We start from the raw sequence: 72,089 nt of genomic DNA, 5'->3' as shown, positions 1-72,089 counted from the left end.
CCAATTGGGTCCAGGCCCAGATCAATTGGGCCTGGCCCAAATGGGTAAGCCCAATCCAATTCTTATCTTGTGTTATTTTTTTTCTTTCTTTTTCTTTTTTCCTCTTTTGTATTTTACGTATTTTATTATTCATTATTATTATTATATATTAATATATGTATATCTTTATTTATTTATTTTTTTTCTCTGTTAATATCTATATGTAATATATTTATATAGTTATATATTTATTATTATATTATAATAATTTTTTTCTCTTTTTCTTGTAATTTTTTTTTGGTTTATCTTATTGTATCCCTAATTATCTGTTAATAATCTTTTTTTTCTCTTTTCTTGATCCGTATCTGATTTTTTTTATTATCATTATTTTTTTTTTCTTTTCTTTTTTGGTTGGCTGGGATTAAAAGTTGAAGAATCCCACTGTGGAGGGGAATTCATTCAGAAGAGTCCAATTGGATTCAAAGATTGAATCCCCGTCCAAGGAGGAATTGGGATTGATCAGGAACTCTTGATCAACCCCTATAAAAGGCACCTCATGGAACAGATGAAGAACAGAGAGAAAACATAGAGCAAAGCTACTGAATTTGAGAGAAAAGAGGTGTATAGAAGAGTTTTCGAAGGCTAAAGAAGGTTAAGAAGTGTTAGGATAGCTGTAGGGATCGAAAATAATTTTTGAGAAATTTTTGGTGAAAAATTTTTCTGAAAATTTCTGGGAAATTTCCAGATTTTGGTGAATTTTCCGGCGACGGTTGAATTTTTTGACCAAAATTTCGATAAATTTTGAAGTTTTCGGCGAGCTGCCCAGTTTTCGACGAGGATCCAGAAACCGACCAACTTTTCGGCGAGCTTCCGGCGAAAAAATCCAGATTCCAACGAAAATTTTCAGAATCCGGTGAAACTTTAACCGGAGTTCTTCGGTCTTTTAAAGAGAAGGGAGAGAAAAGGAAAGGAAGAGAGAGAGGGGCGAGAAGGTTTCTGTCGAAAAACAGAGGGAAGTGCCTTTTATACCCTCTCAAAACGACGTCGTTTTGGCCTTAAGTAACCTAGAGGATCCGCGCATTTTGCCGAGATCCGACCCGACCCGAGCGTCGACCCGCTTCCTGACCCGCGCGTGCCTCTCCCCGTCGAGCCAAGTCGAGCCGAGCCGAGCTCCCAAGCCACTTCTCCAAGCCGCTCCAGGTTTTTTTTTAAATTTATTTATTTATTTATTTATTTATTAAATTAGGTTTACTTAATATTCTTTTTATCTTTATTTTATTTTTTATCTTTTTACTTTTCTTTATTTTTTTATTTTATTTTTATTTATTTATTTTTTATTCTATTTTCTTTAAATAAAAATAAAAAATTCCAAAAAAAATATTTTTAGGGAAAAGTTGAAAGTATCAATTTTCCTTAAAAATAAATTTCAAAAAAATAATTTTTGGGGAAAAGTTGAAAGTATCAATTTTTCTTAAAAATAAATTTTCAAAAAAAGGATTTTTGAGGAAAAGTTGAAAGTATCAATTTTCCTTGAAAATCGAAATTTCCAAAAAATATTTTTAGGGAAAAGTTGAAAGTATCAATTTTCCTTAAAAATAAATTTCAAAAAAATAATTTTTGGGGAAAAGTTGAAAGTATCAATTTTCCCTACACAAGAACAATCATCATTTCCTTCCTTTCTATTTTGATTTTGATTTTCATTTTTCCTTAATTAATCCGACAACGGAGCCTCTGCAATTGAAACAGTAGTTTTTCTTGCATACTCTTGAGGTGAGGGAATTTTCTCAATTTTTTGCTAAAAGTATTAGAGTTAATTGAGAATAATTTCTAATAATTAACTACTTGGTAAAATTTTAAGGCTTTTGGATAACACAAATTTAAGCTGGTACCATCTTTTGATGGGTGTTGTGAGGGTGTTATAACCTTCCTCACACGTAACCGAACTCCCGAACCCTGTTCTGGTTTGTAGACCTGAACCTATTCTTTTAGGGACCCTTAAACTTAGGTGTTCCCTAAAAGGACAGATTCTTTAGGTGGCCAATCGTACCTAGATAAAAAAGATTGGTGGCGACTCCTAAAGTTAATGTCTAGCGATAGATCCCCGGATATAGACGTTATGACAACTTGGCGACTCCGCTGGGGACTTTGAGAGTCAGGCCAGCAAGTACTTTGTGTTATCCAAAAAGCCTAATAAAATTGAACCTTTTTATATATATGTGTTATTATTCATTCATGTTTATGTATCTTGTTAGTTATGTCATTCATGTGCATGTGCATAACATGAGCTCTACACCTGAGCTCCGTCCCTCTAGGAGGGAGTAAAGTACCTATTGCTTTCGTGAGGTCTAATGCCTCCGCAGTGGCTAGCGAAATACTCCCACTCAAATTAAACCTTTTTTCGCTTGTAGCCTGTAATGGGTGAGGATTAGGGTGCCTTACTAGTCTGTGATGGACAGGGATGTGAGGAGCAATTTGAAGACCTTTAGACTCTGACCTTAAAACCGCATCTAGTGAACCTTAAGAATGCCTACACCTAAGATAGAGCCATTTCTACACAATGATAGATATACCCTGAAATTAGGACACAAAAAGGGTGTTTGTCTAATCATTTTGATTGTTTAACTTTGTGTATTATTTTTATCATATGTAACATTATGCACCAGCATCACTTTCATCTCATCCATGGAACTAACTATGTTGTTTGTCCGATTGTATGCATCTGTATTATTTTCATGATCATGTTTTAACACAATCATTTGCATTCATTTCATACTAGATTTTCTTCAAAAAAATGTACATTTCATTTGTGTATCAAAGCATCATACATAAGGCACAACATAACATTTCTAATCATAAGTATGGTACTCAAGGTCTGAAGATAGCTCCATCTAGTGAAAACTCTGCTCATCTATACAACACAAGATCCAGAGCAAGGCAAATGGAAGAAGAAAGTTCTCATAGATTTGAAAAGCTAGAAAAAGCTCAGGAGAAGATTGAAAGTGAACTAAGCAAGATTCTGGAGGCCTTTAATAACATGAATAAAGGAAAATGAGTTGAAAGAAGTACAAGCCAGCAAGAAGTGGCTGACCCTTTGTACCCTCCAGGTTTTGGCCCAAGAGGTCCCACCACAACATTTTGCATATCCAACATGTCCTGGAATGCCATCAGCTTTCAACCCAGGGCAGTATAATAGCTATATAAATCCTGTTTTCACTGAAAATGTAGCAGAACCAATTCCTGATCTAGATGATGTAAAAGAGAAGGAAAAGGAAAAGATAAAGGTGAAAGCTGAGGAAAGCTCCAAAATTAGCATGCTAGAGCAGAGGCTAAGGGCTGTATAAGGATCTAGCTTTTATGGGTTAGTTGATGCTGCTGGGCTCTGCCTAGTTCTTGATGTGGTTATCCCCTATAAGTTTAAAGTACCAAAATTTAAAAATATGACGGTACAAAGTGCCCTAAAACCCACATCACCATGTATTGCAGAAAGATGGCAGCTCATGTACATGATGAAAAACTCTTGATGCATGTCTTCTAGGATAGCCTTACTGGTTCTACTACCAGGTGGTATGTTCAGTTGGATAGGACCCACATTCACTCCTGGAGCGATATGGCACATAACTTCATCAATCAATATTGACATGTTATCGATTTGGCCCCCTAATCGTTTATCTTTACAAAATCTGGAGAAAAAATCAAACGAGTCTTTTAAAGAGTATGCCCAGAGATAGAGAGATATAGCTTCACAGGTACAATCTCCACTGATGGAGAAAAAGACCACAGTGCTGTTTGTTAGCACTTTAAAACCTCCCTATTATGAAAAGATGATAGGGAATGCAACAAAGAATTTTGTTGACATGGTAATCTCTGGAGAAATTATTGAAAGTGCCATAAAAAATGGCAAGTTGAGAGGAGGAGAAACCAAGAAGACATCAGAAAAGAAAGAAGCTCAAGCTGTGAGCTTTGATAGATAACAATTCAGGGGTTATCAACCCTATCCATCCCAAGATTATTCTCCATACTATCCTGCTGTGAATAATGTCTCATCCTACCCATACCAGCTAGCTTCACAACCACCTTATTCATTCACATACCGATCAATTTATAGCCCTCAAGATCTTACATATAGCCTTAACATTCAAGCTCCTGTAAAAACCCAAATTCGCCCTATTAACCCAGCAAGTGATTCACGAGAACAACGAACTACTCGAGAAAAACCTGTATTTGATCCAATCCCTATGACTTATACAGAGTTATATCGAGAACTCTATAATAGCCATTTGATTGCCCCTAGCCTTGTGGAGCCGCTTAAACCACCCTATCCAAAGTGGTATGATCCTACAGCCTACTATGACTATCACTATGGAATTACTGGCCATTCTACTGAAAATTATACTGCTTTAAAGTATAAAGTGCAACGGTTGATCAATGATGGAATGGTAAGTTTTGATCAAGGAAAAGCAACAACACCTAATGTTAGCGCTCTGAGTGAAAGTCAAGAACAGAAAGGGGTTGGAGAGTCACAATGAATTGAGGGGCAAGATGTCAATAGAGATTCTTCACCTGATCGCATAGGGGAACAATTTTAAAAAATGAAGATAAGGCTGGTTGAAGGTTTCTTCTGTCATTTTAGGATTTTTTTTCAAATAATGTTAGATTTTTTTTTGCAATATGACTTCACTTGTTATCATTTTAATAAAGGCAAGTCAATGCATTTCATTACATTTTTCTCTTTCACTTGACCATTACTCCATGCTCCGTTACCTTTCATAACTTTACATTCCCATTCTTAAATTTCAGATGATGAATATTTAGACAATGATAACAATAATTCTGGGATTTAATTTTGAGAACTCATCCATATTAATATGAGAAGATGATTTGAGCAAAAATAGGCTGTTATCGGAGGGGAAATAGATATGTCTTGAAGATGTGTAATCTTTTATACAGATTCATGAACTTTGATGATGTTCAAGAAATGTATTCACAATTGAGATGAAAAATGGTCATCTTTCTTTTACCATTTAAAAAACCATTTATTGCTACCCCTTTGAGCCTATTATGATTTCTTTTTCAGAAGAATCCCAACCAAGGATCACCCTCTACATTGGAGGGTAATTTAAAAAAAAAAAAAACACCACAAAAGGTCTCAAAGATGAAAAGAGAAAGAAAAGCAAAAGAAAAATAAATGCCACACATGATTTGGGGCAAAGTAATGAGAATCCTTTGTGTGAGGAAAGAAAAAAGTAGTGAAATGATGTGGGGGCAAAATGCCAAGCTGCATCAAATGATCCTTCGATCTTGAACCTTTTTAATATATGTTTTGAGCCTATTATATCTATTTTTTTTATGACCCTTCACCTTGGCCTACATTACAACCTTGAAAAGTCCATTTGGATCAAGTGTGAATACTCAACTTGAATGATCATATGTTGAGCGAAGGCATGCTCATGATGAAGCAATGGAATCATGCTACATTACTCTAAAAGTTTGATGTATGAAAGATATCAACAATAGGTGAAGAATGAAAAAAAAAAGAAGATGATGAAAAAAAAAAAAAAAAGAAAAAATGAAAAAAATGAAAAAAGAGATTCAAATTGAAAACCTGAAAATGTGATTTTGGTGGAAAAAGATCTAGGTCAAATGGCTCACATGAATAAAAGATCAAAGACATCTAAAGATCCCTCAAAGACTGGGGCAGAGTTCGCCAAGCTCAAGATAACTTCAATAGTAAATGGAATGAGTTTTTGAAAAAGAATCCTAGATTAATGTTGAAAATTGTCTGAATATTCATCATTTGGACATACCATTCATCCCAATGACATGTATCCAATTTAATTCCTTTCCTATTTGCTTTATACCAATATCTTTATCATAATTCACCTTATGCTCTCTTATTGTTACACCCTAAAATGAATTGAGAAAATGCTTGATTGCATTGTATTTGTCAGGATTTGAAATGATAATGAATGAATGAATATGTGTTTAAAAGAGTCTTGTATTCATTTGAAAAGAAATCTAAGATGATGGTGCTGACAAAATGAAGAAATGGTAGAGACCTAAAAGAGTTGATTTGGAAGGATATATGATGTGACCAAGTAGAGAATATGATGGGGTAAATTTTGAAAAGTGGTATAACCAAGTGATGAGTACAAGGATGAATTGGTTGATATGACTTGCAAGTTATGATTGAATCAGTGGACAAAGTTTGTTTTGGAATGGTTAATGCTGAGACATCTATGAGTAATGACCCAGTGATGGTGGATGAAACTTGTTTTGAAATTTGTTAGTGCTGAAAAACTCATTTGAATGATGGTCAAGTGATGATCGATTGATGAAGCTTATTCTAAAGTATCGAAAAACTGAACAAGGAAGAATGTGAGTGGAAAAGACAATTGAGAGCTACACTGGTTCGATCTTAGAAAAGCAGTGTAATCGAATTTCTGAAGAATCAAAGGGCTTGATGCCTAAGAAAAGAGCTTGAAAAATTTGAGTACCATACATTGAACAGGAGTTAATTGGCCAACATTTGCATAGCATGCATTGAAATTCATATGCATTTGCATAGCATACACTACTTTCAGAAAAGTATAGTGTATAAATTCAAGAAGCAGGGGTGTTCCAACATCCCACATGGAGAAGACAGATATGAAGAGATTTTGCAAGTTTGAGAAGAAACTTGTCAGGTAAGTTCCTAATCCTTGAAATAGGATGTCTTTTGGTATCAGGGTTGATTTGTAAGACCTTTGGGCATAATCTCCTGAAATTCTTTCAAACACAACTTTCAACTCCTTTGGACATGATTGTCAAGGAGTAATTTACTTTTTCAAAGTCGTGGTGCCTCTGTTTAGAGGAGCAATTTACTTTTTCAAAGTCGTGGTGCGTCTGTTTAGAGGAGCAATTTACTTTCCAAAGTCGTGGTGCCTCTGTTTAGAGGAGCAATTTACTTTTCAAAGTCGTGGTGCCTCCGTTTAGAGGAGCAATTTAGAGGAGCAATTTATTTTTCAAAGTTGTAGTGCCTCTGTTTAGAGGAGCAATTTACTTTTCAAAGTCGTTGAGCCTCCGTTTAGAGGAGCTTTGGTAAAAAAAAAAAAAAAAAAACAAAAAAAACACAAAAAAAATACAAAAAACAAAAAAATGACAATGTTGAGTTGAGTCTGGATTGGGTGTCTACGTCTTTGAGCAATTTCTGTTTCACAGAAAATATGCAAAGAGAGGCAGCTGTAGACACCCAATTGGGTCCAGGCCCAGATCAATTGGGCCTGGCCCAAATGGGTAAGCCCAATCCAATTCTTATCTTGTGTTATTTTTTTTCTTTCTTTTTCTTTTTTCCTCTTTTGTATTTTACGTATTTTATTATTCATTATTATTATTATATATTAATATATGTATATCTTTATTTATTTATTTATTTATTTTTTCTTTGTTAATATTTATATGTAATATATTTATATAGTTATATATTTATTATTATATTATAATAAATTTTTTTCTCTTTTTCTTGTAATTTTTTTTTGGTTTATCTTATTGTATCCCTAATTATTTGTTAATAATCTTTTTTTTCTCTTTTCTTGATCCGTATCTGATTTTTTTTATTATCATTATTATTATTATTATTATTATTTTTGTTTTCTTTTTTGGTTGGCTGGGATTAAATGTTGAAGAATCCCACTGTGGAGGGGAATTCAATCAGAAGAGTCCAATTGGATTCAAAGATTGAATCTCCATCCAAAAAGGAATTGGGATTGATCAGGAACTCCTGATCAACCCCTATAAAAGGCACCTCCTGGAACAGATGAAGAACAGAGAGAAAACATAGAGCAAAGCTACTGAATTTGAGAGAAAAGAGGTGTATAGAAGAGTTTTCGAAGGCTAAAGAAGGTTGAGAAGTGTTAGGATAGCTGTAGGGATCGAAAATAATTTTTTAGAAATTTTTAGGGAAAAATTTTTCTGGAAATTTCTGGGAAATTTCTAGATTCCGGTGATTTTTTCGGCGATGGTTGAATTTTTCAACCAAAATTCTGATAAATTTTGAAGTTTCCGACGAGCTGCCCAGTTTTCGGCGAGGATCCAAAAATCGACCACCTTCCGACGAGCTTCCGACGAAAAAACCCAGATTCCGACGAAAATTTCCAGAATCCGGTGAAACTTTAACCAGAGTTCTTCGGTCTTTTAGAGAGAAGGGAGAGAAAAGAAAAGGAAGAGAGAGAGGGGCGAGAAGGTTTCTGTCGAATAACAGAGGGAAGTGCCTTTTATACCCTCTCAAAACGACGTCGTTTTGGCCTTAAGTAACCTAGAGGATCCGCGCGTTTTACCAAGATCCGACCCGACCTGAACGTCGACCCGCATACTGACCCGCGCGTGCCTCCCCCCTCCTAGCCAAGATGAGCCGAGCCGAGCTCCCAAGCCGCTTCTCCGAGCCGTTTTTTCTTCCTTGAGCCGAGCCGCGATCCGAGCCGCTCCAGGTTTTTTTTTTAATTAATTAATTAATTTATTTATTAAATTAGGTTTACTTAATATTCTTTTTATCTTTATTTTATTTTTATCTTTTTACTTTTATTTTATTTATTTTATTTTTATTTATTTATTTTTTATTCTATTTTCTTTAAATAAAAATCAAAAATTCCAAAAAAAATATTTTTAGGGAAAAGTTGAAAGTATCAATTTTCCTTAAAAATAAATTTCAAAAAAATAATTTTTGGGGAAAAGTTGAAAGTATCAATTTTCCTTAAAAATAAATTTTCGAAAAAAGGATTTTTAAGGAAAAGTTGAAAGTATCAATTTTCCTTGAAAATCGAAATTTCCAAAAAATATTTTTAAGAAAAAGTTGAAAGTATCAATTTTCCTTAAAAATAAATTTCAAAAAAATAATTTTTGGGGAAAAGTTGAAAGTATCAATTTTTCCTACACAAGAACAATCATCATTTCCTTTCTTTCTATTTTGATTTTGATTTTGATTTTTTCTTAATTAATCCGACGACGGAGCCTCTGCAAGTGAAACAGTAGTTTTTCTTGCATACTCTTGAGGTGAGGGAATTTTCTCAATTTTCTGCTAAAAGTATTAGAGTCAATTGAGAATAATTTCCAATAATTAACTACTTGGTAAAATTTTAAGGCTTTTGGATAACACAAATTTAAGCTGGTACCATCTTTTGATGGGTGTTGTGAGGGTGCTATAACCTTCCTCACACGTAACTGAACTCCCGAACTCTGTTCTGGTTTGTAGACCTGAATCTATTCTTTTAGGGATCCTTAAACTTAGGTGTTCCCTGAAAGGACAGATTCTTTAGGTGGCCAATCGCACCTAGATAAAAAAGATTCGTGGCGACTCCTAAAGTCAATGTCTAGCGATAGATCACTGGATCTAGACGTTATGACAATTATCAAATATTTTAAAAGTATAATTTGAAAGTTTCATAAAAAATCAATCTCAGGAAGGTTAAATTATCAAAATATCCTTAAAAGATATTTTGATAATTTCACACCTCTCGAGGTACAATCAAGGTTTTCAAAATTATAAAAATTATCAAATAATATCAAACTATGATCTAGAATGTTTCATGAAACACACTTTTCAAGTGTGATCTAGGTTTTTAATGCATAAAAAATCCTCAAAAAAATTCAATTATGATCTAAAAATTTTCACAAAAATCTAATGTCAAAAAAGTTAAATTACAAAAATACACCCAAAAGGTATTTTGGTAATTTTGTCCCTTTTAAAATGTATTAAAATCTTTTAGTGCTCTAAAATCACAAATTTCAATCTTAAACCATATTAGTTCCAATTTGATTATGAATTTTAAGAATTGACCCATGCTTCATCTATTTTGACTAATTTGACCAATTTTAACTAAATTTGACTTTATTTTACTAAGTTTGACTAATTTTGACCTCCTAAGGTGTGATATGGGTTTTTAATGCATCAAAATCCTTAAAAAAAGTTCAATTATGATCTGAAAATTTTTACAAAAATTGATGTCAAGAAGGTCAAATCATGAAAATACCTTCAAAGGGTATTTTGATAATTTTATCATTTTCAAAATGTATTAAAGGTTTTTAGTGCTTTAAAATCACAAATTTCAATCTTAAACCACATTGGTTCCAATTTGATTATGAATTTTAAGAATTGACCCAAGCTTCATCTGTTTTGATCGAATTGACCAATTTTGACTTTTTTTTACTAAGTTTGACTAATTTTGACTAATTTTGACCTTAGGGTATTTGAGTCAAATTGACTCCAATTTTTATTTTAAAAACTTATCAAAATAAAAAAATATGTTAAATTTGAACTAGATTGAATTTTAAATGCTTTAAAAATGGCTAGAACTTTGTCTGAACAAAATTAGGTATCAATAAGAGTATAATAGAAAAGCTTAAGTTTGATATTTTATTGTAAGAAATACTAGATGGATCAAATTATGAATACAAGTAATTATAAATAAAATAAAATCAAACTCAATTAATGTCTTAAAAATTTAGTTGGGGAGTCCAGTTGGTTCAATGCTTTTAAATACCAAAGGGAAAGTCCTAGTTGGAGTAAAAATGGTTTTTTGTGTTTTCTCCTAGCAAAAATGTTTAAATTATTACTAATTGACCAATACTATTTAAAAAAAAAAATTTCTTTTTTTTCTTCATGTCTTTCTAATAATAAAATATGTTAACATTATTTCTCCTTTTTGAGAAACAAAACAATAAAGTTGAAGAATATATATATATATATATAGTATCTATGTACATTATTAAGTGATAGGGTTATAAATGGACTGAACACAAATAAATGAACATATGTTTGTGATTTGTTTTTTTATTTTTAGAGTTGTTCAAGCTCAGCTTGTGTTCTGTAAGAAAATTATTAATTGTGTTCAAGTTCGATTCGTTTAAATGATAGGATGTTCGTATTCGATTTATGGTCGGATTATTTAAGTTAAACAAGTTTATTTGTGACTATTAAATGAATATGTTCATGAATATACATAAACAAAGATGTTTACGAACATAGTGTAAATTATGTTTATGAACAATAAGAAAACTATAATCAAACAAACAATTAATTATACATATAAAATCCTATATAAAAAGGAAACAATTAATTCTAGCTCTAAGATATGGGAGTTAAGGAAAAGCCAAAAAGATCTAGAATCTAAAAACAATATATCATGTATTAGTACATTTTTATTTAATGCCATTTATTCATATTTCTTTTCCTAACTTAAATCTTGAAAAAAAAAAGGATCATTTTCCAATTTTTGATAAAGCAAATAAAAGAAACTATGGGTCTTATTTGAATATGGCCATGTCTTCTTGCAATAGATTCACCTAGGCCTTGATGTTGTTGCCTCCTTTGTTACTCATCAAAATAACTAAATTCTTGTAAAGCCTACTAGGGTTGCAAATAGGGAATAGGGAACAAAGCCACAAAGCCACAAATAGGGACTAGGGAACAATGATAGGCTTCCCCTATCCAAAATCAACTTTGTAAACAGGGAACAAAGCCACAAATATCCAGATGATCCATAAATATTCTTATTTTGCTGACCATTAACCTCAAATTCTTAAACCTCTTAATTTTCAAGTTTGAATAAAAAAACATTACCTAATGAGGAAAAGGTAAAGAGCAATGGTTCAAGATGAAGGATCAACAAGGAATGAGAGGAAAAGGACAACGGTGGCAATGATGAGTGAAAAAAAGGAATGCTAGCAGTGTCAGTGATAAGAGTAAGAAATCAATTGAAGTATAAAGAAATAAAAAATGTTTGCGACTGAAAACAAAATGCTAGAAAGTGAGAAAAGGTTAAGATAATAAGAATGTTAGGGTAAAAGGTAAATATGTGATATTGGTATTATTATTATTATCAAATAATAAACAAACAATAAACGAACTTTAAACGAGTTTGTTCACAAACATAAACGAACCAAACAAATCTCTATTCGTGTTTAGTTTGTTTAATAAATTAATGTAACAATGCTATTCAAGATTGTTTGTTAAGCTTAATAAATGAACATAAATGAACAAAAATCGAATATATTTACAAACGGTTCGTGAAAAGCTCTATTTGCTTACACCCTTATTAACTGATAAAAATTATATTTGAAGGGGGTATGAAAAATTGAAAATAACAAATTCAATAATAGAAAAGAAATGTTAGTAGATGTGTGCAATGACGTCATCCAACCATTTTTTCTAAATGATTAGATGATCAAAAAATTAAATGTTACAAAGGTGAGTGAAAAATTTTAAAATATATTTTCCTTTTTTTATGTATTTCTAATCATTTGATTGATAACAAATGTAATCGGTAAATTATTTTTTTAAATATTAATAGAGGTATAGATGATAAAACAATTTATATCTTATGGTTAGATTTGTTTAGATCTGATGGGTGCATTCTTTTTTATATAGGATCGAATCAAGTTTTTTTTCACAAAAATTAAGGTCAAGTTGAAGGAAGATTTATGATGTTCCATCTGGTCTTAACTATATATATTAAATTATATTTTATATTATTTTAAAAATTATATATATCTATTATATTAATAAAGTTATTATTTAATATCTTAATTTAATAAAAATACTATTATATTTATGCATCAATCCACCCATCCATTATACAAATTTGATTAATTCTAACTTTTATTTAACTTTTATTTGAGGTCTAAACGTGCCATCTTATATTTCTTTTTTTTATTTTTTCTTTTTCCTCAAACTTTTTAGATTTTTTATTTAGATTGATTTTGTGAAAAAATAATATGGATACCCACGTGACACTCCAATTTATTTTTTTCTTTTCGATTTTTTTAATTAAATAAATTTACAATAAATCGAGTCGATGAATAAAAATGGCCAAATAATTTGTATTTGACGAATCTCCACTCAATTGATATGTCCACATAGTACCACATGAACTTTCTTTTCCTTTTTCCTTTTTAAATTTTTTTCTTTCACTTTTTTCATTTTTTCCCTTTCTCATTTTTTAATAAAGTAATTTTATTAAAAAACCTATGGATGTGTCCAAATGAAATCTCATTTGAGTTTTTTGTCTTTTATTTTTTTATTTTTATATTTTGTAATTAGATACATTTTGTGATGAATGGTGTCAATTGATAATGATGTCAAAATAATCCATATTAATAGGTTTTAATCTATTGTAATCCAATAAGGGGTGATTTTTTAAATCAAGATTAAGTTAAGTCAGATCAAGTTTTAAAAAGAAAACAAAATCAAATCGGAAGTGTGTTTATCTTGCTTTATTCAATCTATTTCAAGGTGTATATAAAAATATATATTTTTTATTATATATTTAGTTATATATATGTATTATGTTAATGAATTTTTTTTACCTTTAAAATTTTATATTTTAAACTCAATAACAGATGTCAATGTAGTAACCTTTATTAACTTTTTAAAATCATTTTTTGTTTTTTATTTTATTTTTTTGTTTACCTTTTTCTCACTTTTAAGGGTTTTTTTTTGTATTTTTTAGATTAATTTTATGATAAAAGAAGGCTAATTAAGATATCTATGTTTATTTTTCTTTTTTTTTTTCTTTACTTTCATGCTTTTTACTTGATAAATTTAAAATATATATATAGTGAATAGATATGGTAAAACCAAAAAAAAAAAAATTGATCTGCAACTAGATCAAGTAATTCAAAACACAATATAATAACAAAATATGAAAATAATGTGAAAAAAGGTATTTTGTATTGATACGAATTGTGACACATAATTTTCATGTAAAGCATAATATAAATATACAAATTTTAATTGTTTATATAATACGAATACACAAATTACTAGATCTATCATCAATAACATGTGAACATTTTTCTAGTATAATATTAATCACTTATAACATATTTTACTAGATCTATCATCAATAACATGTGAACATTTTTCTAGTATAATGTTAATCACGTATAACACATTTATAAAAATAAAACCTATTTATATCAATATTATATGGATATTTACATTTTTGACAAATTACTAATTGAAAAAATGTTGTTTTTTACTTACTTTACTACAGTTTACTAGTCTTGATTTATGTAAATATGTATACATATTATATAATTAAATATATGTGTTTATATATTGTATAATTAAATATGGTAATTTTTATTTGAATTTTTTAGTGGATGATTGCTAGAATTCTCCAATGTATATGCTTGAAATTATATTGTATTTCTAGCTGGATAAATTTTATAAATTTCATTTTTTTTTTTTGCTGATCTATGGGAAGGCATAGCCTTCGAAAAAGAAATGGAGAGGTTTTGGCTTGAAACCACTTTAATACCTTCTTAAATATTACTTGGCCATTAGACCAAGAGATGTTGTAATGTTTTATTACATAATATATATGTCTTAATTTATTAAGAAAGTGATTGGGATGTCGAACTATATTAAGAGGTTTATCTCTACATTTTTGGCTCCAAAAATATTCTAGGAAACTATTATGAAATACATTGCGAAAACATGAAACATGTAAGAGATATACTTTTGATAACCCTAAACTTTTTAATAACATGAAACATATGTAATATATATTTTTATTTTATTAAATATATATTCTTATTAAAATTTTAAATTATATTTTTTTCATATCATTTTTTGTCATATCGACATATTGTATTATTAATTACCATATATAAGCAAAAGAAACCAACAATTATCATTTTAGCAACAATATTTTACATTTAGGGCTATCATGAGTCTACATATATAACTACTTCTCTACTGCATTACATGTCTCTTAAAATATTTAGGAGACTTGAGATAGAAAATTGGCATTACTCATTGTATCTAGAGCTTTGCTTGCTTCTTTGGCACTCTATTTATCTATCTTGATTTTGGGTCGATTTTGGTTTGCTCCAACTTTGGATTATTAGGGCAAGATTGAGTTCTTTACAACTAGAAATATTAAATGATCTTCTCAATAAATTTGCATGTTTTTTGGTATCAAAATAATAGAAAATATTGTATCATAGTTTTTATGTTAATGAAGAAACATATTATGCAATTCTTGTAATTCTTGTGGGTGCTAAGGTCATCTGATTTGGATAAGCTTTGTGTTTTTACTATCATTCTATCACCATTCTCTTTAATTATTAGATAATTTTAAGGTGCTTAGGTCATAGATTCTATTTTCAAATGAAGGTAGAGTTGAAAATTTAGAAAGATTTTATGCAACATATTTTGTCAAATTGCAAAGAGAATAGAAAAAAAGAGATATGTTGGAATCGTAGTGTTACTTTTTGTATTATATGTGCTAAATGCTACTAGTTGGTTAATATAAATAAAAAATTATTAGTTAAAATAAAAAAAGAACCTCTAAATTATTTTGTTTTTTAAATAAATCTATATATTTTTATTGTATTTGTAAGTGTTTATTTCAAATGAAAAAATGATTTATATTAGAAACTTATTTAGGTATAAATTAAAAGTTTAAGAGTTTTAAGAATTTATTTGAATTTAAATTAATAATTAATAATTTATCTAATTAAAATTATAAAGTTTAGATATTTTTATTATTTTATCCAAAATTATTTAAAGTCAATTCTTAATTGGGAAAAAATGTTTATAACAAAATTATTTATTTTCCTTTAAAAAATGTGGATTCCTTGGAATCATTTTATTAATAAACAAATTACTCCTTTTTTTATTGAATGTAATTGAATGTATTACTCAAAAAATTCAAAATTCATGTAAAATAAATCATGGAAGAGGCTATAAATCATTATTAGAATAATGATGAATTAGTCTGTAACTACTTGTAAGTTGTAATCCCAATTCTAAAGAGATTTATTATAATTCAAACAATAAATTGTGAAATTAGATTACAAAATTTTTCATATATATATATATGTTAAATGGGTTGGACAACCTATGACATAACACAATATGGGTCGTGTTTGACACGATCTATTGCTATAATTATGTGCTATGTCAAGCACGACTCATATACTTATGTCACTAAAGTTTTGAGTCCATTGGGTTAGCACAGTATGAGCCATCAAAGACCAATAATAGCACCTAGCATATGGGCTAGTGCAGTATGGCACACAAGTACTAATGTGTCATGTTATGCTAGATCATAAATATTATAAATGAGTTTAATATGTTAGTCCTTAATTGTATTTTATGTTACTCTTATCATACAATGGATTTTTTTAATCATTTAACACTTTATGTTAGCAATTTATAAAAATTAATTTGTATCAATAAATCTACTTATAAAATATTTAAACTATTAGTAGATAAAATTACAAAATTTACATTTTGATTTATCATTTTCTAAAAAATAAATGAACTATGAAATATATATTACTTAAAGATTGATTATGAAGAAAATCAAGAATAAAGCAAAATACATTATATAAATGAATCATTATATGGCCAAAATAAGAAATAAAATAATAATGTGATCTTCATTTTTTAAAATTTACAAATATAATATTAGTATTTGTTAATTTTTGTATATTATTTTGGTGGATTCTTTTAATCTTTACTAGTTAACATATATATTTCATCAAACCGTATGAGTTATGTGCCTCACGTATTAATTTCATATATTAATCTTTAAATATAGTTAAAAAGCAAAAAAATAAAAATAAAAAAACAACAAAATTTTGAAAAACTATTAATGGGTCATGCTCAACCCAATACAATACGAAGAAAAATGCTATGCTAAGCATGGCACAATCCATAAGTACTATGGACCATGTGCCATACTAGACCATACTTTTAATTTTTATAAGCCATGCAAGCTTGACATATTAAATAATAATAAATTTTTATAACGATAACGCATGAACTATTTTTTTTAATATATCTATCAATTAGCATAGATCATCTAATACCTTTATAATATATATATAGTTTTTATGTACTAGAAATACTTTGCATTTTTTCTTTAAGAATGTCACTCATAACTTGTAGACACCCTATTTTGTTCGAGTGTTTTGATTAAATTGTTTTGGGGTCAATTATTGGATCTTCAAATGTGATTTTTGCTTATTTGGACTTTGAATTGATCAATTCAATTATTGATTGGGCTTTGAGTCCAAGTATATCATTTTTATCTTATTTTATTAAAAAAAGAAAAATAAAAATATGTTTGAAATAAAAAAAATCATGGAAATCTCGGCATTAATCAGATTAAATCATGGGATTTTAACAAAGGGAAATTAATGACAAATTGAATGATTTTAGGGATTTTAATGAAAAGATGAAAGTCGTAAATCAAATTAATCACAAAAGATCAAATTGGTGATTTGGTTGAATTAATTCTTCCATAATTAAAGGGAATTCAATCCATATATAAACTTCAATCGGTTAAGCCAAAGAGAAGAAAATGATATAAAAAATATACAAAGATTATAGAAGAATCGTTCAGGCAAAGAATTACAGTGTTTTGGTCTTATTTTATTTTTTGGATTTGATTTTTGTTATGGGATTGATTTAATCTATTTTTGGGTTTCTAGAATAAGATTTTAATTCCTGGGTTTGATTCACATTTTTATTGGATTTGCTAGGGTTTCTTATGATTTTTGGAGATTTTTGGCTTTGGATTCAAAATTTTAGAATTTTTCTGAAACTTTCTAGATAATGGTGAATTTTTTTTATAGCTTTTTCAGTTAAAAACCTAAATACCGATAGGTTTTTTTCCAAAAATTAGTGAGATTTAGCCGATGTTCATCTTTCTTTTAAATAGAGAAGCAAAGAAAAAAGAGCTAAAAAGAGAAAGGCCAAACCAGTCTGAGGAAAAAAAAATTTTTTGGCTTTTATAGGACAACAAAATAATGTTGTTTTCACTAAGCAAGATCCGCATGTAACTCAAGTAGGATCCACGCATAAACCTAGTTATAACTCGACCTGGACGCGAGTTTTCTTTTGTTTTTATTTTTTGAATTTGATTTTATTATTTTGATTTTTTCCTTTCTTTTTATTTTCTTTTTATTTTTTTATTTAAATGTAATTGAGTTAATCAAGATGAGGAAAAAGAAGAAAACTTTGACATGAACTATAATATATATATATATATATTTTGCATGATTTTGTAATATATATTTGCATGATATTATTTTATATTTGTTGCATGATATAATTATATATTTATTGTATGATACGATTTTATATTTATTTGTATGATTATATTTAATTTAATTTCATGATATGATTATATATTTATTTGTACAATTATATTTAATTTGATTGCATGATTATTAATATTTTTAATTGTATGATTATTAATATATTTAATTATATGATTATATTTGATTGCATGGTTATATATCATTTTATTTGTATGATTTATATTTGCATGATTAATTAACATCTGCATGATATTTTATTGCATGATTTATTACATAATTATATTATTATTACATGATATATTATATTATTGCATGATAATTTTTATTTAATTTAATTGATTTTTTCTTAGGCTAAAAAAAAAATATTTTCAAAAATAAATTTCCAATCCTACCAAAATATTGGAGGATTTTTTATGGATTTAAATTTTTTTATAAATTTTATCAAACTATTAGAAAAGTTTATAACCTGATTTTTTGTGAAAAAAATAGTTTTTATAAAATCCTACCAATATATTGAAGGATAATTTTTAACATAAAATTTTACTAACATATTAAAAGATATTTTTGAAAATAAATTATTTTAATAAAAATTAAATTTTAAATCTTTGATGATAAAATTACTAAAAGCGTCACAAAAAACAATCTCTATATAAATTCTTAGGTGAGAAAATCTTTTCTAAATTTTATTTACATATTGGAGAATTTAGATAAAATTTTTTGATACCAAAGTTCTAAATCTTGCTATTACAAATAAAAATTTTTACAAAAAATTTAAATAAATTCGATTATGGAGCCTGTTCAAAGCGTGACAAATAATCTCCTTAAATTCTCTTGAAATGAGAAAACATTCTTAAATTATTACTAACATATTAGAGTAATTTAAAGAAAATTTTTAATATTAAAATATTTGATAAATTATAAATATGTTTTAAGGTTTGGATAACTTGAAATCAAACTGGTACCATTATTTAGATAGGCAATATAAGGGTGATATAACATTCCTCAAGCGTAACTGCACTTCCGAACTTGAAATATGGTTTTGTGGACTAGAATCTACCATTTAAAGATACTTAAGTCAAATTTGAGACTTTTCTTTAAAATGAAATAAATTTAGTTAGGTGATCAATCGCATTTAAATAAAAAAGATTAGTGGTGACTCCTTAATCTATATCTAGCGATAGGTCTACGGATCTATATATTATAACAACTCCACTAGGGATAATAAGAGTCAAGCCAGTAAATGATTTCTTGTTATCCAAACCTAACTTAATAAATTTAAATTTTATTTTTTTATTTTTTATTGTTAGTATTTTATTTATTTACTTATTTATCATATCTGTCATTCATTTGTATATGCATAACATAAACTTTACACCCAAGTTTTATCCCTCAAGATGGAATAAAGTATCTATGCCTTTGTGAGATTTAATATCTTCGCATGGACTAGTGAAGTACTCCGACTCAAATTGAATCCATTCCACTTGTAACCTATAATGGGCAAAGATTGAGGTGCCTTACTAATTTATGATAGACAATGATATAAGAAACAATTTGAGAACCTTTTGGAGATAGCTCAAACTACATATAGTTAACCTTATGAGCTTAACTTTTAGGTAGAGCCATATTCCCTTTACCTTTTAGAGTTAACCCGAAGTTTAGAATCATGTTGTTATTGTATTGTATTTGTTTGGCTAATATGTTTATTTTTGTATATTGAAATAATTACCAATTTCTTTGTTTGTTTTTATCTTGTCTTGTATATTCATAAAACATCCATACAGATTACATAGCATACTTGTCCTAAAGATATTTTCAACAAAAGCTTTCATGGAATCCACTGAATATCTAGTTTGCATCTTATTTACGTTCTTTGAGTGTAAGTCACCTAATAAATTGAAGGTAAAATCTAAAAAAAGGCAACAAAAGGAAAATGATTGTCTACCACTTGGCTATGTTTCTACCTTGCTTCAAAAATTAGCTTGCTCTTTAAACTAAATGATTTGAAGAACTTGTTAGACATATGGAAAAGTATGGGTCAATCCAGATAATCAACTTTTGTGAGAAATATAGCCATATTATGCATCTTCTTTAAGTGGCAGTTGAAAACGCCCTCATTATAGCAGTTGTGCAATCATGGGATTCTTCATATAGATGCTTCATCTTTAATAAGGTTGACATAATACCAAATATATATGAGTACTCAACATTAATGGTTTACATTTTCAATTGCTAGATAAGATATATGTCAGAAGGTAGACACTAGCATTTCATAATAAACTAGCTAATCTTATGAGAGTTAAAAAGAAAGATATAAATGTACAATTTCAAGAAATAAATGACCATATATGTCTGCCTTTGGATTTCTTTTACAATTTTATCATAAAGCACTTGAATGATGACTAAGGGTTGGATATATTTACTATAGCTATATATGGCATGGTGGTCATTCTCAAATATTGGGTCATATTGAGATAGAAGTGATCGACTTTTTTTGGCATGTGGAAAAAAATATTGCAATCCCTCACTTACAATCTTAGCTGAAACAATTAGATCCCTAAACTATTGTCATTAGAAAGGGATAAGACGTTTTGTTGGATATGTGCTATTGATATATTTATGGATAAAAAGTCATTTGGAATGCAAGAATAATGCATTTTTTAGACTTTAGCTCCGTAATTGAGCACCAATTAAATAGTTTTATGAAAGTGAATCGTTGAAACCCAAATTTAAGGAGGAATGGATGGTTTTACTATAAGGTCTTACTTGCATTTAGGTGAAATGGTTAGTTTTATGGAAGAATCATGAATCAATATTATATTAATGTGGAAATGAGACTAAGGTTCCATTTCTAGGTTTATAAGGAGCAACAAGTTATGCATCGCTACTAGTACAAAGGCAATTTGGAGTTGAGCAATTCATTCCTATGACATATAAGTTCACTTAATTAGATTTTCTATATAATGAACCAAACGCAAAAAATAGAAAATGTAATCAAAGCATTGAAAAAGCTCAATAGAGTGAGTCTTGGATCATTTCTTAACAAAGTCATTCATGGATATTTGGTGTGGAGAGCAAAAAATGCATGGAAATTATGTTTACTCTTAAAAACAATTGCTAGATAGTGAACCAAGAGTTGGATGACATACCCTTAAAGTTAGAATTTGCAAATAAAGAATTTGTAACTAGAAAAGAGAAGATAAAATAAGGGATTTAAAGACTTTAAAAATAAAGAAATGGAAAGACAAAGCAAAAAAGCTAGAAGTTAGAATTCATAAGATCTTTAAAAAACACAATAAAGTGGTTAATTATTTGGTTGAACTATATCAACAACACAAGAAATTAAAAACTGAGAATAAGGCCTAAAAGATTACTTAGGAACATGACACTGCCCTTAATGAGTTAATTGAGCTATGCCAAAAATATAAGAGACTACATATCTAAGTGAAGGCTAAAAAAATAAATATCACAAATTTAACTAGTGAAAATAAAAAGTTGAAAAGAGAATATTCCTAAATGGAGGATAAGTGTATGAAAACTCAAAAGGAAAATGAGATGTTTAGAGAATGTATTCAGACATTAAAGAAGAAATTGAAAAAATAAGTTAATCATATCATTGCACTTACAAGAGAGTATAGGGAATTATCATACTAAGTATGGTTTGGCATAAGAGAAAATTTGGGAAAGTAAAGGTACATAGAGCATCTTGCAACCTAGATAAGCAAGGTAGTGTCAAGGCAAGAGAAATGGTAAAAGAGGCTAAGGCACTGAGAAAATTATCACACTAATAAAAGAGCATAGATAACTTTCATTGAACTTTATTACGGAAGCCAAATATCAATATAAGCAAATTAAATGTTTTTACAAGTGAAGAATAATAGACTTAGTGTAAAATAGACTTTTTTGGAATAAATGAAAGTTTTTTTTGTTGAAATCTCTAAGGGTCAAATATTTTATTTTTTACGCACTGCATCTATTCATTCATAGTTAATTTTTTATCATGTTAGTTCATAATAAGTCCATTAATTTAAGTACATAAGGTTCAAAGATAGCTTAACCAACCCAACACCAGTATAACATTCAAGCTCAAGCCAAAAGGATGGAGTAAGAGAACATAAACCATTTGAAAAAATAGAAAGGCCTTAAAAAGAGCTTAAGAGAGAGTTAAACAAAATCCTCAAAGCTCTAGGCAAGCTAAACAAAGGGAAGGCAATAGAAAAAGATGTTGGCTTTAAAGATCATCCTTCATAAAATGTTGCTGACCCTCTATATTCTTTCAATTATAACCTGTATTTGGCTTAGTCCATCCAAGGCATTTCATCATAACAATTCACATTTCCTGCAAGGTATACTTACTAAAAAATATCGTTTATACCAAATCAAAAGAACATTTAAAGATATATTAATCCTATTTTTATTGAAAAAGTAATAAAACTAGTCCAAGTCCCTAATTTAGATGAACCTAAGGAGAATAAAATGATCAAATCTTTAGAGGACTTACAGGCTAATTAAAAAAAAATGCTTGAAGAAAGATTATGAGTTATGGAGAAAATTAATTTATATGGTTTTGTGGATACAGTTGGGCTTTATTTAGTTTTAGATGTTGTTATTCTTTTTGAAATTTAAAATGTCAAAATTTGAAAATTATGATGGTATTAAATGTCACATCATACATGTTATATTATACCATTAAAAGATGGCAGCTTACGTGAGTGATGAAAAGTTATTGATACGTGTGTTTCAGATAGCCTTATTGGTTTAGTTATGAGGTGGCACATCCAATTAGATAAAACTTGTATCACTCTTAAGAGGAGCTTGCTCAGGCATTCATTACCTAGTATTGATATATTATAGACTTGACTCCTAATCGTCTCTTTTTACAAAGCTTGAAAAATAAAGTAACATAATCTTTCAAAGAATATGTCCAATAGTGGAAGAATATGATTACTCAAGTTCAATTACCTCTGACCAGTGAAGAGGCTACAAAATTGCTTGTAAACATCTTGAAAACACCCTATTATAAAAAGACGATAAGGAATGCAATAAAGAATTTTGCTGACATGGTGATCTTAAAGGAGATTATTGAAAATATCATCAAGAGTGACAAGCTTGTAAAAAAAAAGATGAGTAGTGCAAAGAAATGAGAGATAAATAAACGAAAAAAAGTTGAAGCCCAAGTTGTGAGTTTTAAGGGGCAACAATTCAAAAGCTATGCTCCATATCCACAACATGTTTATCTTACTTACTACACCATTGTCAATAGTATTAGACAAGTCCCTTACCAATTTATTCTATAACCAGCTTATCCACCTGCTTACCAACCAACTTTTCAAATACCTATATATGGGTCTAATTCTATCACTACACCTATTTTAAGGTTGAACAATCAAGTGAATAGTTTGAGAAGATCTAAGAATAACTAAGAGAGAACTTACATTGATCTTATACCCATAACATATACTAAGCTATTCCTAGAATTGGTCATAAATAACCTGGTCTCTCCAATTCATTTGAAAACCATTGAAGTCACCCTATCCCAAATGGTATAATGTTAATGCCACATGTGAAATTCAATGAACATACCATGCTGCTTTATACAAACATACCATGCTTTCAAGTACAAGATACAAAGTTTAATCTAAACAGGCTGGGTGAAATTCAACAAATCAAAGAAATTGAATGTCAATAAGGACCTTTTTGTCAAATCACTTAGGGGCATAATTTTGGAAAAAATATAAAAAAATTGGGTGAAAGTTGCTCATTTTAGGATTTTTTTTTTAAAATAATGATATTTTTTATGTACTAAGATTTCATTTTAATTTTTATCATTTTAATAAAAATGGTAGATATAATGCATTTTTATACATTTTATGTGAATCATCATTATATGCTTTTACCTTCTCATATATGCTTTTACCTTCTTATATAGTTGAAAATGCCCTTATTAGAGCAGCTATGCAATTTTAAGATTCTTCATATAGATGCTAGATTTTTAATGAGATTAACGTGCATTAATTATAAAAGGAGTACTCAACATTGATGGATTTACATTTCCAATCACCAAATAAGATATATGTCAGAAGGCATAAGCTAACATTTCACAAGAAACTAACTAATTTCATGAGAGTTAAAAGGAAAGATATGAATGTACAAATTCAAGAAAAAAATGACCATATCTATCTACCTTGAAAGTTTTTTCATGATTTTATCATAAAACACTTGAATGATGATTGAAGGTTGGATATATTTGCTTTAGCTATATATTGCATAATGGTCTTTCTCATAATCTTAGGTCATATTGAGATAGAAATAATCAATTTTTTCTAGCATGTGGAAAATGATTGCAATCCCTCACTCACAATCTTAGCTGAAGCAATTAGATCCCTAAACTATTATCATAAAAAAAGGGATGGTATTTTGTTGAATGTGTGTCATTGCTATATTTGTGGATGAAAAGTCATTTTGAGTGCAAGAAGAATGCATTTTCAAAATTTTATCTTTGCAATCGAGCGCAATTAAGGAGTTTTATAAGAGTGAAAGTTTGAAACCCAAATTTGAGAAGGAATAGATGGTCATACACCCTTAGAGTTAGAATTTGTAGGGAAAGAATTTGAAGCTGAGAAAAAAAAGATAAAGTAAGAGATTCAAAAACTTCAAAAAGAAAGGAAATAATGGAAAGACAAAATAAAAAAGCTAGAAGTCAAAATTCATAAGATCTTCAAAAAGCATGATAAAGTAGTTAATGATTTGGCTAAACTATATCAACAACATAAAAAGTTAAAAACTAAGAGAAAGGCCCAAAAGATTGCTCAAGAATGTGACACTATCCTTAATAAGTTGATGGAGCTATGCCAAAAGTATAAGAAACTATGTATCCATGTGAAGGCTAAAAAAATAAATATCATAGATTTAACTTGTGAAAATAAAAAGTTAAAGAGAGAATATTCCTAAATGAAGGATGAGTGTATGAAAACTAAAAAAAAAAATGAGATGCTTAGAAAATGTATTTAGATATTGAAGAAAAAATTGAATGAATAAGGAGATCACATCGTCACACTTATAAAAAGGCATAGAGAACTATCATACCAAGTATGGTTTGGCAAAAGAGAAAATTTAGGATGACAAAGATACATAGAGCATTTTGTAACCCAAAAAAGAAAAGGTAGTGATCAAGGTAGGAAAAATAATGAAAGAGGTTGAGGCACTGAGAACATTGGTCACACCAATAGGAAGGCATGGGCAAGGTCTGTTGAACTTAATTGAGAAAGCCAAAAATTAATATGAGCAAATTAAATGTTTTTACAAGTAGAGAATAATAAACTCAGTGTAAAATAGACTTTTGTGTAATAAAGGAAAGTTTATTTTTATTAAGATCTATAAGGGGTAAATATTTTATTTTTTATGCATTGCATCCATTCATTCATAGTTAATTTTTTATCATGTTAGTTCATAATAAGTCGACTAATTTAAGAATGTGGTATATAAGATTCAAAAATAGCTCGACCAACTCAACACCAGTATAACATTTGAGCTTAAGCCAGAAAGATAAAGCAAGAGAACATAAATTACTTTAAAAAAATAGAAAGGGCCTAAGAATAGCTTAAAAGGGAGTTAAACAAAATTCTCAAAACACTGTGGTAAGCTAAATAAAAAAAAGGTAATAGAATAAGATGTTGGCCTTAAAAACCATTATTCGTAGAATGTTGCTAACCCTTTATATCTTTTTGGTTATGGCTTATATCTAGGCCAGTTCATCCAAGGCATTTTACCATAACAATTCACATTTTTTGCAGGGTATACTTATTTAAGAATGATGTTTGCACCAAATCAAAATAAAGTTTAAAGACTTAAAGAGAGATTATGAGCTATTGAGAGAATTGAGTTATATGGTTTTGTGGATACAATTGGGTTTTGTTTAGTTTTGAATGTTGTTATTCTTTTAAAATTTAAGGTGCCAGAATCTGAAAATTATGATGGTACAAAATATCCCATCACACATGTTATATTATACTATCAAAAGATGGTAGCTTACATGAATGATGAAAAGTTATTGAAGCATATGTTCCAAGATAGCCTTACTGGCTTAACTAGGAGGTGGTATATCCAATTAGATAGAACCTGTATTCACTCTTGAAAAGAGCTTACTCTGACATTCATTACCTAGTATTGGCATATCATCGACTTGGCTTCTAATCATCTTTTTTTACAAAGAATGATAAAAAAACATAACAAAAACCTTCAAAGAATATGCCCAATAGTGGATGGATATAACTGCTCAAGTTTAATTACCTCTGATTGAGAAAGAGGCTATAAAACTGCTTGTTAACACTTTGAAGACATCTTATTATAAGAAAATAATAGGAAATGCAATAAAAAATTTTACTGACATGGTGATCTCATAATGAATTATTGAAAATGCCATCAAGAATGGCAAGCTTGAAGAAAAAGAGAAAGCAATGCAAGAAAAGAAAAGATACATAAACAGAAAAAAAGTTCAAGCTTAAGTTGTAAGTTTTGAGAGGCAACAATTTAAAAGCTATGCTTTATATCCATAACATGCTCAACCTGCTTATTACACCAATGTCAATAGTGTTGGACAAGTCTTTTACCAGTCAATTTCACAATCAGCTCACCCACTCACTTATCAACCAACTTTTCAAACACCAACATATAGGTCTAGTCCTATTACTACACCTATTTCAAGGTCGAACAACCAAGCGAATGGTTTGATAAGATCTAAAAATAACTATGAGAGAGCTCACATTGATCCTATGCCCATGACATATCTAAGCTATTCTTAGAATTGTTCAAGAATAACTTGGTATATCTAGTTCATTTAAAATTATTGAAACCACCATATCCCAAATAGTACAATATTAATGACACGTGTGATTACCATAATAGAAATATGGGTCACTTTATACAAACATACTTTACTTTTAAGCATAAGGTACAAAGTTTGATTTGAATAGGCTGGATAAACTTCATTGAATCAAGGGAATTGAATGTTAATAAGAACCCTTTGCTTGATCACTCATGGGCATAATTTTGAAAAGGATATGAAAATGCTAGTTGAAAGTTGATTATCATTTTAAAATTTTTTTTAGAATAATGATCTATTATATATATTAAGGTTTCATTTTATTTTTTACCATTTTAATAAAAATGGTAGATATAATGCATTTTCAAGACATTTCTTCTTTCATGGAAATCATTATTATATGCTTTTATCTTCTTATATATTTTTCTATACCTATTTTCAAACTTTAAATGATGAATATTTAAACAATCATGACAATAATTTAGAATTTGATTTTGAAAGCATCATTTATATTAATTTGTTGGGTTCACTGAATAAAAAAAGATAAATATAGTAAAGAATTTTACTCATTGAAATAGGAAAGTGATGTAGTATGTGATCTTTATTTTTTATCAATAAATATTTTTTATTAAGAGTATTCATGTTTGAGATAAGAAATGACCATTTTTCTACTACCTTTCACATAAAAAGTAAAATTATATTTTGCTACCTCATTTGAGTCTGTTAAAATTTTCTTTCAAGAAACCATAAGTAAGGATCACCCCACATTGGAGGGCAAAGTTTTATAAGCTTATTCATAAAAAAAAGTGAAAATTCTCAATAATTTCAAGGGCAAAGCCCTTTTGTGCTTAGAAATTTCCCGAAAAATGATAAAAAAAAGTAAAAAAATAAAATAAAATAATAAAAAATAATGAAAAAAGGAAAGAAAAAAAGAAAAAAGTGATAGGGTAAAATGCCAAGGTGTTTTATATGAAAAGAAATTATTCTTAGTTTGATTACCTTTCAAAATATATTTTAGGCATGTTTTATCCATTCCTTTCATAGTCTTACACCCTAACCTATATTACGTACTTTAAAAAATCTATTTTGATCAAATGTGAATGCTCAAATTAAAGAATCATGAATTGAACTAAGGTAGGTTTGCAATTGGATTGTTTAAGATTTTGATTGAAATGTCACTTACGAATAAAGGGGAAAAAGTGAGAAGAAAAGATGAGAAAAAGATGTACAAGTAAAAAACTAAAAAAGCAAAAAAGAAAGAAAAATAAAAAAGAGAGAGAAATGAGGAAAAAGGAAAATTTAAACTAAAAACCGAAAAGAATGGTTTAAGTAAAAATAGATATTTGAGAAAATAGCTTCACTTAAGGATTCTTAGGTATGGATTATGAATATCAATAGAATGTGTTTTTAGGGAAAATTTTTGAGTTAGAGTTTAAAATTGTTTGAACAATCATTATTTAGACATTGATGTCTCATTTGAACAGTTATATAGTGATTTGTTTTTTACCAAACTTCCATTCGATAATGAATACCATTTTTCTTATTTTTTTACCAATTTTGCATTCCTTAGTTGAATTAAGGAAATGTATGATTGAATCATATTTGTTATAAATTAAAATATTGATAAATAAGTGAATGATAATATTTATAAAAGACTTCCATTTTTTTGAAAAGAAATAAAATGATAGAGGTAAGAAAAAATAAAATGAATGAAAAACTTGATCTAAAATGGTAAGGGTAAAGAGAAAATGAAATGAGAAAGGAGAAAAAACTTGATTCTATTCCTTTGAAAAGAAATACAAACTGATAAAAGGAAAAAAATAAAAAATGAAAAATGAAAAAAGCTTGAGAATATGTGTTACAGACCAAATGATGAAAATTACTAGTTGTGACCAAATAATCAATGAAATTTGCAAAGTGAATCTGAAATCTAAAATGTTGAGAAGTTGAAAAAAAAAAGAGACGGTAGCTTGAGAATCCTATTACCATAATAAAAGGACATTTGGTAGAGATTTCATACACTACATTATTGCATTTCTTACATTGTATGCATCATATCCATTTCATATGTTGCATTCATATTTTTCATGAGAAAAAAAGACTTTGATCTAAAAAGAAAACTTTGATATGGAAATCAAACAAGATTTTACCTCAAGATATATTTATTAAAACTTTTGAAGTATTAATCTTAAAAACCTCCAGGTACATCTTCTAAACTTTTAAACTCTTTTTAAAGTCCTCCAAGTAAGATTCATAAATTTTTTGAGCTAAATCTATTTTATGAGTCAAGATTTATAAGACCTCTAGGTATAATCTTTAAGCCCTCTAGGTAAGATTTGTAAGTCTTCCAAGCTAAATTTGTTTTTTAAGTCAAGATTTGTCAAACCTTCGAGCAAAATCTCTAAATCTTTTGGGCAAAATTTATAAGTCTTCCTAGTTGAATCTATTTTAAAGTTGAGATTTGTATGACTTCCGAGCAAAAATTATAAGACCTTCGGGTATGATCTTTAAAACCTCGGATATCCATTCAGTTTTTTAAAATTGTTAAGTTTATGTTGAGAGGAGCCCATTTTTTAATTCATTTTTTTAAAGTTGTCGAGCCTCTGGTTAGAGGAACCCATTTCTTATTTTTAAAGTTGTCGAACCTCTGGTTAGATGAGCCTATTTCCTGTTTCAAAGTTTTTAAAGTTATAGAGCATGTAGTTAAAGGAGCCGATTTCCTAATTTAAAGTTTTTAAAATTGTTGAGCCTTTGTTTAGAGGAGCCCATTTTCTAATTCATTGTTTTAAAATTGCATGTCTTTATTTAAAAAATCCTTTCTAAAATTACTTAAGTTGAATTGGATGTAATGGTTGTCTATGTCTTTGCATCATTTATATTTCACAGAAATGTGCAAGTAAGGGTAACTTCAAATACCCCATTCTGTCTGAGTGTTTTCATTAAATTGTTTTGGGGTTAATTATTGAATTTTCAAATTCAATTTTTGCTTATTGGGCTTTGAATTGATTAATTCAATTATTGATTAGGCTTTGAGTCCAAGTATAGCATTTTTATCTTATTTTATTAAAAAAAAAGTGATTAAAATCTAAAAAATCATAGAAAGCTTGACATTAATCTTAAATTAAGTCATGGGATTTTAACAAAGGGAAATCAATGTTAGATTGAATGATTTTAGGGATTTTAATGAAAAAGGAAAGTCATAAATCAAATTAATCACAGAAGATCAAATTGGTGATTTAGTTGAATTAATTCTTCCAAAATTAAAAGGAATTCAATCCTTATACAAGCTTCAATTGATCAAATCACATAGAGGAAAATGATATCGAAAATATACAAAGATTATAGAGGAATTGTTTAAATAAGGGATTACAGTGTTTTGGTCTTATTTTGGTTTTGGGATTAGATTTTTGTTTTGGGATTGATTTAATCAATTTTTGGGTTTTTGGAATAGGTTTTTAATTTTTGGGTTTGATTTACTTTTCTATTGGGTTTTATTGGGTTCTATTGGGTTCCTGGAGATTTATGGGTTTGGATTTAAAATTTTGGAATTTTTTTAGAAATTTTATAGAAAACAGTGAATTTTTCGATAATCATTGAAGTTTTCAAAGATTTTTTTGGCTAAAAATGTAGATACCAATAGGTTTTTTTCAAAAATCGACAAGATTCAACTAGTGTTCATCTTTCTTTTAAAGAAAGAAGCAAAGAAAAATAGGCTAAAGAGAAAGAGGCCAAAGTAGTTCGAGGAAAAAGGAAAATTTTTTTAGCTTTTATAGGGAAACAAAATGACATTATTTTCACCAAGCAGGATCCACATGTAACTTTAGTAGAATCTTCGATAAACTCAGTTACAACCTGACCCGATCATAGGTTTTTTTTTCTTTTTATTTTTTGATTTTGATTTTTTCTTGCATTTTAATTTTGTTTTTTTCTTGCATTTTAATTTTGTTTTTATTTTTCTTATTTAATTGTAATTGAGTTAATTAAGATAAGAAAAAAATAAACATAATAAAGGAAAAACTTTGACATTAACTGTAATATATATTTTGCAAGATTTTATTTTATATTTATTGCATGATATGATTTTATATTTATTGCATGATAATTATATTTAATTTTATTGCATGATTATTAATATATTTAATTGCATGATATGATTATATATTTATTCGTATGATTATATTTGATTTCATGATTATATATCATTTTATTTGTGTGATTTATATTTGCATGATTAATTAATATTTGCATGATATTTTATATTTTGCATGATATTTCATTATATGATTATATTATTATTGCATGATAATTTTTGTTTAATTTAATTGATTTTTTCTCAAACAAAAAAATTTTCAAAAATAAATTTCCAATCTTACTAAATTATTGAAGGATTTTTCATAGATTTAAATTTTTTATTAATTTTACCAAACTATTAGAGAATTTCATAACTTAATATTTTATGAAAAAAATAGTTTTCATAAAATTTTACCAACATATTGTAGGATAATTTTTTACAGAAAATCTTACCAACATATTAGAAGATATTTCTAAAAATAAATTATTTTTATAAAACTATTAGAGAATTTCATAACTTAATATTTTATGAAAAAAATAGTTTTCATAGAATTTTACCAACATATTGTAGGATAATTTTTTATAGAAAATCTTACCAACATATTAGAAGATATTTCTAAAAATAAATTATTTTTATTAATTCTACCAAACTATTAGAGAATTTCATAACTTAATATTTTATGAAAAAAATAGTTTTCATAAAATTTTACCAACATATTGTAGGATAATTTTTTACAGAAAATCTTACCAACATATTAGAAGATATTTCTAAAAATAAATTATTTTTATAAAAATTAGATTTTGAATTTTCGATGATGAAATTACTAAAAGCATTGAAAATAACAATTTCTATGTAAATTCTTAAGTGAGAAAATCTTTTCTAAATTTTATCAACATATTGAAGAATTTATATAAGAATTTTCGATACTAAGATTTTAAATCTTGCTATCACAAATAAAAGTTTTTACAAACAAATTAAATAAATCTGACGATAGCGCATTTTTCAAACTTGACAAATCATCTCCTTAAATACTCCTAAAGTAAGAAAATGTTCATAAATTATTACCAACATATTGGAGTAATTTAAGAAAAATTTTTAATATTAAATTATTTGGTAAATTATAAATATGTTTTAAGGTTTAGATAATTTAAAATCAAATTGATACCATCCTTTGGATTGGTGCTATAAAGTGTTATAAGCTTTCTTACGTATAACCCACTTCTAAACCTAAAATTTGATTTTGTAAACTAAAATTTATCATTTAAAAATACTTAAATCAAATTTTAAACTTCTTTTTAAAATAGGACAGATTCAGTTAAGTAATAAATCATACCTAAATAAAAAATATTAGTAACAACTCTTTAAATTTATGTCTAGCAATAGGCTTATGAATCTATACGTTATGACACAACTAATAAAAGAAAAAGACACAACTAATAAAAGAAAAATTTTGTGCGAAAGTAAAATTAACTAGAAAGAATTAATAAATTTTATTTTAAAAAAGAAAAAATAAATAAATTTAATAATTTGTTAAAATCAAAGAAAAATAAGAGGTTTTAAAAAATAGTACAAGAGAATAATAATAATAATAATAATAATAATATCTATAAATTATCCAAAAAATACTATTAGTAAATTTTGAAAACTAATATCTAGTTTTTTATCCTTACAAATGTAATTTATTCACTTGCTTTTGGAAAAAAAAATAGTTTGTTGATTTAAAAATTAAAGGTGATAATGGTTCAAATTGAATTCGGTTTGATTTTTTTTAATATTATAAATATTATAAATTTTAAAATTCGATCTGAATAGACCCTTTATACATTTTAGTCCGAATCGAATTAAATTGAATTTTATTAATTCGATTCAATTTGATTTATTGATTTTTGAAATTTATTTCTTTGTTTTTTTATATATTATTTTAATATAAAATTTAATATATTTAAATATATTTTGATATAAAATTATTATTTTTTTATAAAAATTTAAAAAAAATATAAAAACTAATAAAAATATATAATTTAGTTTAATTTGATTTTAAAAATTTTTTTTATCCCTTGATCTAAAATTCAATTTGAATTTAATATATATATATTTAATGTTTGAACTTAATTTGAATCGAATAAAAAAAATCGATCCAAATCAAATTGAATATTTTAATAATTTTTACTATTTTCGATTTTCTTTTCATTCCTATTAAAAACTAAGTTTTTAAAAATCACATAAAAAACAAAATATTATAAAAAACATGTCTTAGAATTTACACTCCTGTTACTGCAAAAACTTAAATAAAGTTTTTTAGGTGAAGTTTATGCATTTTTTATTAAAAATTAAAATTAAAAATTAAAATAAATAAATTAAAAGATCTCTTTATATAAATTAAATATACAAAATTTAATAAATTTTTAATAAATTTTAATATACTTTTTTAAATAAATATTTTTAGTAAAAATGTTAACTAAAATTTAATCATTAAATAAATAATGATAAAATTTAAATTATAAATAATATTTGTAATCATTTTTTTATATATTATTAATTTTTATATCAAATTTTATCAATTTAAATTTTTTTATTGCAATTTTTATTAAAAATTTTATTATATTACTTTTAATAAAAAACTTTACAAGTAAAAATCTTCTTATAAAGTTATGCACCTTCCAACATGCCAAGCGTCGTTTAATTTCTAGCTTGTGTCTAAAACGAGAATAAAGAATATTACCAGGTTTGTCTCCGCTAGTCACGTACCTCCGAATTCTCCTATTCTCGTCGCCTTAGCATTCCCCTTCGCTAACCAAAAGCGCGTGTTGCGTGAGTCCATGAAATAATAACACCACGAGTGTCTCGCGTTCTCCGCTTCCAACTCTTTCTTGCTAACCAAGTGGCATTTTCGTGATTCCGTTGAATCTCATCCACCTTAATTCACTGTCCTCATTAAGCTAGCTTGGGCACATACTTTAATCCAAGAAATTGGCTAACCCTGTCCACTTCAATTCTCTCTCTTCCATTTTTTAATTTAAAAAAAAAGAGTTACCATTCTCTTTCTTTCTTCTCTTACCTGAACGTTGGTTTCTCTATTTCTTCCCTGTTGCATGTCCAAAATTCCAAATTTACCATCCAAGTTCCATCAAAACACCCATCCTTACCCTCCATTTTCGTGCTCGCAGATTCCATAACACCATTCAAATGTCCTCTTCACTTTGATCAACAGCAAAAAAAATACACCAATTTTCTCCTCATGCGATGCGTAAATAGAAAGAAAGACAATGAAAAAGAGAGGAAGAAGAAGATAGATTTCATTGGTGATGGATTTGACGGAAGGAGTCGGGGGGAGCTCATCGCCTCCGAGAAGCTTCGGCAGCTTCAACAGCTACGATGTCAGAAACGACGTTTTCAATCGCTTAGTTGAAACCGGCCACGAAGAAGCTATCACTTAGATTCTTACTTCAATCGCTTGCCTGCTAGGTAAATTTTAATTGTTATACGAATACGTATTTTATGAAGAATTTAGGAATTTTTTTATATGATAGGTTAAAGCTGATGAAGTTGTTTGGTTTTTTGATTCAGTTATGGTCTTAATGTTAATATGGATAGAGTGGAAGATGTCTTGTTACATCAGAAACTGCTTGCACCAGCAAAGGATCCGGAGAAGCGGCCGGTTTATCATATCCGCTTCTTGGAGGTACTACTACTTCTTTGTTTTGCTTTAATAGTAAATGTTTAGGGTTTAAGGACACCCTTCGGTTTTGTACTTTTTTGTTGTCAAAACAGAAAAAATTGGAGATATCTGCTTTTACTTTAACTACTAGTTCATAAGTAGCGCCGTTTGTGGTCAACTTAATATGAATAGGCTGAAATTTGGAGTTTTGGCAATAGTGTTCATAATTCCAGCAAAGTGGTAGAAACTAAGATACAGGAAACGCAGTAGTGAGGCTTCTTATTTTTTGGAAAAATTTAATGTTACAACAAATATATATGTATATATATATATTTATATATATATAATTGTATTAATATGTTACTGATCTATAATCATTAAAAAAAGTGTGCTAGGAGCCAAATTTGTTGGGGAATTGGGCATAGATGGTGGATTTGTGGTTCAGGGTTTGAGGAAGATATGAATGTTGTTCAGAGGGGCACCAGAGCTGGGAAAAGTAGCTTTTAGTCTTTAATAATTAATAATGTAATGCCAATCATATCTTTTGATGTGCAATTGATCCCTTATTTCCATAAGGAAACGAGAAATAGTTACTTATTAAAGAGTATTATTTATTAGTAAATTCATATATTAAAACTATTAGTTTTATTTGAGCGAGTATTATCAATTGCATTAAGTAGAAACCTGATGCATGAGGTGAAAAGAAGATTATTTGTAATTTTCCAGTTAATTTTTGTAAAAAATGTTTATCTATTAGTGAAGGGAAAAGAGTTTTAGAAAAAATTGCTTTGAAGAATATTACTTGGCAAATAATCTCTTACTGTGCCCTAATTTTGAGATAGCATGACCCTAGCATTAAGTAAAAGTTCTTTAGACATATTATATTGATTGTTTATGATTTTGTTCCTTTTCTTTCTTTTTCTCTTTTAATTTTATTTGTATATTGTCTATGTTATTACACTTATTATATACATGTAAAATTCCTCTTTACTATATTGTTAACATAGTGTCCTTGGTTTGATTGCAATATAGTGTAAACAAATTTGATAATGTCATTTATGTTATGCATATAATTATTTTTATTTTTATATAATTATCATTCAAATAAATCTTTTCAAAAAAATTATTAATAAATGACTTGTGGAGAAATATGTTATATTAGCCATGGAATGAATGTTGCGTCATGAAAAGAATACGGGGCCTACTGTGCTCATGCCAATAATCTATGTGTTGGAATATGGTGGTCATACAATTGTTTGCTTAGGAAAATGGGAAATTAAGAGGCAATTTCTTATTCTAAAGCTGGGTTCTACCTTTAAGACATGTGTCAAATGAATTTGCATCTAGAGGATTTTGAAGAACTCACTTTGATTTGAAGTCCTAATAAATATTCAAAATGTTCTGATGATATCACAACTAATTATAAGTGCTATTATATAATAGGAATTGTATATATTTTTTTCATTTCCACAATAGCTGAAGTGAATGAATATAAGCATAGGTTTTGTTTAGTGAATTTTGCCCGTGGTTGGGAAAGTTGATGATGTTCATTCCTGTTTCACTGCTTGCCAGAAAGGTTTATGTCTCTGCTTATTTGTCTTATACAACTATATACAGTTTGCAGTCATGCATCTTGGTGTGTGTATACATATGTTTTTTGGTTACTCGTTTGAAATTCTAAAATGCTTTAAATCAGCAATTCTCTCAAAAACAAAATATCATTTCTTATGGTTAAACATTATCTCGGACATCCATGATATTTGTGGTATTTTATTCAAACAATTTTGTGAAATATTCAATTGATGAATTTGTTACTTGATTTTTAAGTATCTTTTTCCTATGCTACTGCAATGTAATTATATAGTATATCTTATTCTCTTGCAGAGTTCACCGAAAGTCAATGGCTAAGAACAAACAAGGAAGAAGCTCGTTTTATATGTGGTTTTTTTTTCATTATTGATTTTGGAAAGTAAATGTAGTTGAACAAACTAGACTGCAATATTATAGTCAAATCACTGTTTCAAAATAATAATAACAAACCTTCAAGAATCATATGCTCTAAAGTATTTTATACTTTTGCACCAATGGTATCACCTTGAGTTTATTTTTGATATTTTCTTCATATGATGCATGATTTTCCTGCCTTGTTTTCTTCCTTTTAGATGTTACCATGTAGAATCTTTTCACCAAAGCAGATGCTAATGATGACAAACAATATATAAATTCTTTTTCTGGCCAAAGGCCTTTTGATGATGGAGATAGTGAAAAAGTTGTACCATCACATAAAAGGTATCATATGTACTAACATTCCTAGTTCTATGTCCTTTTACCTTTTCAGTTTTTGATCCTAAATGATTTTTTTCTTTTCATTTTATGTGTTATGAGTTGTTTGTTTTCTTAATAAGTGTATTAATTACTACTCCATCACCTTCTGTATGTAGAAGCAGGGATCATCCAGTTGACTTTGAATCTTGCTCTAAGCTCGAGTACCCAAAGTTGGATGTCAGAAAGAATTCGAAGTGTGTAGAGGATACATATCTCATGGAGAACTTTTCCAAAAGGTACCTTGTTGAAGATTTGCTCGACCTAATTTTCCTTTCTTTGAAACTTCAGCAATATTTTTTTTTATCTATTTGTTAACGTGGCTATGTATGACGATATTTTCCCACTATTAGCCATTAGTACCTCTGTACTTTTGTGTGGATTGCTGGGGGGTGGGGGTGTGTGCATTTGGATCTTCCTTTTAGAGAACTTTTTGAAACTCAAATGAAATGGCCAAATGTCAATATTAAATACTAAATAGGCTATATTTTTGTGCTTTGGCCATTCGGCTTTGTACCTGAAACATTTATGAAACTGAATTTTGTTTTCTCTTCCTCTCACTTGGGTAAATACTTTTAGCTCAGCTCTGTATGACTTTTCCTTTTACTCACAATCATGTTTATGTATGATGGATTTCTGTGCTACTGGTATCATAACAGTACTTGTCTTCCCATTCTTATTTCTTGCCTTTTTTATGTTATTGATTTGATCCATTGTACAATCAAGGTTATATTGTTGTCATCGGTATTACAAAACTTGGCTGCAGGTCAACTTTTTCTAGATAATTATAAGATTGCCTAACTATGCATAATTACTTTGAAAGAGGTTCATTTGGAAGCATTTTGTTTTTTCTGGAGATGCTTATCTTCTCTCACTCTTTCTCTCTCCCCCCCCCTGCATTGACAATTCAAGCAGCCACTGTGTTTAATAATATATGAATATGTATGTTCCCATATTTAGTACTATACAGATATGCCCATCCAGAGTGCACATTTTAGAATGAGGCTGATAAATGCACCTTTGATGTATCAGTCATGGTTATGCCATATGCATGTGTGGGAACTGAGTTGGCTTTTGGTAAATGTTATGTAGGCAAGAGATTGTACATACTTCTATTCATGAAGTGATATTTTCTACCACTGACAGACCAAAGCTAATTGGTCAGGTATGTTTGACAACATATATTCTCTTATTGTTGAGCCATTGCTTTTCATTTTAGAGTAAATTTATGCTTTGCACTTGTGGTCATTTTCAACTTTTTCAACTAAGACCATGCGTTATTCCTCTTGACACTTACCACCGTGTGGTTTCTACTATCATAGGGTTTAACATTAGTTCTTTCAACAACATGATAAAAATATCCTCATATTTAAAAGGCATTGTTTTTGTTAATACTTAACATGGTAACCCCCCTGTGATAATATAATGAAACCATGGGGTGCTATCTGTTAAGGAACAAGCTGCGAGGTGTTATGTGAAAGTGAGAAGCAGAAGGGTGCCAAGTCTAATGTATCCTTTATCTTTGTCACAGCTCTAGTCGTAATATCTACTTGTATCCTTATTGGGTGACTGAATTTTCTACTGATATCCCATATCATGTGCATTAAAGTTTGCACATGGTTTAGTCTCTATTTATGTATTCAACTTCTTTTCTACTCGAGATTCAGTTGATGTAAGGCTACCCATGATAAAAAAATTCAAAGCTGAGCTTGAAGTTGATCCTTTGCTTTCTTTGAGAACTGAAAAGCAGCTTATGATGCATAATTGACTAGTTTCTTATTTGGTGGGTTTAATTCATTAATGGAAAATTTGCAGTTTGTTATTCTATATATATGTTATTATGCTGTTGAATATTCCTATAGTTGTAATTGGCTCCTGAAACCCTGTTGTCATATCTGGTGGCTTGTAATAATGACATCCTGCTTAAGCTTCTTTCTTGGTATTGGCTGATAGATGCAGTTTATGCTTGTCATTAACTTCATTATCTTTATGGTGTTTAAACTCTCCCTCAGAACAGGAGCAATCGTTCCTCTTTACTGAACAATGTCAAATTTTGGTCTAAGAATAATATTGGAATAAATTTTTGGAAGACATGAAAAACAAAAAAAACTAATTTTTAGTATATTTAAGCAGCTTTTGGAGTTTTCAACATCATGATTTATCTTGACAACCTAGTTACATTTGAAATACTGACCAGCTGTCATTTTCTTCTAGCTTTCTGCGTTGCTTTCAGATATAGGACTTAACATTTGTTAAGCACACGTGTTCTCAACAACTGATGGCTACTCTGGATGTGTTTGTGGTAGATGGATGGCCTGTTGAGGTAGCCATTACATCATTAGATGTTTTGTTGTTATTACATCCTTGTATCTTTAGATTGTTTGGTAAGCCATAAGATGTAGCTCTAATAAGGAATCTTGCTTTACAGAAGATAATGTATCTTCTGCTAGTGTCAGGGATGCAGTTGCTTTAATGATAGTTCTGTTCTTTTGTTCATGAATTATTTTAAGCAATAAAAAATCTTTCTTTGATGCTGGAGCATTTGCTTTTTCTGGCAAGCCATTATTTTTTCGTCAGATCTAATTCATGGAAAAAGAACTCCAAATGCCCTACTATGCTGAGAAATGAAATGAATGGCTATTATTTCATGTTTCATGCTAAGGCTCTGTGCTGATGTCCTTTTTGTTCCTGCCTTGGGAAAGCTCTTGTTTGTTTCTTTTTTGTGCCTAATTTTGCAATATGACTTTGCTTTGACCATAAATTAAAAAATCCATCATGTTGATGCTTCTTTTATATTAAAATTCATAGAGTCAGTTAAATTAAGCAACATATAATTTATCCCGGAGAGTAGCCTTGCAATGTATTAAGGAGCATTGTTATTATATTCTTTTATGACAGGGATCTCTGCTCAATCCGAATGTTGCTGACTTTGCAATGTTGTGGTCAGGATACAAATGGTTTATATAAAGCTATGGAAAAAGCAGTTGCTAGAAGCAAGGTAAACTTCGTCCATGTGAATTCTATTTATGGCTTTATACGTTGTTTCCTAGTTTAATTGCAAGATTCTGAAATTTGTATCAAATCCCAAGGAAGAATCGGTGTTAATGGTACAGGATTGTAGTTTTTGCAATGTGCTTGGCGTTGGACATCTTAAAGCTAGTTATTGTGACTACTATAGCAACAAACTAAGCCTTATATCCTCTAACTTTGGGAGGTCATTATGACTACTGTTCACATTAAATTTTGAAAGGTTTATTGTCTGCATCTATTTGGAAGTTCAAGTGGTTTATAAAAAAACAGTTGAAGATTTTTCACATTTCAGTTGTATCGAGCTCTTGATCTAACCATTACAAGATTAGTGCATTTGACAGTTGATCTGTATGTAAATTTATACTTAATGCATTTAGTTTCTTCAGCTCATTACTATTATCTTCCTGTTGGATTCTGATGGAGCTCTCTCACATTTATGTTGCTTGCACTTTTTATTTGCATGACTTCCCCCTTTATGTTAATTATGAATGCCAAAAAGATATTTTAGCCTACGATTCACTGGAAATGGAGGGGTCGTTATCTGGATCTTCGCATTCTCATTCAGCTATAAGTGATACATCAGCAACACAAGAAAAATTCGGAGATTGGGAGATAGATAGAAGACTTCTGATGATGGGAGAAAGAATTGCATCTGGATCTTATGGAGATCTGTAAGTTCTGTGCTTTGATGAACTAGCTGCTTTTGATATACTCTATTCTTTATTTTCCCTTACATTGCTTAAGTTTCTTCTCATCTTCATCTGAAGGTATCATGGTATCTACTTTGGGCAATATGTTGCTGTCAAAATTCTTAGATCTGAGCATTTGAATGATGCTCTGGAAGAAGAGTTTACTCAAGAAGTGGCAATTCTACGGTGAGAAGCTTTTAGCTGTTACTTTAGAGTTAAGTTATGATTCAAATTGTCTTTGCTACTGTCTGTAATTGTTCTGCTGTTGACTTCCAGTGTATTCTCTCCTAATAACCCCCTGGCACTCACCTACTACACCCACCCACGTACCCAAAAGAAAGAGGTAATGAAAGATAGAACATTTGAATTTGTGAACATTTATGTTTCCATGTTTAAGGTGCTGAGTGTAGGTTCATTTTCCTACAGAATCTTACCTGTCAGAGAGAATTTTACCTGTTCTGTCTGACATCCCAATTAGTCTTTGTAAGCTATATGAGCGAAAACAAGTTGTTGAAATCAAGTCCTAGAATTAGCTTTGTCTTTGAAGTAATTATGTACATGCTTTTTAGGTTATAAATTTTTACACTTAGCAAGTATTTCTTTACTAAATGATGTATGAGTAACAATATTTTTCCTCCTTGGGAACTTTTTTAGCAAAAAGCATTCCTATATATGCATCTCTTTGTCGTTAAAGAATAGGCAGCTTTCTCTTTAAGTTAAATTGAAATTTAGTTTTATTGAGGATAAATTTATGCTACTAACATATAAAATTGAAATTATATATGAAAATAAGTTTTTCCCTTTCCTTTTCTTCTTAGACCAATAATTTACTTTCTGAAATAGTAAATAGGTGTGTTTCAATGCATTTTTATTTATGTAGGACCACTATCGTATGGATATTAATCTTATTTTTCTAGGTTCTTGAGTGCAAAGAGGTGCAGCACAAAAATGTTTTTCGTTTTGTTGGTGCATGTCGAAGTCTCCACATTTGTACATAGTAATAGGTGTGGAACTTCTAAAGAATTAAAGAAGGCTTTCTTTGCAGTTCTATTCTCCCCTATTAATCTATCATCTTGAGTCATCTGTAGAGAAAAGTTTTACTTTATTCTTATTTATTTTGATTAGTAAATTTTATGGAATTGAGAGTGAGAGTGTGACAACATAAAATAGACCGCTAGTTCTAGATATCTTTCACCTTTGGGGGTTAGAGAATACAGCAATCACGAACCACGTATTAAGTGGTGGAACTCAAAAAGGGACAAAATGTTAACTTGTAGGAATGGACTGGTAAAAGAGGTTGATTGGAAGCCTGATGAGGATGTAGAAGTAATGTGGGAAAATATTTCTATTAGAATTCAAAAGGTCACTAAAGAGACACGTGGCGAATCTAGGGGTCACGCACCATTATGAAAGGAATCTTGTTGGTGGAATGAGATATGAAAATGACAATTAAAGCTAAGCGGGAGTCCTATAGGAATTTAAGGTGCAATAGGGATGAGGCGAGTTATCTGAAGTATAAAAAAGCGAAAAAGGAAGCCATAAAGGCAATTCAAAATTCAAAGACTAGGATCCATGAGGAATTATATAGGAAACTAGAGACAAACGATAGAAAAAAAAAGTTGTTTAAAATTGCCAAGATGAGTGATAAGAAGAGATGGTTCTTAACGGTGATAAAAGAGTTTAAGTGAAGAATGAGGAGATTAAGAAGAGATGGAGAAATTATTTTGATAATCTTTTTAATAGGAATTTTGAGCATGATATAGGTGGGCTTAACATACCTTTTAAGGATATAAATCGTGTGTTTAAATGGAATATTAAAAGGTATGTTTAAATGAAATATTAAAAGGTATGAGGTTAAAAAGGCTTTGAGAAGAATGAAAGCGAATAAAGTGGTAGTACCAGATGGAATCCCAATTGAAGTTTGGAGATGCTTGGGTGAAATAGGGATAAGATGGTTGATGGATCTTTTCAACAGAATTAGGCATATCCAACAAATGCCAGAAGATTGTAGGAAGAGTACTCTAGTGCCTTATATAAGAATAAAAGTGATATACAAAATTGTTCGAACTATTGAGGAATAAAACTTATGAGTCATACTATGAAACTTTGTGAGAGAGTAGTTGAATGTAGGTTGTGAAATGAGGTTGCTATTTTGAAAATCAATTTGGGTATGCAAGGACGCTCCACAACAGAGGCAATTCACCTATTGAGGCTTTTGTTGGAAGATTTTTGGGCAAGAAAGAAAGATCTACATGTAGTATTTATTGACTTGGAGAAAGTATATGATAAAGTTTCTTGAGAGTTGCTTTGGTGGGCCTTGATGAATAAATGAGTTCCTTTAAAGTACATTAACATAGTTAAAGATATATATGAAGGAGTTGTACAAAATGTGAGGATGTTTGGGGGCGTGATTGATAACTTTCCCATTGTAGATACTTAATTTTGTCCAGAACGATTTAACACTGTTGATCCGAGCCCTTTTTTGCACATGGCCTAAGAACTATTTTTTGGGCCCATTATATAGCCCTCCTTAAAGGCCCATTTAAAGCCCAAAATGTGGCCTTTAATGAGTCCTTTTTGGAAGTCTTTTATGAAACCCCAAAATGGAGCCCAAATAAACCCAAACGAGGCCCATTACGTAGACCACTATTCAAGGCCCATTTGCAACTCAAAAGAAGGCCTAATTGCAAGTTTAATTCATAGTCCAATTATGGCCCATTTGAAGTCCAATAGATAGCTCATTTAAAGACCCATTTAGAAGTCCTTAAAGGCCCATTTAAAGCCCAAAATGTGGCCTTTAATGAGTCCTTTTTGGAAGTCTTTTATGAAACCCCAAAATGGAGCCCAAATAAACCCAAACGAGGCCCATTACGTAGACCACTATTCAAGGCCCATTTGCAACTCAAAAGAAGGCCTAATTGCAAGTTTAATTCATAGTCCAATTATGGCCCATTTGAAGTCCAATAGATAGCTCATTTAAAGGCCCATTTAGAAGCCCAAAAAAAACAAAAACCCATAATGTAGCCCATTGTTATACCCAATTACAAGCAAAAAATGAACCCAAAATTAATTGTTGAGAATGACCCAAAACATGGCCCAAAACAGGCCTTTTTGGAAAAGGAAACCCAAACTAAAAACAACAAAAGAAAAGAAGTCTAAACCCAAATGCAGGCCCAAAAAACAATAAAAAAGAGAGAAATGAGGGGAATTAAGGTTTTTTAGAATGGGACTTTTGGGGACATGATGAAAGAAGACACATGATGCTATGGAAAACAAGAATAAAGTTTTGAAAGCTGGGAGGTTTCTTTGGAAGCCCAAAACCAAGGTAAAATCGAAGGAAGCCTAGCTTAAACTCACCATTTTGCCACATGAAGTCTGTATGCACCAGGAAGACAACTAGCTACAAGCAAGTTGGTCTACTGCAAAAGAGGTGGGATAGCTTGCTGCACCAGCATAAAAAAAAAAAAAAAACCTGCAGAGAAAGAAGACAAGGGTTAGTGGGCTGACATAAGTAGTGGAGGAAGAAAAAAGAGAGCTTGGAGTCATTCAGTAGTTTGGGGGAGCTTTAAAAGAAAGGCTTTTGGTTGAGTTAAAAGGGAGGAAAGAGGAGAAAGCATTAAAAAAAAAAAAAAGAGTGACTTTGAGGGAGGAGGTGGTCAATAGAACAGAAGAAAATTGCTAAAAAAGAAGGGTTTTGGGCAGCTATAAATCGAAAGGAAAAAAAAAGGTCTACAGAGTCGAAGAAAAAGGAGGATTTTTGAACAACCATGACTCAGGGAAAAAGGGTTTGAGGAGCAGACAAAAAGAGAGCCAAAAAAGGAGTGAGCTAAGAGTTTTCTCCAACAAAGAAACTAGTTGGTTAGGGAGAAGCAAACAGAAGCAGCTATAAAAACAGAAAAAAAAAAAAGGGAAGATTTTGTTAGCTGAAAGGAAAGAAAGCTTGGCCAGAAAAGCAAAGAAGTTGGAATTTAAGAAAAGGTAATTATTTTTTTATTATTCTTCGGGCATCTCACATCCATTGGATAACCCTTATGTTTAACTTGTCTTTGTTGCTTTTCCATGTGAGGTTGGTGTACATAAAAAAGGGTTTTGGATGCTTACTGTAAACAAGGTTAAAAGACACAAGCTTTTAAAATGAAAACAAAAACATGTAAAAACCAATAAAGAAAACTAAAAAAAAAACAACCACAACAAAGAAAGAAAAGTGGATTCCTCTCAGCTCGCACCTCCCTTTAGACACACCAAGATCTTCATGCTCTATTGTTGGACAATGATGGATGATCCTATGATAAGAAAGGACCTTTTTTTTTTTTTTTGTTAAAGAGGACAACTTCCATAACTCATAATAGAACCAGTCTTTAAATGTTCAACAAGAAACATAAGGGTTATACTTGTTAGACTAAGGGAGGTAGCCTTGTAAAACTGGAAAGGCATTAGGTTCGCGTCTTTGCCTCATTCTATTTTCTTTTGTTTTCAATAAAAAAATTTTCTTTACTTTGTTCCCTTAAAATTTTTTAATAATAATGATTATGAAATAATTAATTGATTAAGATGAAATTAAAATGAGTAATGAAGAAATATAATGAGTAATTTATCTTTTAAAATATATGTATAAATATATGTAATAAAAATAAAATAAAATAAAATATAAAATAAAATAAAATAATATTAATATTAAATTAAAAAAAAAACTTTTGTATACATATTGCACTTTATAATTGGCATTGCATAATCTTGAAAATAATGAGAGTTTTCGATGATGAGACTTTGGGAACTCTGAGTGATGATTCCTGAAAATTCTCTAAATGAAAATTTTTCTAAAATATTGTTAAACTATTTAAATATTTAGAATAATTCTTAATACGAAAAATTCTCGTTTACTTTTCACAATTTAATCCATGTGCATCATTTTTTATATACCAATTATAAAAGTAAACGAAATTTTTAAGGATGATATCAAAAAAAAATTCGAGTAATAATTTTTTGGATATCTCTTGGTAAAAAAATTTATTTAAATGTCGTCAATATATTGGAGCATTTAAAATAATTTTTTGATGAAGATTTCTCATTTTAGTATAAAAAATGAATTTTTAGAAAATATTATTGGAATTTAAATTATACATATCATATTCTACTATGTGTGGTAACTATAAACATTAAAGATAAGTATGAACTATCGATGATAGGATTTTTGAAAATTTTTAGTAATTTTTTAAAAAACTTTTGGGTGAGAAAGTTCTTTTTAATATTAGCAAAGTATTGAAATATTTTTAGAAATTTTTTTATAAAAACGTTTTTATTTATTTTTTCAACTAAGATAAAAAAATAAAAATAAAAATATATTTTTTTCTACAATAACAAAGAATTAAAAAATTAATTTTTAAACCCCAAAATTAATATTTTTTTTGTCAAAATTGAAAGATAAAACATAATTAATTGGTAATCGACTTTTTGAAAGACCTTTTCTAACAGGCGCTGTGGGGCTTTTAATTCTTTCCTATGCGTAATCAACTCTTAATCCCAAACTATTTTCGTAAACCCAAAAATTATTTTTTTAATAAATTTTAATTAGTTTTAAAATTTTTATTAAAAAGGTAAGTATTAATATGTGACCAATGACACGTAACCAAAAAAAATTGTTGGCGACTTTTTTGTTTTAAAATTTTTGTCTAGTAATTCAAAAAATAGTTATGACAGCTTGAGGACTACATTGAGGACGTGATTTTTTAAAAAGTTAGGCCAAAGGTTAATAATATGTTATCTTTAATTTTGATTTAATAATCTTAATTGGTATTTAACCTTAATTTCTTTAATCTTAATTTTTTTTTTAAACAATAATAATAACAACAACAATAACAACAATAATAATAATAGAAATTAAAAAAAATTAAAAAAAAAACTTGCATCTCATTCTAAGCATGTCATTTATTTATTATCTACTCGTTTATTTATGCTTCCTATATATTATTATTGTTATTATGAGGTACTGAGAATAAGGTTCATAATACTCTATTCCCTTATTCGCACACGACATATTTATATTATGCATGAGGTTTATATCTGGGCTCTAACCCTTTTAGGAGAGAGCAAAGTACCTATACTCTCGTGAGGTGATAACCTCCACAATGGCAAGCGAAATACTCCCATTCATATTGAACATTTTCAATTTGTAGCCTGTAATGGTTGAAAATCGGGGTGCCTTACTAGTCATGAGCGGATGCCAGTGAGGGACAATTTTGGAACCTTTTAGATGCAAATAAATTTGAACCAAGCACATAGTAAGCCATAAGGGCTGACCCTAGATAGGACATGCCCACCCATTTGTAGATCGTCCCTAAAAATTAGGACAAGTAAGGGAACAATTGTATTGTAATATTTTTTTAAGGAAAATTATAAATATACATTCATATTTGTTTTGATTTCCCAAAAAAAAAAAAAAAAACAATAAAATAAAATCTTTGTTTCATTTCCTTCCTTTTTTTTAAAAAAAAAATAATATGAAAAGAAAACTTTTCCTTTTGTCTCTTTGATTTTTCAAGCTTTTATTACTATTTATTATTTCCATTTCTTTTTTTTTATATACTAGCTGATCTTTTTTTTTTTTTGTATTTCTTTTGCATAAATTGCATTGGCATACTACAATAACATAGTGAGGTATTTGTTCCAAGACATCTTTCAGTAAAGTTTCTTTTCATGGATCCCATAGTGTTACAGATTTGTTCTTCTTCTATAAGTAACTCATGTGAGTCATATAATGAGGGGAATGAATGGTCTTAGAAAACCCAACAAAAGGAAAGGGTTTGCCTGCTTGTTGGATATGTGTCAGGGTTGCTGAAAAAAGAACATCTAAATCTTACACAAAATAATTTAGAGAATTTGGCTATCATATGGAATCAGATAAGTGAAGTGAGAAAAGAGAGGTTTTGTGAAAAGTACAGATAGATTGCATCTTTTATCTTAGTAGTGATTGAGGAACATTTGATTAGAGCAGCTGTTCAGTTTTAGAACCCATCATACAGATGTTTCACGTTTAATGAGGAGGATTTGACACCAGCTATTAAGGAATATTTGATTTTAGTGGGATTGGAATTGAAGTACCTTGACAAGATATATGTCTGAAAACCAAAGTCAGAGTATCGTAAGAAATAGCTAAACTAATGGCAATGAAGGTAGAAGTTGGGGATGCTTTAACAAAGGACAGGCAAACGTGCCGGCTTACCTTGGCATTTCTTTCAATTTGGGACACTTGGAAAGTGATCAAGACATGGCAGTATTTGCCTTAGCAATTTACGGCATGGTGATTTTTTCAAAAATTTTAAGGTACATTGAATTGGCAATGGTTGATATGTTCAAACAAATTGAAAGTCAGGCAATTAATCCCATTTCGGCAATCCTAGCCGAGACTATCAAGTCATTGAATTTTTATTGCCGAATTGGGGGACGTTTTATAGGGAGCGTGTAGCTATTATTTGTCTAGGTAAAAAGCCATTTTAGATGCCAAAACAGTGCTTTTTCCAAGCCTTATCATCAAAATAGTGTCTCGGTCAAAAAGTTTTGCCATAGTTAGTGGCCAACATTGGAATCCAATAAGGAGTGGGTAGCGTTCTTTCAAAGGCTTACTAGTGATCAAGTCAAATGGATGGCACCATGGATGCCTCATGTGCGTATGTTATATCGAGGTGGAGATGATTCGTGGGTACTGCTCTTGGGATTGTAGGGAGTGGTAAGTTACATTCCTTTAATGGTGCTGAGGCAATTTGGTGCAAAGTAGTTTGTCTCTACAACACATGGGTTTGCTCAAGTAGAATTTGCTTATGGAGAAGTGGGCTCGTCAAAAATAGTGGAACAATAAGTTCAGGTATGGAAAAAGATCCGGACGCTAAGATTAGGACCTATCCTTGACAAAGTCACTCCTGATTACTCGATTTGAAAGGCAAAGCATTTTAGAGATATTGTGCTCCCTCTAGATGATTTCTCATTTCAACAAGTTGACTTGTAGGCAAAAACACCGTTGTCAGAAATTGAGCTTGTTAGTCAAGAATTTAAAGTGGAAAAAGAGAAACTAAAGAAGATGAATTTGAGACTCTGGTAGGAGATAGGACAATTGAAATATGACGCGAAAGCTAGAGAAAATAGATTAAAAAAGGTAATGCAAGATCGGGATGTAGCCAAAAATTATCTAAAGTATTTACACCAAGAAAACAAAAAGATGTGAGTCCAACTGAAGAAGGGAAGGGGTCCTAGACTTAATGGTAGGCAGCATAGGGGGATGATTGAACTTCAAGAAGTGATGCAACTTTAGAAGAACAAAACCAAGGAAAGTGAAGAAAAAGCCGCCAGGATTTCTTAAGAGTAGCAAAATTGGGACAGTTTGTATATGACAACTTCAACAAGGTTGATAGAATGCCAAAAGGAAAATGCGAGATTAAAGGCCTAGTTAAAAGATGAAAAGAAAAAGCATTATGAAATGCAAAAAGAGAAGGAGTCATTCTGCCAGGTAATTCTGGAGATGGAACAGCAATTATTAGACCAAAAGGACCATATTTCCACAACCAGCAAGGGTTTTCGACGAGTCTCAAAGGGAGGTGTTAGGAAACATTGAGATACCAATGCAAATAGGGCTGTGTACTTTCTCTATAGAATTTCAAGTCACGGACATTTCACCATCTTATAGTTGTTTGTTGGGCCGACCATGGATTCATACGGTAGGCGTTGTCCTATCATCTCTGCATGAGAAAGTAAAGTTTATAGTTGAAGATCAACAGATCTGTGTTTCTGAAGAAGAAGACTTGTTGGTGACCAAACCTATAACTACTCCACATGTCAAAGCTACAAAAAAGGCATTGGAGTGCTCTTTTAGATCTTTTGAATTTATTAATACAATTTATGTGGTAGAGGGATCGAAGATGCCCATTCCACACTTATCAAGTGCAACAGGGATGGTTGTGAAACAAACAGTTGGTAAAGGATGGAGTGTTGGATATCGCCTCGGGAAAAATTTGCAAGGAATCAAGGAGCCACCAAGGGTGTTTTGAAAACAAGGAAAAATTCACACTGGGATTCAAGGTCACTGTCACAAAAAGGAAGAGAGCTATGGCTAAAAGGAAAGAGAAAAGGTTGGCCCATCTTAAGGGACACGAGTCGGAGTATGAGAAAATGATTATCCCTTACCTCTACGATGCATTTTGTTTAGGGAGATGTATTCACCTTAATTCACTAGGGGTCACACAAAGGGAACCCATGTTGAACACAGACAAGGCCTTCTCTGAACTCCATATCCATATGATGGGTGATGAAACGACAACAATTTAGGAAGAGAAGCCCTTTGTTTATACATGTCCCTCAGGCAAAAAGCTAAACAATTGAAAAACAATGAAGTTGCCTGTTATCCTTAAATCTTTAAAAAATTAATGTAGTGAGTTAATTTCTCCAATGCTTCTGCCTAAGAGCATTTGGAGGACTTTTGTATGGTCTTATCTTTCCTTTATCATTTCAATAAAATTACTAGTGTTTTGCTTTTGCATTTCCTCTATTATTTCATTCATTCAAAATTACGATTTTCTTTTTTTTCTTTCCTACATACACACCTATATCCTTTCGATTCCAGTCATTTTCAGGTTTCCAAATAATGAATGCAAGGATAATCATGACGATAATCCAGAATTTGACTTTGAAAAACCTATTCATGTTGATAAACTTGATAATGAAGAGGATTCAGATGAGTACAATGTGTCCCTTGATTTATTAAAACTAATGGAACAAGAAAGGAAACAAATTGAACCTCATGAGAATGCTACAGATAAGGTCAATTTAGGTGATGAGGAAAATAAAGAGGTTAAGGTGGTTAAGGTGGGCACATCCCTTTCACCCATAGAAAGAGGAAAGTTAAAGGAAATGCTTCGTGAATTCGTTGATGTGTTTGCATGCTCATACCAAGATATGCCAGGACTCAGTTCGGATATTGTGGAACACCAATTGCCATTAAAGCCAAAATGCAAGCCAGTGCAATAGAAGTTGAGACGTATGAAGTCAGACATGTTAAAAATTAAAGAAAAAGTGAAAAAGCAATTTGATGCAAGCTTTTTAGAAGTAACCAAATATCCGAAATGAGTAGCTAATAAAGTCCCGGTTCCCAAGAAGGATGGAAAAGTTCAGATGTGTATAGACTATAGAAATTTGAATAGGGCCAGCTCGAAAGACAATTTTTCTTTGCCCCATATTCACACTTCATGGACAACACCGTTAGGACTTCATATTCTCATTTATGGATGGTTTTTCAGGCTATAAACCAATTAAAATGGCCCTTATTGATATGGAAAAACCCACGTTTATTGCCATGTGGGGCATGTTTTGCTATAAGGTTATGGCTTTTGGATTGAAAAATGTAGAGCCATTTATCAAAGAACAATAGTAACATTTTTCCATGGCATGATGTATAAGGAAATAGAAGTATATGTGGATGACATCATTGCAAAATCTTGTGAGAGAGAGAATCATGTTACCAATCTCAGGAAATTGTTTGAAAGATTGCGGAAGTATCAACTTAAGTTAAACCCGGCTAAATGCATGTTTGGTGCTAAGTTAAGAAAACTGTTGGGGTTTGTGGTTAGTGAGAGGGGCATTGAAGTTGATTCGTATAAGATACTTGCCATCTAAAATTTATCTCCCCCAAGCACGCAAAAAAAAGTAAAGGGTTTTTTAGGAAGGTTAAATTACATTTCTTGTTTTATTTCTCAGCTCACTTCCAAATATGACCCAATTTTCAAGTTGTTACTAAAACATAACCCTGACAAATAGGATGAAGAATGTCAACGTGCCTTTGAAAAGATCAAGGAATACTTGTCAAATACACCGATGTTGGTATAGCCTGTTGTAGAGAAATTGTTGATTTTATATATCATCGTGCATGACCATTCCGTGGGATGTGTTGGGGCAAAGGGATGAAATGGGTAAAAAAGAGCAAGTTGTTTATCACTTGCATAAGAAGTTCACCGAATATGAGTCCAAGTATTCCCAATTGCAAAAAATGTGTTGCGCATTGGTGTGGATAGTCCCCAGGCTTAGACAGTATATGTTATATCATACTACTTGGCTGATAGCAAGATTGGATCCTCTCAAGTATATCTTTGAAAGACTATCATTGTCAGGGAGGTTAGCAAAATGGCAAGTCATGCTCTCTGAAAACGATATTGTATATGTTGCACAAAAGGCGATCAAAGGAAGTGTGATAGCTGAATTCCTTACAAAGTGTTGAACTGATGAATATAAGCCTATGAAGTTTGACTTTTCTGTCAAAGATTTGATGACCATCACCCAAATTGAAGAAAGTGAACCAATAGAAAAGCAATGGAAAATGTTCTTTGATGGAGCTTCGAATGCTTTGGGGCATGGGATTGGAGTAGTTTTGATATCCTCTAATGGAAATTATTATCCAAGCACTGTAAGGTTGGATTTTAATTGCACCAACAACGTGGCAGAATATGAAGCATGCATAATGGGCCTACAAATGGCAATTGAGAAGAAAATTGAAGTGTTAGAAGTATATGAGGACTCGAGCTTGGTAATTTATCAACTATGAGGTGAATGAGAAACAAGAGATTCAAAGTTGGTACGATACTAAAAGTATGTGCTAGATTGATCAAACAATTCAAGAAGGTTCAATTCTGGCATGTATCTCAACAAGATAATCAAATGGCTGATACTTTGGCTACATTGGCTGCAATGTTTAAAGTGAGTGATAAAATAGAGATCCAACCTATCTAGTTGAATGTGCAAAGAGCACTGGCAGATTGCTCGAGTGTTGAAGAGGAGATTGATGGCCTGCCTTGGTACTACGACATCATACAATATGTCAAGTACTAACAATACTCAGAACATGCATTAGAAAATGACAAACGAATTATCAGAAACTAGCTATGGGATTTTTTCTCAATTTAGAAATTTTGTACAAGAGAAGTTGAGATCAAATGTTATTAAGATGCGAGAATGTTGCTAAAACAAAGAAGATACTTGAAGTGCATAAAGGATGTTGTGGAGCACATGCAAACGATTACATGATGGCAATACAAATCATGAGGGCAAGCTATTAGTGGTTAATAATGGAAAGTGACTGCATCAACTATGCTCTAAAATATCATAAATGTCAGATTTATGCAGACAAGATTAATGCTCCTCCAATCCCTTTACATGTTCTCGCACCTCCATGACCGTTCTTCATGTGGGGGATGGATGTGATCGGATCCATCACTCCAAAAGTTTCAAATGGGCATTGAATTGTCTTTGTGGTGATTGACTATTTCACAAAATGAGTAGAAACAACTTCTTATTCTAATGTGACAAGGGCGATGGTGTGCAGATTTATAAAAAAAACAAGATAATGTATTGTTATGGCCTTTCAGAAAAGATCATCTCTAATAATGCTTGCAATCTGAATGACAAGATGTTAGTGGAGGTTTGTGCTTAGTTTAAGGTAAAATACCATAACTCGACCCCATATTGCCCAAAGATGAATGGGATAGTAGAAGCTGTCAATAAAAATATCAAGAGGATAATAGAAAAAAATGACTGATACCTATAAAGGTTGGCATCAAAAGTTATCTTTTGCATTGCATGCTTATAGATATCAGTACGCACATCTAATAGGGCAACTCTTTTTTCGCTTGTATATGGGATAAAAGCCGTGCTACCAATCGAGGTGGAAATTCCCTTTTTAAGAGTCTTGATGGAAGTGGATTTAGAGGAAGCGGAATGGTTTTGGAATCGTTACAAACAATTAAACCTCATTGAAGAAAAGAGGCTCACAGCTCTTTGCCATGGTTAGTTGTACCAAAAAAGAATGATGCGAACACATGACAAAAAAGTTCTATTTAGGCGCTTCCGTGAAGGAAAATTAATTTTAAAGAAAATTCTTTCAAATTAGCATGATCACCGAAAAAAATGGATGCCGAATTGGGAGGTTCCATAGGAAGTCAAAAAAGCTTTTTCGGTTGGAGCGTTGATCTTGACAGAGATGGATGGAGATGACTTGCCAAACCTGATAAATTCAGATGCTATAAAAAAGTATGAGAAAGAAACAAGAGTGAAGGAAAGGAGAAAAAAAAACAAAATTGAAAAAAATGATGGAAAAAAAAAGCAAAAAAAAAAAAAAGAGAAAAAGGAATACAAAAATAAATAAATAAATAAAAGGAGGACTCATAATTGAAAACACAAAAAGGGCAATTTGACTCTAAGGATCTAAGTTGAAAATCTGAAAAGGTAACTTAGATGCGAAGGAGTATCAATTTTGAAGTATAGGGGGCAATCTCTAGTACAACAAACTCGGAAGGATCAAGCGCACTGATGGAATAGGTCTTAAAAGAAAGAATTTTGGAATGTTGTTCTTGAAATGTTGTTCATGATTGTTTAAATATTCACTATCTAAATATGATCTCCTTATTTAAATTTTGTGCTAGTGTTCACTTGTCTAAACTCCTTATTTGACACATCTTTATACTTTCCTATAATGGATACTCATCTTTCTTTGATTTATCTTGCTTTCTGATATTTTCATTCCCATAATAAAGGAAATGTTGATTCATCACATTGGTCATGAAAATTGGAATTGTGATAACTAATTGATAATATTTGTAAAAGGTTTTACACTACTTTGCAAAAGTCGAAAATGACAAGGTAGAATAAAAAAAAATGAGAAATTTGGAGAAGCACCCATTTTCAAACTCATCAAACCAAAGTAAAACCTTGTTGAAGTGGTGTTGGATAACAATATTAGCAAATGATCGTCGCAATTCACAAGAAATCAATTCCTAGAATATGCAGACCAAGTTGAGATTGGTTGTTTTAGAAAAAATGAAAAAATAGAAAGAACCGACTTAGAGAACCCTTTTACAACAATTTGGATGCATCATATTGGTTTTTGATAATACCCGTATTGCATGTATTGCATTCATTACATTCTATATATTTCTCAAAGAAAATAAAAAAAAAAAAGTTTTTTGAACTTTGGATTTTTAAGGTTGAACCTTTTAAGGAAAAGACCAAAGTATGGGAAACGATTTCGAAACGGACACAACTTATGAGAACCTTAAGTAGTAATGTCATGGTGTATTTTATAAGATTTTTAAAGTTCTAAAGCTTCTGTTTAGGGAGAGTTATTTTCAAATAAGATTTTTAAAATTCCAAAGCCTCTGTTTAGGGGAAGTTATTTTCAGACAAGATTTTTAAAGTTTCAAAGTCTCTGTTTAGGGAGATAATTTTTAGACAAGATTTTTAAAGTTCCAAAATCTTTGTTTAGGGGGAGTCATTGTCCAAAATCTTTAAAATGCCTCTATTTAGAGGAGTTTCTGTAGTTTCGAGATTTGTAAGATTTTTGGGCATGATCTCTTATTTTATTTTCAAAAGATGTTGAGCCTTTATTTAAATGAATTTTTTATGCAAAGTTATTTTCAAATAATCAAATCCTTTGAATTTTTCTTAAAAAAAAAACAAAACCAAAAAACAAAGTAATGGGGCTCTCTCTTTCTCTCAGAAGCATTATCTGGACAAAATTGTTGTCTACGCCTTTGTATAATTCTTGATTCTTAGAAATATGCAAAGAGGGTTAGCTTAATATTATTATTGTTTTATTTTATTTATATTTTATTTTATTATATTTTTAATGCATATATTTATATATATTTTAAAAGGCGTATTACTTATTATATTTCTTCATTACTTATTTAATTTGGTCTTGCTCACCTAATTATTTCATAATCATTATTATTAAAAAAATTTTAAAGCAAAAAAGCAAAGAAAAATTTTCTAGATGCCCTAATATTTTGGTGTTATTTTAAAAAATATTTTCTCACCTAGAGACTTTTTAAGAATCTCTGCTCGGACTTTCTTAGAATCCTATTCTCGGAGGTTCTGTTTACATTTTTTGCTTTCTTATTTAATTTTTATTCTAATTGTTATTTTTAATTTCTATTATTATTTTTATTAATTAATATTTATTGAAAAGTAAAAATAATTAATCATAATATTCAAATATCATCGTATTTACATTAATAAAAAGAATGATTTTTCCTTTTCATTAGTTTTTTTGTTGTTTAAAACATCATTTAATTGTAAATATAATTTTAGTCAAATAAAGGAATGAAAAATCTTTTGTATTGAATATTTTTCTAAACACTTCATTACTTTAGTAATATTTTTTTATAACAATATTCTCACATGTAGATTTTAAAGAATTGCCATTCAAACTTCCTTAAAATCTCATTCTCGGAGATTATTATTATTATTATTATTATTATTATTATTATTATTATTATTATTATTATTATTATTATTATTATTATTATTATTTTGCATGAAACTAGTGTGCATAGAAGATAAATCGAATAAAAAATAAAAAAACTTTTACAGTATGAAAAACTAAATTGTATGAAGTTAAATTTAGCATAAAAGTTCAAAAGAAAAAAATTACAATGCATGAGATTTAGGCTTAAATTGAATTTAAATAACATAAAAGAAATGGACACATAATATGAAAGACAAATGTAATGGATTATCTACTAACCTATATAAAGCCTAAGACAAGAAGCATAGGTGGAGGGGCTTTAAAATGATGGTCTAGCTTTTAAGTTTTTTACTCATCCTAAATAGCTAGTATGCAAGATAAGAAATGAGCATCTAAGACAAGAAATATGAGAGTGGGCTTAGTTTTTTGGCTTCTACCCATCATAAATGATCACCATGTAAGATGAAAAATAGGCATGAAAGCTTTAAGCTTTTCCTGATATTCACAGCGGTACCTTGTAGTAATAATAGCCCAGTTTTAAATTTTTTTTTTTTATTCTTCATAAACAACCATCATGCAGAGATGTATTAAATGTGTAAAACTTGCATTTTCTCTCATTCCCACAAACAATCATCAGACAAAAAAGAAATAGGCATGAAAGTTTCTAGCTTTATCCACTAAACAAACAACCATATTGTTATTAAACCTAACAATCAACAAACATCCATGCTAAGGCAAACGAGTGGGAGATTCAAAGATGATGGAGCTTCATGCTCTCGTATATAAATTACATGTAGAAAGCAAAAGTAACATAGCTTGTATTCATAGTAGCTTATAAAAAAAAATTAAAAAAAAAAACAATAAACTCGCCCAGAGGCTTTATGCATAAAATGCTAGCATGAATCAAGGATGCAAACTTGAAGTTGCAGCTGAAAGAAAAGCAAAACGAAACAAGCCCATAGACCTCAAACAAGCAAAACATGAACTAAATGCATTCTATTAACCATAAAAATAATAATAATAATAATAATGCAAAGACAAGTTCCAAGTCTTTTCCCTTTTTTTTTTCTCTTTAAAAAAAAACGGTTTTCATTTTATTCTTGAACCTTCACAAATATTCTCTTATTCCTGTTTAAAGGTTAAGCTCTTTCTATTACAAACAACATCATTAATCTTGCAACCATGTAAAATAAAGAAGGTTTAAGCTTCCACACTAACAACCCGTATGCAGAAAGGAACCAGCAAATATAACCAAAGACTTCCCTACAGCTGTTAATAGAAAATGCATTTTGGGCTTTAAATGGGCCTTTAAGATGGGCTGTATAATGGGTCCAAAAATAGTGGTCTTAGCGCACGTGCAAAAAGGGCTCAGATCAACAATGTTAAATCTAGGTGTCTACACCCATTACCTCAGGATTGCTTCAAAGCTCAGCGCTAGGTCTTTTTTTTTTTTTTTGTATTAGTTATGGACGAACTCACTGTACATATCCAAGATAAGGTGTCATGGTGGATTTTATTTGTTGATGATATAGTCTTAGTTGTTGAAACTAGTGATGATCTTAATGCTAAATTAGAATTACACTGGAGTCTCAAGGTGTTAAATTGAGTACATCTAAAATTGAATATATGGAATGTAAGTTAAGTAACCATAGAGAAACGAGTGCTAGTGCTATTAAGTTTGATGGTAAGGTAGTAACAAAGAGTAGTCATTTTCGATATTTGGGATAAATTATTCAGAGTGATGCTGAGATAGAAAGGGATGCAAATCATAGGATTCAAGCTGGATATGTAAGGTGACGAAGTGCGTCGAGTATGTTGTGTGATCGCTGCATGCCTTTAAAGTTGAAGGCGAAGTTGTATAAAACAATTGTAAGGCCCTCGATGTTATATGGAACTGAGTGTTTGGCCGTTAAGAAACAAAATGAGAAGAAAATGAGCATAGCTAAGATGAGGATGCTTAAATGGATGTGTGATAAGACTAGATGAGACAAAATCAGAAATGAAGAGATTCGAGGAAAATAAAAGGTTCCAAAATTAGGAAAGGATGAGAGGGCCGTTTGAGATAGTTTGGACATGTGAAACATAGGCTTGTTTGTGCACTATTTAGGATAAATGAGATCCTAAATTTAAGAGAGACCAAAACTTCTAATGAAAGACATGAATGCAAGTAATAAAAAATAATATGAGGATTCAGAAAGTAGTTGAAAAGGCTTTTGATAGAAATGAGTGGCGCAAGAAGATTCAAAACTACAACCTAACATGATTCCTTTTTTGGCTTTTCATACAGCCCACCCTAGAGTTATGGGATATAAGGCTTAGTTTGTTGTTGTTGTTGTTGTAGTAAATTTTATTACCTAACTTTTTGGGTTGTTTGTACATCTTTCACAGCGTGGCCTTAAATTGGGACCACAACTAAAAGAATTCATATAGTTGACAGCAGTTGGGGCTGCCAGTCCCCCTCCCTAGAGCACCCACCTGCACTTGCTGTTTCACCTTTGGAACCTGTCTAATTTCAAATATATTTATAAAGTTTCTCAATTTGCAGCTCATATTATTGTTTGCAGAATATATGCCCAGGGGAAACCTGTATGACTATTTGCATAAGAATCATAATGTCCTGAAACTCTCACAGCTGCTGAAGTTTGCTTTGATGTATGCAAAGGAATGAAGTATTTGCATCAAAACAACATAACTCATTGGGACTTGAAGACAGCAAACGTGTTAATGGATACAGAAGATGTAAGAATTTTTCAATATCATTGTTTTAAGGGTGCTCAAGGGATTAGTTTATCTGATTTTCTAATAATTAAATTGTTTGTGATGTTGGGCAACATGACTGAAGATTAAGTTGTAAACCTGAACCTTGGCATCTGGAAGAGTTGGGTTTTCCCTTGTAAAAGTTCTTAACAAGGGTCAAACTACTATGAAGTATAGTAAACTAATTATACGAATTTGCACACTATTGGGTTAGTGAATATAATGCTACCAAAAATCCATACGTTTATGTGGATAAAGAGCAGATTAGGGTTATGAGTTGAATTATTTTTAACCCTTACCAGATGTTTATGGACATAAAATCTATTGCATGGTGGTCCTCTATTAGGAATATAGTTCAAGTGTCTTTGGTAATGTATTAGTAAATACTTTTTCATCATGTTAATACTGTCTATGCTACTGAGGTTTGTTTTATCTTGATTCTAAGTGTCTGCAATCTTCTTTCTCTAAAAAGTTATTAAAGGATTGATTGACCTGAAAGATGGCTTTATCTTTGGTGAAGATCACTTTATTTCTTTGTTGGCAGTTGTTATTAGGAAAAATAGTGGAGTCTACCAATGTGGTAGTCTCCTATATTATTAATATTATAATATTAAGTAATAAAAATGACAAATATACCCTTTAACCTAAATACTTAATACCCCCTCAAGTTGGAGCATATGTGTCATATGTACCTATCTTGTTACAAATATATCTTACACTAGAACCAGGTAAAGATTTTTAAGTTAAGTCTGCTAGTTGGTCCATAGATCTCATAGAGTGAGATTCCATTATGCATGAGTTTGTCTCGAACCAGATGACAATTCACCTGATGTGTTTAGTTCTTTCATGAAATAATGGATTTGAGGCTATATGAAGAGCTGCTTGATTATGACAAATTAGGGTCATAGGCTCTTGTTGCTTAAGCCTGAGTTCTTCCATCAGATGTTTCAACCAAACCAATTCACAAGTAGTATTTGATTCAAAACTTGATCTTTCAACCATTGACTGTTTCTTACTTTTCCAAGACACTAAGTTACCTCCAACAAACACAGAATAACCAACTCCTATCATTCGGAGATCCAACCCAATCTGCATCAGTATAACCTTCAACATGAAGGTGACCATGGTTTTTATGAAGCAGGCCATGACCTGGAGCACCCTTGAGATATCTTAAGATATGAACAACATTCCAATTACTCATTCTTAAAGAGACTAAAAATTTACCAACGACACTCACTGAAAAAGAAATATCTGGTCTAGTAATTGTCAAGTAGTTCAACTTCCCAACCAATCTTCAATTACAGCTCGGATCAGTTAACATATCGCCTTGATCAGTTAGTAATTTGGTGTTAGGGTCCATAGGAGTGTCGATAGGTTTGCATCCTAACAATCCAGTGTCAGAAAGTAAGTCAGCTTCCTTTGGGATATTGAAATCCCCTCACAAGAGATAGCAACTTCTACACCTAAGAAATATCACAAATTCCTAAATCCTTGGTCTGAAATTTAGTTTGAAGATATGATTTCAATGCGTGTATCCCTTTACTCTAAGATATTCAGGCTGTTTAGACTCATTGTAAATAGCAAGTTGTGGCTTAACTTCACAGATTTCATGTAGTTGGAGGTTGGCAATATTCTGCTTTCTTACATTGTGTATGATGAGAACTTTGATTATGTAAATCTCTCCCAAGAAAACCTCTTGCTTTTGGAGTTGTAATGCTTTTGCAAACAATAGGAGTCACATTTGGTGTAGAATGTGGAACTTTGAATAGTTCGAGTTACATTACTGGGCCTGATAAGGAAGTTGTCATGAATCAAGTATGTAATGATGATTTTTCATTCATCTCATATTTTGTTGGTTAACATTCTTAAGTATTTTAATGGTGATAGAGAGTTTGGTGGGTTAACTGAAGTAATCACAATTACTTAAAATTTGTTGGGATTCAGATGTTCTGTAGTAAAATTTTATTTCGACCAAGGGATCTTGTATGTCAAGCTCACTTCCGTAAGAGCAGGAAAGCCCAGGCGAATAAGCAATAAGCTGCTAAACCACTTGCAACGAGATTGGTCACAAAGAAGAGAAGGGATAAAGTAACAAGTCATGTTTTATTATTCTGTATCTAGATTCATGATACATGTGATCCAAACTCTCCTAAAATTCCCATCGCCTGTGATAAATTTTCTATAATCTCTTTTTATTACTGAATTAGCAGAAGCCTTGACATGTTTCTAGTGACTTGATCCATCTCTCTTGCTATATTTGTCAATCTAGTCCTAGTAATGAAGTTTTTGCAAGTTAATAGGGTAGACAGCTAAGTTAGCTGGCTGTAATCTATATTGGCATCTATAGAATTGATTATATCACAGTTTCAAGAGAGATTTTTGCAACATTTCATATTTTCTAAAATTAAGAACTTTATGTTTTCCATTAAGGTTGTTAAGGTGGCAGATTTTGGTGTTGCTCAGTTTCAGAACCAAGGAGGAGTAATGACAGCTGAGACTGGGACATTTAGATGGATGGCACCTGACGTGTGAATCTCTTATGTTTATTTTCATTTTCTTTTTCCCTCACAGTAGAGTGAGGAGCCGTGGTTGCTTCCTTTAATTCAAAATTTGGTATTTTTTTTATGATTTTGATAGGAAACTTTCTTAGTTCTTTGTGGAAATTACCTATATCTGATGTTCTTTTGTAAACATTTAATATTTTGATTCTTTGTTCCTTTCATGTGTTTTCTGCAAAAAAATGAACAGAGATGCAGGTTTAATGATTCAAGTTCATATGTTATGATCCATCTCATGTGTCATACTTTTGGCCCTTATTGTGTACGTTAACCGTCATCATATTCATGTCTTGTTTTGGTATGTTATCATCTTCTTGCTTTATTTCACTTCCCACAAGGTCATAAACCATCAGCCATATGATCAGAAAGCAGATGTATTCAGTTTTGCTATTGTACTGTGGGAGCTGGTTACAGCCAAGGTATTTCCTGAAATCAAAGAAAGTGGATAAGCAATTGGATTTAAAAATTTGGAAGTTGGACTTCTGAAAATTAAAATATCTTGGTATTGCAGGTTCCATATGATAACATGAGTCCACTGCTAGCTGCCTTGGGAGTAAGACAGGTAGGCACTTTTGATTCTGAAGCTAAATAATGATATCAACCATATCATGGTTTAGTAACTTTTTATCCCTCTTATTGTGAATTTCAGGACCAGAGTTCGGGGAAGATGATTGGACTTGCTAAGGAGAAGAATAGACTATACTATCTTGAGACATCAAATAACACAAGTAGTATAAAAAATAGTTTACCTTTATCATTTCTTTATGAAAAATCTTTCAATAAAGATAAAATCTGGCTTTATCATTTTAGTCTTGGACATCCTTCTTTTGGAACCTTGAGAAACATGTTTTCTTTTTTGTTCAAAGAATTAAATGTTGAAGATTTTTATTGTGATATTTGCGAATTTACAAAACATAGACGTGTGTCTTTTCCAATCAGTAATAAAAGAAGTTCTACTCCTTTTTACTTGATCAATAGTAACATTTGGGGTCCTTCTACAATTTCTAATATTTCTGGTGCGAGATGGTTTGTTTCATTCATAGATGATTGTATTAGGATTTTTTGAGTTTTTTTACTTAAATCCAAATCAGATGTGAACAGTATATTTTTAAGCTTTCAAAACATGATCCAAAATCAATTTGGAGTAAGAATCAAGAGATTTAGGTCTGATAATGCAAGAGACTACTTCAATCAGAGTCTATCCACTTATTTTCAAAAAGAAGAGATTATCCATGAGTCATTTTGTATTAATACTCCACAGCAGAATGGAGTGACAGAGAGGAAAAATAGTCATTTACTAGTCACAACTCGAGCCTTTCTTTTTCAAGCAAATGTACCTAAATCTTATTGGGAGAAAGTTGTTCTCACAGTCACATACATTATAAATAGGTTACCTTCAAGAGTTTTGGGATTCAAAACTCCTATGAAACTACTCTCACAATTTTATCCCAACCTGAATACCATAAACAATCTCACACCTAGGATATTTGGTTGTACATCATTTGTTCATGTTCACAGTCATAACAGGGGAAAGTTGGATCCAAGAGTGATTAAGTGTATTTTTGTGGGGTATTCTTAAACTCAAAAAAGATATAATTGCTATCATCCTCCTACCAAAAAATTTTGTGTCTGCAGATGTCACTTTTGAAGAAAATAAACCATTTTTTACTCAACCTTATTTTCAAGGGAGACTTCATTCATGGAAGATAAGGATAAAGACTTCTTTTTGCTTGATTTGCCCCATTCTTCAACATTTACACCCATTAATTCTTCTGAGTTGAAACTTGTTTCTGCTGAGCCCAAGTCAAACACTGAATTTGAGTCTAAACCCATTCCAAATACGGAAGATGTGACAAAGGATAATATTGTTCTTGATTCTATGAAGGAATTACAAGTGTACTCAAGAAGAAAAGTTTCAGATCCTGAACCAGTGTCAGTCTAAGAACCTGATCCTAACTCTGAAAATGAGGTAACTACAGTTTTTTACTTTGTTTCTCAAAATGAGCATGAATCTCCTAAAACTATAACTAGTGATTATGATTTGCCTATTGCCATTAGGAAAGGAACTAGAGAATGTACCAAGCATCCACTATACTCAATATCTAATTTTGTGTCATTTGAAAAATTCTCACCATCCCACAGAAATTTTCTTGTAAGCCTAAACACTATTTCTGTTCCAACTACATTATCCGAGGCATTATCCAGTGAGAAATGGAGGCAAGCCATGAAAATAAAAATGGAGGCCTTAGAGAAAAATCAGACATGGGAACTGGTAGAGCTGCCTAAAGAAAAAAATCTAATGGGGTGTAAATGGGTTTTCACTGTAAAATACAAGGCAGATGGTACTGTTGAAAGGTGTAAAGCTAGGTTAGTGGCTAAGGGCTACACTCAAATCTATGGAGTGGATTACCAGAAAACTTTTGCTCTAGTTGCCAAGATGAATACAGTTAGGATTTTGTTATCATTGGCTGCAAATTACAATTGGCAGCTTCAACAACTTGATGTAAAGAATGCTTTTCTACATGATGATTTGGAAGAAGAAATATATATGAAGGTTCTACCGAGATTTGGAGGTCATTTAGAAGCAAACAAAGTATGCAGGCTGAAAAAAATTTTATATGGCCTTAAACAGTCTCCTAGAGCTTGGTTCGAGAGATTTGTCAAAGTGATGCTAGCAATGGGATATAAACAGAGTTAAGGAGATCACACATTGTTTATCAAGCACTCTGATTCAGGGAGAGTCACAGTTTTATTAGTGTATGTTGATGATATAATTATAACTGGAGATGATAAAAAAGAGAGAGAATCTCTAAAACAGTGTTTGGCTAAAGAATTTGAGATAAAAAAGCTAGGGAGATTGAAGTACTTCCTAGGAATTAAAGTAGCTCACTCACGGCATGATATTTTTATCTCACAACAGAAATATGTGATGGATCTTCTGAAGAAAACTGAAAAGCTTGCATGTAAACCTGCAAATACCCCTATAGATCCTAATCATAAAATTGAAGAAGCTAATGAAGATGCTGCTGTAAACAGAGAGATGTACCAAAGATTAGTTGAAAGACTCATTTATCTCTCACATACTAGAGCTGATATAACATATGCTGTGAGTGTGATAAGTCAATTTATGCATAGTCCTAAAGAAGTGCACCTACAGGTTGTCTACCGTATATTGCATTATTTGAAGGCCAATCTTAGGAGAGGTATCTTATTCAAAAAAAATTCAGAGTTAGTTCTAGAAGCATATACAGATGCTGATTATGCAGGTTCAGTAACTGATAGAAGATCCACCTCAGGCTACTGCACTTTTTTAGGTGGTATCTTGTGACTTGAAGGAGTAAAAAATAGAATGTGGTGGCAAGATCAAGTGCTGAAGCAGAGTTCAGAGCAATGGCTCAAGGAATTTGTGAACTACTATGGTTAAAGATTATCCTAGAAGATTTAAAGATCAAGTGGGATAGACCAATGAGACTCTACTGTGATAACGAGTCTACAATAAGCATTGCACATAATCCTGTGCAACATGACAGAACAAAACACATTGAAGTAGACAGAACAAAACACATTGAAGTAGACCGGTATTTCATAAAAGAGAAACTAGACAATGGGTTGATTTGTACACCTTATGTATCAACCAAGGGTCAACTTGCAGATGTGTTGACTAAAAGTCTCACCAATGTAACATTTCAAGAAATTATTTCCAAGCTGGGAATGGAAAACACCTATTCACCAGCTTGAGGGGGAGTGTGAGAAAACCTTATTTACAGCTGGTTGTAATCTTGTAATCTGTATATTTATATTTGTATCTCTAGAATTAAGTATTTGTATCCCTAGAATTAAGAAAGATTTAGTTTCCTAGTTTAACCCCTAGTTAGTTGTATATAAACTTAAAATTCTTGTATAATTAAAAATAAGCAGTTTTTCAATATACATTCAATTTCTACACTTTTCTCTTCTCTTGCAACTATACATTGTGTTTTTGAAATTGAATTGATTAAATTCAAACAAGCAAAAAAAAATAAGAAATAATGCACCTTGAAGAGATACAAAAATATTTAAGGGAAAATGTATGTTACCTTGGTACTGTCAAAGCCCTTGCTAAGTAGTTGTGAGGAGGACAGGTGATGAATAGATGTAATACGGTGGTGATGGTGAAGGGAACCTGTCCTTGTAAACTAGAGGAGGGGGAGGAGACTTGTATTTGTAGATTGGAGGAGTTGGTGAAGGAGACTTGTACTTGTAGATTGCAGGAGGCGGTGGAAGAGTCTTGTACTCATATAGTTCCTTAGGAAGAGGAAGAGGAGGAGACTTGTACTTGTAAATGGGAGGGCATGCTGGAGACTTGTATGGTTCCTTAGGAGGAAGAGGAGAAGTAGGAGGGGATTGGAACTTGAAAACTGGAGTAGGTGGGGGGGGACTTGTACGACTCCTTAAGAGGAAGAAGAAGAGGGACTTGCACTTATGGACATGAGGAGGTGGCAGAGACTTGTACTTATGGACTAGACAAGGTGGTGGGGAAGACTTGTACTTGTATGGCTCCTTAGGAGGAGGGGACTTGTAAATTGAAGGAGGTGGTGGAGGAGACTTGTACTTGTATGATTCCTTAGGAGTAGGAGGAGAAGGGAACAAGTACTTTTAAAGTGGGGGAGGTGGTGGAGAACACTTTTATGGTTCCTTAGTAGGAGGAAGGGACTCATACTTGTAAATTGAAGGAGGCTGTGGAGACTTGTACTTGTATGGTTCCTTATGAGAAGGAGAATGAAAGGATTTGTACTTGTAAATTGGAGGAGGTGGTAGTGGAGACTTGTACTTGTTAGGCTTCTTAGAAGGGGACCTGTATACTGAAGGAGGTGGTCATGGATACTTGTATTTATAGACTGGAGGAGGTGGTGGGGGAGACTTGTACTTGTAAGGCTCCTTAGGAGGAGGAGGAGGAGGAAAGGTTTTGTACTTGTAAACTAAAGGAGGTGGTGGATGAGACTTCTACTTGTATGTTTACTTAAGAGGAAGAGGGGGGACTTGTACTTATAAACTGGAGAAGGGGGTGGTAGAGACTTGAATGGTTCCTGAATGGGAAGAGGAGAGGACTTGTAAATTGGAAGAGGTGATGGGGGAGTCTTGCACTTGTACAGCTCCTTAGCAGGAAGAGGAGGGGACTTGTACTTGTGAACCAGAGGTGGTGGAGCAGACTTGTATTTATAGGCTAGAGGAGGTGGTGGGGGTGACTTGTACTTGTATGGCTTCGTAGGAGGAAGAGGAGGACGGACTTGTAAATTGGAGGTGTTGGAGGAGACTTAGACTTGCATGGTTCCTTGGGAAGTAGAGGGGACTTGTAAACTGGAGGAGGTGTTGGAGGAGACTTGTACTTGTATGGTTTGTTAGGAGTAGGAGGAGGGGACTTGTGCTTGTAAATCAAAGGTGGTAAGGGAGACTTGTACGGCTCCTTAGCAGGAGGTGGTAAAGGAGGTGGTAGGGGAGACTTGTACTTTATGGCACCTTAGGAGGAGTAGGGGACTTGTATTTGTTTAACTGGAGGAGATGTTGGAGATTTGTACTATGTGGTTCCTTAAGAATAGGAGGAGGAGGAGGGGACTTGTAAGGTAGAGGAGATGGTGGAGGAGACTTGCACTTGTTTGGTTCCTTAGGAGGAGGAGGAGACTTGCACTTGTGAACTAGAGGAGGTGGTGGAGGAGACTTGTACTTGTTAGCTTCCTTAGGAGGAGGAGGAAGAGGGGACTTGTAAACCTGAGGAGGTGGTCGAGGAAACTTGTATTTATAGACCGGAGGAAGTGGTGGGGGAGACTTGTAATTGTGTGGCTTCTTAGGAGGAGGAGGAGGAGGAGGAGGGGACTTGTAGGGGTGTGGCTTAGGTGGTGATGTGGTGATGTGGTGGTGTTGGAGGAGACTTGTGCTTATAAACTTGGGATGGTGGTGGATACTTATACTTGTAAGGGGGTGGGAGATAGATGGTACATATTTGTTACTGCACCATGCATTGCAAAGCAACTGTATTTTTAATGTTTAATATTTTGGATTATGTTCATTCAATTTCAAGCATGATTTAAAGTGGCTTCCGTGTGATATACAAGTGAAGATGTACGGTTTAAATGTCTGTCAGATACTTGATAGCTTTTGCAATGAAATCTGTGAGCTCTATTTTCTGCATGAAATCTGGCCTGGAATGTATTAATACCTTTTGCGCTGTGGCTAGAAAATGAAAATTACTAATCTATTGAGACTCTGCGGTCCGAAATCCAACTGGTCTAACATCAATTAGAAATGGCCATCAACTGCAGTAAGCAAGCATTGAATCCGTTAGTGTTAGAAAAGAAACTCAAAATATTGACGTTTTGAAGCACATCTGAAGGGAATAATAACATCAATTCCCCGTGCATTATCTGAAGTTTTAAGTGCGTACAGTAAGAATGTAAAAGTCAGGAATTTTGCCAAACAGAAAGACAGATACTGGATCGCATAAAAATGAAATGGGCGTGAATTGGGAAATTTTGGTTCCACTAAAGCTTGTTCATTTCCATTGTAATCACTGTAAAATGGGTTTGTTAGACTGGGGCAAAAGCTTTTCTTATGTCTTATGTTATTTTAATTTTCAGGGCTTGCGTCCGGATCTTCCCAAGAACGCACATCCAAAACTCTTAGACTTGATGCAGTGATGTTGGGAAGCAGCCCCTGACAAGCGACCTTCCTTCTCTGAGATAACAGCTGAACTTGAGATACTTTTTGAACAAGTTGAGGTAGAGTTTTCACAACCAATTTAAGTCTTATTTTTGTATTGTCATTCGTTTGCATCTAATAAACTGTCACAGGAAACAAGCAGTGAATGGCAACCGAAGATTTTGGTTATCTAAGTAGCTTGATTGACACATTTGAAGATTTCTTTTCATCGGATAGTTATTGAGGTCTTATATTGTATAATCGAGGGAAAGGGAATGCTGATATGTAAATTTTTTTTCCTCTAATGGTGGTGTCAACTCTCTTTTTTGAACATGGTGTAAAAAGACAAACGCTACAAGCAAATATGATACCAAATCTCCATGGTAGACAATGCGGTTGGTATTCTATCGTTCTGTGAGTAGAGGATGAGGAAACATGGGGTTTAAAGGCAAGTTAATCAGCCAAGAATTTTCTAAAAAGAAGGCGAAGAGGAAAAACTGTCCGAACCGAGTCGTTTGCCTATAGTCGAGGCCTCAGTTTGTGGGAGAAAAGGGAAAAACATTATGCGCTAACACTCAACTTTCCTTCCGTTTAGTTAATTTTTTTTATTTGTTTATTTATTTACTGGAAAAATAATTAAAAAAAAAAAAAAAACAAATAGCAAAATCATTATTAATCGAAGGGGCTTTTTAAGTAGAAGAAACTATAAAAGGAGCAGGAAACTCTCCTTGACCATCTGAAGGAGCAGCCAGGAGCATTTTGACATTGGTCTATGCTATAAAGTTAATTTACTTCAAAGACAACGTAACTCCTATCCTATCAGCAATTGGTGCTGTCGTATTCTCGCGCTTCAATGGTCATTTACAAATATTATGTGCCATGTCACAATAATGTTGAAATCATAAAAAAATAGCTTAATTTCTTTTTAACTAACTTTAAATTTCATTATTATTTTTTTTATATATACAAACAAAATCGCAATTTTAAAATAAAAATAATTTATAAGGATTGAATTCGAATCTTATATCCATAAAACATCTCTTAAAAAAATTTATATGTACTAATTAACCTAAATTCTGAGCTCAATTTTATTATTATTATTATTATTATTATTATTATTATAAAAATGGTAATAAATTTTTACTCGTTAAGTACTAATGAAGCATAGCCTTTCAATAAGTCATTAATTCCAAGCTTTCATTATCATTTTTTTTTAAATAAGCTCTCATTATCATTTTTTTTCCTTTATTAACGATAGGAAGGAAAGATTCAACTCCTTAGGATACGTGCATTTATTGTTAAGTTAAATGGTTAGTTTAAGTAATTGTTATTTAATGAAAATATTCATCCAATTAGTGCTATAAAACATTTGACTTTGTGAAAATTTTAGACCAAATAGACCATCTCCTTGTCATCTACCGTAATTTCTTTATATCATCTTATTCATATTTACATAGATACTACTTCAAAAAAGCTTAGGAAATTGCATAATTAAGCTTCCGCTTCAATTCAAGTTCTGCCATTTAACAAATATATAAATATTAAACAAAAATTGGGGGGAAAGAAAAGACATAGAAGTTCCAATTTAGAAGTCCCTCTCTGCCATTTATGAATGCATTTAATTACATTCATAATTTCGTATGCTGTTTTCTTTGAGTCTCGGAACCAATAAAGGGGCAAAGTGGAATGCTGCTTTCATTCTAATTTCCCCCATTTTATACTCTTTCTATAATTCCATGTTCCAGTCAAAAAATTAAATGAAATTAATAAAACAAGAAAGAAAAGCCAAACATCTTGCAAAAATAAAATCTCTCTGTTTTTATAAAAATCTTCTATATATAAATAGTACAAAATCTTAAATAATTATATCTTAGTTAAAAATAAATCAAAATTGATGCACCTAGCCTAGATGTTATATCCATGCTTCATTAAAATTTTCTTGATTATGCAAGATTAGGGCTGTAAACGAGCCAAGCCGAGTCGAGTAGTGAGAAGCTCGAGCTCGAGCTCGACTCACAACTCGGGGCTCGATACTCGGCTCGAACTCGATTCGTGATCGAATTCGAGCTACTCGAGCTCGTTCGATTAAGCTCGATTAATATGTAAAAATAAGCTCGATTTGTATACTCGACAAGAGTTCGATTATTCATGCTCAAACTCGAACTTGAACTCGAATTCGAAATATTTTATTAATTAAAAAAAATAAAAAAATATTTAAATATAAAAGCTCGATTAGGCTCGCGAGCTACTCGAGTCAGATATAAGAATACTCGAATTCGGCTCGATCAATAAGTCGAGTTACTCGAGCTTGAGCTCGACTCAACAATAATCGAACCGAATTCGAATTTTTTTCGAATCGAACCTGAGTAGCTTGCGAGTACTAATGTATCATTTACACCCTTATGCAAGATCAAGGTTAGGAACAACTAAAGATTTTTTTTTTTTTCTGCTTGCAAAATTATAAATAAAATTTAATTTATATGTCCCCACCAACATGCAAGACTTAGAGAAAATGAGGTTGTTATTATAATGTAACAACTGTTGGTATTTGTTTTTATATATATGAAGTGATCAGCCGTTGACTCACATCTTCCACTTTACGATAAGGTGAAAATGACAGACAGACATGGAAGGGCTACCAAACACATAATGAGAAGGAAATTTTCAAAACGTGAAAATTGTCCAACCTATTTGTCAACACGCTTACCTTAAAAAAAAAAACAAAATTTCTAACAAAATCACCGCAAATTGGTATTTCAATTGGTGCCTTGGTTTTTCTATAAATTCGAGTGTTAGATAAAACAATTTATTCCATTCTGAAAATTTTAAAACTTTTATTGAAAAACAACATTAAAATTAAAATTAAAACTTACAATAGAGATAAAACTAGATGAATAAATTATTATGCATATAAATATTAATTCAAATAGTTTAATTAAACAAGTTTTCTATTTAAAATGGACTTGACATTTTAATTGAAATCATAGTGACAATTCGCAGACTATTATTGATTGAAAAAATAATGGTGAGTGAATATTATTCTAAATTAATTTAATCTTTTTGTTGTATATATTATTGATTGGTTGGGTGAGCTTTAATCATTTATCTAGTTTTTTATTTTTTTTGGAAAGTATAGTTAATAATTTTGAATCAAAATGCCAAATTTTTGGCATTTAGCGTGGAAAAGAGAGATGTTTAATTTGTGTTGACAAACAAAGAAGGTTGAAAGTCGACAGCATTAAGAGTCTTAAAAAGAATTGATGTTTTAATCGGGTTTGTTTATAGTAATATCGCAACATATTAATTTTAGTCTAAAGTCATGAAATATCATGATATCTTATGATTTATCAAAATAAATTGTAGGTATAATATACTTTAAATAATAATAATAAAAAAGAAGAACAGGTTAATAGATAAATATTAAAAAAAGTATACATAACTTTATTTAATTTATTAATTTAACAAATTAAAAAATATTTTTTAAATTTTTTCATATTAATTTATTTTACGAAATCAATTTAATTAATTACGTTTAATAATATATTTTTATACTTTTTTTATCATTATATTTAGAACTATTAAAACTTTTTTCGAGGATAAGACATTTCGAACTCATTTCAAATCTAATTATATGAATTTTATGATTACTTTTATCTTTTTACATTAACAATTTTTTTATTTAGAATTCTTTTAATTTAAAAATATCAATTCTTTTAGATTGTCAAGTTGATTATTTATTTAATTTTTTGTTACGTTTGTTCTTACTTTTTGTTTCATTTAGAATTATCATAACTTTTTCTTAAAGTATTACGACATCAAATTATATTAATTTTATGATTATTTTCATTTTTTTACTTGTTTACATTAACACTTATTTTTTAGTTTGGAATTACTTTTTATTTATAATAATAATTTTTTACGTTATCAATTTAATTATTTACGTTATAATAATATGTTTTTACACTTGTCCTTATTTTTTATTACATTTAAAATTATCACAATTTTTTTCTTAAAGTGTTACAATACTTCTAATACATTTTATATTAAATGATACAAATTTTACGATTATTCTCACATTTTTATGTAAACACTTATTTTTTATTGAATTATTATTTTTATTTATAATAATAATTCTATTATATTGTCAACTTAATTATTTACGTTAAAATA

General features: G+C 30.7%; 1 protein-coding gene across 25 annotated transcripts; it reads left to right on the top strand.

Moving 5' to 3' along the window:
- Positions 1–33,714: 33,714 nt before the first annotated feature.
- On the top strand, positions 33,715–68,599 carry LOC111298999 (serine/threonine-protein kinase STY46-like). 25 transcript variants are annotated; one of them, XM_089758399.1, is made up of 15 exons: positions 33,718–34,424; positions 34,527–34,641; positions 36,502–36,555; positions 36,780–36,906; positions 37,059–37,178; positions 38,032–38,104; positions 39,154–39,262; positions 39,838–39,937; positions 40,053–40,640; positions 40,737–40,844; positions 40,935–41,001; positions 61,120–61,215; positions 61,586–61,666; positions 61,759–61,809; positions 61,897–62,456. In XM_089758399.1, the coding sequence occupies exons 9-15, from the start codon at positions 40,387–40,389 to the stop codon at positions 62,311–62,313; spliced, it is 1,074 nt and encodes a 357-aa protein (XP_089614525.1). In that variant the 5' UTR covers positions 33,718–34,424; positions 34,527–34,641; positions 36,502–36,555; positions 36,780–36,906; positions 37,059–37,178; positions 38,032–38,104; positions 39,154–39,262; positions 39,838–39,937; positions 40,053–40,386; the 3' UTR covers positions 62,314–62,456. The 25 variants fall into 25 exon arrangements, with proteins under 25 accessions (XP_089614530.1, XP_089614528.1, XP_089614529.1 ...); XM_089758422.1 differs by lacking the exon at positions 61,897–62,456 and adding exons at positions 67,859–67,999; positions 68,083–68,599 and having other exon boundaries at positions 33,724–34,424; positions 36,502–36,906; XM_089758421.1 differs by lacking the exon at positions 61,897–62,456 and adding exons at positions 67,859–67,999; positions 68,072–68,599 and having other exon boundaries at positions 33,724–34,424; positions 36,502–36,906.
- Positions 68,600–72,089: the final 3,490 nt, after the last annotated feature.

The sequence above is a fragment of the Durio zibethinus genome, chromosome 3 (assembly GCF_047325235.1).
Source record: "Durio zibethinus cultivar Kanyao isolate XHJ-2024 chromosome 3, ASM4732523v1, whole genome shotgun sequence".
Classification (NCBI taxonomy): domain Eukaryota; kingdom Viridiplantae; phylum Streptophyta; class Magnoliopsida; order Malvales; family Malvaceae; genus Durio; species Durio zibethinus.
This window is presented reverse-complemented; position numbering and strand designations above follow the sequence as displayed.

What these genes read in the sequence shown, in the direction of transcription:
- LOC111298999 (XM_089758404.1), top strand. Translation starts at nt 40,387, where the DNA reads ATGGAGCTCTCTCACATTTATGTTGCTTGCACTTTTTATTTGCATGAC. An exon ending in TTAGATGGATGGCACCTGAC is followed by an intron (nt 61,216 to 61,585) that starts GTGTGAATCTCT and finishes ACTTCCCACAAG; the next exon opens with GTCATAAACCATCAGCCATA. An exon ending in CTGCCTTGGGAGTAAGACAG is followed by an intron (nt 61,810 to 61,896) that starts GTAGGCACTTTT and finishes TGTGAATTTCAG; the next exon opens with GACCAGAGTTCGGGGAAGAT.